Genomic DNA, 72089 nt, shown 5'->3' with positions numbered 1-72089 from the left:
CAAAACTCAATAATTGAATCTAATAATACTTTATTTTCAAATGCATAGTCAAACTTTTCTACTTTTAGGACAGTGCACTTAACCCTCTATTCATTATGGTAAGTCTCTTCTTTCATGTTAACTTCAAATATGAATTTATTTAAAATGACCTTCCATATAATTTCTCTTAGTTTGACATCATCTTGTTCTTCATCCTTACAATAATTTTAATGCCTTTGCTATGACACCCATAATATTTTCTACTACTTTCCCAACAATAGTAACCCCAATGAAAGGTATGTGATCTTGCACTATACATTGAAGCATGTATATGTAATCACATTTAGAAAAACTCTTATCGCATCTTTGACAATACCAATTACCATTTCCATCATTGTTCACCTTCTTTTTGCATTGCCTATCTTTAAATTTTTAGGGGCAAGGTGTATAATAAAAATTATCAAGTTTTATAAAACTTATGGTAGCTTTAACCACACCCCAACAAGATGCATTAGATTTACCAAGTCCCTAATCATCAACTTGTGCCATAGCTTTTAACATTTTATCTTGTCCAAAAGATGAGATTTTCTTTGTGATAGAAGGGGAAACAAGACCTTTCCCTTCTATATCAAACCATGATCTCAATTGATGCGCCTCCGGAAGATTTGGATTTATGAAAAGCTAGGGTTTTGTTAATTGTTCCTACAGATTTTCCTCCAAAATCACTGATGAATCCAGCCGACAATGTAAAGTATGTGACATGCTCCATTTTAATAAATTTTGTTCACTATTAATAGATCGAATAAAAATGTTAATTTAATATATAGTTACTTTGAAACAGCTGTTGAAGATTGATGTCACTAAAGAATGCATGTGGACTCAACTAGCTAGTAGGAGAACTCAAAAGCTAGTCACAAATGATGCCCCATCTTTAATTTGATCATGGCCCACATTGTTTAAACGGGCAAAAGACCTCCACGGCAGTCAGACAGAGGACAAGAATCGCTATGAAGCCTCCAATGACCATCCGCGGTTTTGAACCATACGCTTCCCATAATTCATTCCAGAGGCTCCTAAGAACGATAGAGCGCCGCGTCTTACAACTGCCCAGATTTTCCCTTGTTTCCATTGCATTGTGGCTGCGAAATTGTGAGGTTCGAGACGCTCAACAATTGGGTGACGAGTTTAGTGGGCCAAAGATTACCAATTATGACGCCCTTCTTTCTCATCACATCTACTCCCTCGCAGGAACTGACAGCCCGTAAATATATATAATATACACTTCGGAGCCCACACCCAATTTCAGCAGCACCAGAGTCAGAGTTTTCCCAAATATTTAACGTCGTCCACAATTTCTCCATCTGCCTGGAATCTGATTCCTCCGTTCTTCAATTCAACTGCAGACAGAAAGTCCAGCCACCATTTCTTACGTTGTTTGACATTTTTAGAAGTTTTTCCATCTGCACGTCCAGAACATACGCAGTGGCCACCTTTCGAACCTACAAAACACGACCAATAATATTGAACGTTAATTTTCACTAATTCCTTCTCAGTACTTTCGGTTGGTACGGCCCTAAGGCAGGAGTGGTGATAGATGTCCGTTTCCTCAGTAACTTGTCCAGTTTCTCTTCGGCGCTCTCTTCAAAATTATCGTTCATTTCCATCGCAAGAACGTCTTCAAAGACAAACAGTGGTATTTGATTGTCTAACTTGATCCAGTCCTTCATGATCTCCGCCTTAATCCAAGCATTCTTGGATATGGGGCCGAAGATTGGATGATGCTCTGGCAGAAACAAAAACTCATTTTGGAAGGATTCATCGTCTTCTAATCCGAAGAGGTGAATTCTGAAAAACTCGAGCATGAAACAAGCATCCCGAGCAAACATCAAATGAAGCACCTCACCCTTGAATGATGTTTCCCTGTAGTAGCACCGCTTTATGTCCTCTTCCCTCCTGATTCTCTCAATCACTTGTTCGAAGTCAATGTCAGCTTTCTTACTTCCGTACTGAATTCTAAGAAACTCTCTATGTGCTGCATCACCTTTGAATATAATGTTTCCATTCCCATGATTCAGATACTCCTTGGCATCTCTCATCCATTAATTCTCATCAAACTTCAACATGCTTCACAAGCTCATGCGATTATCTCACTGGAGAAGGAAAATATCATGAGGTCGGAAATATATAATAATTATAGGACTACCTTTAAACTCTTCGATCCATTTTTCCTCGGGAGGGCGTGTTTGAAGAGTCCAACAAAATATAAATTGAATCTGAGGAACATGGTTAATAAGAAAATGCAATGCACTTCAATGAAATGACACTTCAACGCTTTTCCCACATTTAAACTTTTTTGATGTGAAAGGGATATTAGGTATCCATCCATTCTCCCACGACCATTCCTCCTGTCATTTATAAAAGCTATATACGAGGTATAATATAATAAATACAATTAGTAGAAAATTAATAGGAAAGGATTGACTCCGTGAAATTGAATTGCATTTTAAAACAAATATTAGATGGCATTGACATGGTATTCACTTGGACCGATAATATACATATTTTTAAAGGCATACCTTGAAAATTATTTTCAATTGGATATCTAACATCTATTTAAAATTATCTAGTAACAAATAATATTTAAAATATTCATCTGAAAACGAGGGTGGGAGAGAGTCAGATATTTTCAGTGGTACTGAAAATAAACAAATAGATTATGGTGTTGTAAGAGTTATTAGTCAAAGGAGGAAGGATGTCCGATCATCCCATTTATCTCAAGTCCAAGGCATCATTGTGACCAATCTAGAATCATTACCATCATTGGTTTTTACCCATTATGCAAATATTTTATAGTGTCTCTTCATCCTTCAATAATTTTAATGCCTTTGCTGTGACACCCATAATCTCTTCTATTGCTTTCCCAAAAATAGTAACCCAAGTGAAAGTTGTGTGATCTTGCACTATACATTGAAGCATGTATATGTAACCACATTCAAGAAAAGTCTAAGGGTACGTTTGGCTGTAGGAATATAAAAATGGGAATAGGAATACTTATTCTCAAATAGAAAATGGGGTTACATATTCCTATTCTTGTTTGGTTGACCCAGAATTTGATCTAGAATTCACAGATTCAAAAAATTATGTTCTCTAAAATATAAAAAAATTGGAATAGGAATACATATTCCTATTCCATCTATTTAGGTGGAATAGCAAATCCTCATTTTTGGGCCAAAATTGGAATACATATTCCAATTTTATTCCTATTCCAATTCCAATTTGGTGCATCCAAATAGCGAATTCAAAATTTTAAGAATATAAAAATGCCTATTCCACTTGTATTCTCATTGCAAAATGGGCCCTAATCACATTTTTTACAATACCAATTACCATTTCCATCATTGTTCAACTTCTTTTTGCATGGCCTATCTTCAAAGTTTAAGGGGCAACTTGCATAATAAAAATTATCTAGCTTTATAAAATGTAGGGTAGCTTTAACCACACCCCAACAAAATGCATTAGATCTACCAAGTCCCGAATCATCAACTTGTGCCAGAATTTTTAACATTTTAGCTTGTCCAATAGATGAGATTTTCTTTGTAATAGAAGAGCAAACAATACATTTCACTTCTGTATCAAACTAAGATCTCAATTGATGTGTCTCTGGAAGATTTGTATTTATGAAAAGTTGAGTTGCACTAATTATCCCTATAAATTTTCCTCCTAAATCACTGATGTGTCCAGCTAACAATGTAATGTATGTAACATGCTTCATTTTAATTTTTTTCTTTCACTGTTGATAGTTGGAATAAAAACACTACAATCTTATCATGATATTTTTAATGTAATAGGAAGTTTCAATAATTTAATATAGTTACTTTGAAACAACCATCAATTTTGTTCAAAACTAGCGAAAGATTACATCAAAGATTGATGTCACTTTAAACAAGATCTCCATAGTAGCCAAGTTCCTACATAGGCTAGGATGGTATAGTTTTCAACCATAGAGGGAAGGGTTTGAAGATTGGATATAGGTGTGGAGGAAGTAGCAAGTCTAGTTGATTTGAAAAGCAGTATACTTGATCCATTTAAATGTCTTCAAATCAGAACAAATAGAAGCTAGAGAATTAAATTTATTTATTTAATCAAAGAAATGTTGTTCATATGGGTGAGAGAAATGTAAAATATAGTCCCCACGTGACTACAAAAAAATTGACATCATCATTTAATCCAAATATTAGTCTCACATTATCGAGTATTAGTACTCTTGATCCCGATTGTTGATAAAAATAGTTAGTGGACATGCCCCAAACTGGTCATGGAGAGGTAAAATTCAATGGAATGTTATATATCTAGGACAAACCTTCCATTTCCCTTTATATGTATTAAATGAGACCACATAGATATAGTAACAACATCGCTAGGACAAAAGATAGGGAATGCAACTTAAATATCTAAAAAGAAGGGACATTTGCTTCAATTGTCATAGCCCCTTATTGGTATACCTAGCTACTTGGAAAAAAATAGTAATTAGAACAATTATGTAATTTTGTTGGTACCCCTATCATACAATAAAGCTTTTAGCAGTAAACTTATTTACATGTATTTAAGAGAAAAATGTCTGGTGGAAGCCTCAAAAGTGATTTGCCACAGTAATGAATAAGACATCTTAACTAGCATAGACTATTTTAAACAAGAAGCATAGTATTTAATTGGTGGTTGTAGTTTTATAGCCATCAAGTCATTGTGCAACCGACAAGGTCTCAATAAACACCCACCACTATATTGATATGCACTTAGTTTGCTACAAGTGTCAATACAATTAAACCAACTATCAAACCATCATAGTGACAAATATTTTAGAAATAAAATTTCTATTATGTGTGACATAAAAATTATAATCAATATTTCAATAAATTATTTTATCATTTTTTTATAATTTTTTTTTTAGAACTACTGATATTTTTAAAGTTGAACTTCCATGTATGGTTTTTGAAAACCACAATATAAATTGACTTACAAATTAAATATCATGAAAAATGCCAACATAATTTAGACTCAGAAAGCCTTAAACAATAATGCAAACTTAGAAATCCTTAAACAAGATTGCCAGTACTACAAGTATTATAAGCAAATTATTCTCATCAAGGTGTGTCCAATAATTTATTATCAAATAATTTGAAGCTTACACTAGGAACTGTAGAGGGGGTTCAAACAATGAAGCAGAAGCCATCGCCCTTCTATGGGGGTTGAGAATTGTGAGAGTTAGAGGAATTAATAGATTAACAATCGAGGGGGATTTGATGTTGATTATCAGAGCAGTTAAAGCAAAGGGCCAGAGTAGTTGGAAGATCAAAATAATAAAAGAGGAAATTCGCATGTTGATGGAGGTGTGCCAAGAGATCCATGTGGGCCACATTTACCATGAAGGAAATGCAGTGGCAAATGAGTTGGAAAATTTTGGCCATATTGACATGTAATTCATCGAATGGGAACATGTCAGCCAACTTCCATCATCAACACAAGTGATGATGGAATGTGAGCATACTTCGTACAAGGCAATATGAGTCATTTCAAAAGATGGCACACCTTTATGAAGCTATGTGAGTAGGAAGGCTATTGGATTTTTTTTTTTAAAGTCAATTTTGGGCAAGATTGCATGAGGATATGCATTTATGATCCCCTCACCACGAGCTTTAATTATTTCACAAAAAGGATGAGTGGCATTGTTATGTTTAGATGTGGTGAACCACAAAAGCAAGATGACAAGGACACTTTTGTGAAATCCCACTTCAACTATAGCTGGCGAAGATTTAATTTAGAGGGAAAGGAACTGATCACATATGTCATAGAGAGTGGTTTCTCATATTCGAAGAAGCCTTGTGATCTTATGATGGGTTTCTACTGCCTTAACATTTTTAGCTTGAGCATGATTTATTGATTATATTGTGGCTACCATAGTAAGAAGGGGATGTTTGAAAGCTCTAAGAAATTGGCGGTTGAGTGAGGTGAAGAAATGGGTGCTAGTGACTGCATTGAACCAGTGGAGATTGAGGAGTACATTAGGAAGAGTGAGGCTGCTTGGGTTTATCTTATAGAAAGTGGTCTACTTTCGTTTATGGAAGGTATGGAAAAGCATGACAAGCATATCTTGATGCAATTCTTAAATTGTTGGAAGCATAGGAAGGTTAACATTAATGGAATGCCATTTGAAATCATTGAGGTACTAGTTGCTATGGTTGGTAGGTTTCCCATGGAAGGAAAGAAATGGTGTAAGCAGTCCAAGGTGGCAAATGGAACCAATATGAGAAAAAAATTAAGACCTAATGAGGAGCTAGTTCATGCACATGGTATGTTTTCCAGGGAGGATCTTCCACTACCTTGGGATGTGATCTCCTATACCATTATGAGATATACTACCCTTGAAGATCAGTTCCAGCTGCTATACTACTACCATTTCCCCATTCTCAACCATTTTAGCAACCGTGATCTGATTTCTTTTCATTACCTTTTTCTTTATTCCATGGACGACTATTTCTTTAAGGCTAGGAAAAAGAGAGAGGAGGGCAAACCCTTTTATATTATCCACCAGGGTTTCATGCACAAACTTTACAAATGCCACCTTTCCTTAAACCTATCGCTTCTGGTCAACCCATTGATTATTGCTACCCCCCAAATATCCACAAACCCCAACCCTACCTCTAGCCATAGAAAAGTCAAGAAAACCCCTTGTTTGGAGGTTAAAATTACCCTTATTGATTTTGATATTGACATAGGAAAGAGCAGGATAACCGCTCAAAGGGCTCGCAAATGTCTCCAAATGGAGAAATTTAAGTCCTCCCCTAAATAGGACTATAGCTCTAAGTCAACTGAGAGTGAGAAGAAACCAATTAAGAGGAAGAGGCCTCACCAAGACACTGAAAAGAAGGTTGTCTCTAGCCCTCCTAGCCCGTCACATGTCTCAGACACTGGAAGCTATCCCTTCCACAAACAAAAAAGGGGGAGGACATCACCTCCCCCATGAAAGACACTCCCAAAGGTGGGGTAGAAAAAGGTAAACATAGCCATGGTTAGAGCCACAACAAGGCAAGGCTGGAGAATTATATGAAAGAGCTCACGAAGAACCACATGGCATTTGTAAAAAAATTGAAACCTTGGTGGAATTCTCCACGAAGGTCATTCACTCTACTGCCACCACTTTCTATTTCCTACAAATGAACAACAATGAGAAGGATCTAGGAAAGGAGAGTGAAACCCCTCGCTCTATATACGGCTTTCTGGTAGAGGACTGGCTCAAAAATCTCCTTGAGAAACCTATCAAAGAGGAGGGGGTGGACATAAATAGGGAAGACCCTAAGGAGGAGAGTAACAAGGAAGGTGGAAAGAAAGCGGGCAACTAGCCCTAGCTCTATTTTTTGTTGTTGTCTTTATGTTTTTGTTCTCATTGAACTTGTTGCCCTACAGGGTTTTGTTATGTATGTTTTTCGATCAAGTATTGGACTGATAGCAGCAATAAGTCTATTAGCTGTTGGTATGTTTTACTTTTTATATGCTTGTTAAGAATAGGGTGGACGGTAAGAACTGCTCTAGTTTGGAGCTTTTCTCTATTTTTTTTTGAAGTTTAAAACTAGTATCAGTTAGATAGGTGGGTGGTAACCCCTGACTGTTTTTGGTCTACCCTTTTTGTACTCTAGGGTCAACCTCCTTTCTTTTGACTACTATCTAGTACTTCAAAAACATTACCAAGAACCAATAAAAGACAATCTAATTGAAAGTAAAAAAATTTATACTAACACTCTTAGCCCACTTTCATATATTTTTACTTAAAGTGGCATAGCTTAGCATTTATTTTCAGAGCTACATTTGTATAAAACTGATCATTCAGTTGTAATGATGGAACAATGCGCTAAGGATGGCTGTACAGCTTGACTGTGCCATTACGCCTGGCTTTTCTACAACAACCATAAGTGTCGTTCCGCTCACTATTACTCATGCTTAATAATGTCTGAGTTGTGGAGCATATCTAGAGGAAGATCTCAAAGTGCATGATCTGTAGAGGAGAAAGAGGTAATGCCAACACTAGCTTAGTTAGACTCCAAATCTGGGGAAGATTAAATAGACAAAAGTTATTTAAAAAGGGATAAAAAGGAAAAAAAGCTTTAGAAGAGCCCAGTGTTTTATTTAACAAGAGGGCATCAATTCAAGCCAAAAAAAATCAATTGTTGAAGATAAATTACAACTCCAGAAGCAGATTGTGCAGATAGGAAATGATACCACGGAGAACTCAGCAATAATAGTGTAACTATAATGCAGAGTCTCTCAGGGAAACACTAAGCATGAAATACAATTACTGGAAACCAGACATGGCACGGAAGCATGATTTTCTTTTTTCATTTGGCATGATTAACTGAACTGGCACATTTTATGGAGCTATTTCTTTCCTTGATTAAATCCTTGAATAAAATGATCTCAATGTGAAGGTTTAAAATCAGAATGGCCTAAGATCTCATGTTCCTACACTTTATTGCCAACTATACGAGCTTTGCAATATTTTTATCTCCATTCTGCACCAAACCCGCAATCGAGACCTTGTGGAATGGGCCTTCTCTTGCATCGTAATTCTAAAACCCTTTTCTATCATTCTGCCACTGAACACATGGACCAATAAAAGATTGCCAAAAAGTTTGAATTAATATTTATAATTAATAAACATACAACTTTAGTGATATAAAAAGTAAGGAAAAAGTAAGACAAGATAAATGGTTAGAAAGGCTGAATCTCTATTAGCTATAAAAATTCAGTTTAATAACTGTTTAAGCAACTGCCATATGCATGGCCGGAACTAAATAAGCGTCTCCACTTAACTACATGCAACAGCTAGTAGGAAACCAAACAAATTACGGCTTTAAAGCAGAACTCAGAATCTAGTCACAAATGATGCCCCGTCTTTAATTTGACCTTGGCCCACATTGTTTGAACGAGCAAAAGACCTGCACGACAGTCAGAAAGAGGACAAGAATCGCTCCGAAGCCTCCAACTACCATCCACGGTTTTGAACCATACGCTTCCCAGAATTCGTTCCAAAGGCTTCTCAGAACAATAGAGCGCCGCGTCTTATAGCTGCTCAGATTTTCCCTCGTTTCTATGATGGATTTGCACTGTGGCCAGGAAATTGTGATGTTGGAGACGCTCAGCAATTGGGTGACCAGTTTAGTGGGCCAAAGATTACCAATTATGACACCCTCCTTTCTCAACACATCTACTGCCTCGCTTGTTTGGCACAGCTCATGCAGGAACTGACAATAAGCAGTCATTCTTTTCTTCTTGAACCCCGGAGAACGTATCTCCAGGGCAATTAAATTCCTTATATACACCTCCGAGTCCACATCCAATTTCAGCCGCACCGGAGTTAGAGTTTTACCCTCGTATTTAACGTCGTCCACAGTTTTTCCATCGGCCTCGAATCTGATTCCTCCGTTCTTCAATTCAACTGCAGATGGAAAGTTCAACCACCATTTCTTACGTTGTTTGACATTCTCAGAACTTTTCCCGTCTGCTCGTCGAGAACATTCGCAGTGACCACCTTTTGAACCTGCAAAACACGAACAATAATATTGAACGTTAATTTTCACTAATTCCTTTTCAGTACTTTCGGTTGGCAGGGCCCCAAGGCAGGAGTCGTGATAGATGTCCAGAATGTGCTTCCGTTTCTTTGATGCGTCCTCTGCACAGAACTCGAAAGGCCGATAGCAGATTCTCTCGAACATTTTCCTCAGCAATCTGTCAAGTTTCTCTTGGGCGCTCTCTTGGGAATTAGCGTTCATCTCCATAGTACGAACATCTTCCAAGAGAAACAGCGGTATTTGATTGTCCAACTTGATCAAGTCCTTCATGATCTCCGCTTTAATCCAAGCATTCTCGGATACGGGCCCGAAGATTGGATGATGCTCTGGCAGAAACAAAAACTCATCTTGGAAGGATTCATCGTCTTCCAATCCGAAGAGGTGATTTCTGAAAAACTCGAGAATGAAACAAGCATCCTGAGCCAACATCAAATGGAGCACGTCACCCTTGAATGATGTTTCTCTATAGTAGCACCGCTTTATATCCTCTTCCCTCCTCCTGATTCTCTCAATCACTTGTTCGAATTCAACGTCAGATTTCTTGGTTCCATACTGAATTCTAAAAACCTCTCTACGTGCTGCATCGCCTTTGAATGTTTCCATTCCCATGAGCCACTCTTTCCCGAAATGGTTAGGGCCGATAGAAACAATCTGAGGCACATAGGAATGCTCATTTTCTTTCAGCAAGGCCATGGATGTCCTGAATATGCACGGAGGCTTCTCATAGGACTTATTCTTCTGAGCCAGATACTCTTTGGCTTCTCTCATCCATTTATTCTCATCAAACTTCGACATTCTTTACAAGCTCATGAGATTATCTCACCGGAGAAGGAACATATCATGAAGTCAGAAATATATAATAATTACATGACCAGATTAAATTGTCCTTCAACTCTTCTATCCATTTTTCCTAGGGAGGGCATGTTCGAAGAGTCCAACAAAATATAAATTGAATCTATGGAACATGGGTAAATGCATATAACAGGTTAATATGAAAAATGCAATGGACTTCAATGAACTGACATTTCAACGCTTCTCCCGCATTTAGACTTTTGTTATGTGAAAGACGACATTAGGTTTCCATCAATTCTCCCATGACCATTCGTCCTGTCATTTATAAAAAGGAATATACGAGGTACAATTTAATAAATACAATTAGAAGAAAATGAATAGGAGAGGATTGACTCTGTGAAATTGAATTGCACTTTAAAACAAATATTAGCCGTCATTCACATGGTATTCACTTGGACCGATAATATACATATTTTTTAAAGAAAAGTATTTCGGTTGGGTATCTAAGATCTATTTTAAATTATTAGTAAATATTCATATGAAAACGTGGTTGGGAGAAAGTCAAATATATTCAGTACTACTGAAAATAAACAAATAGATTATGGTCTGCTAAGAGTTATAAGTCAAAGGAGGAAGGATGTCCGATCATCCCATTTATGTGAAGTCCAAGGCATCATTGTGACCAATCTAGAATCATTATCATCATTGGTTTTTTTCTCCATTAATCAAATATTTTATAGTGTTATACTAATATTCTTATAATGGATTTCTACTTCATCAAATATAAATAATTTTGTTATTACCATTTATACATATTTTGTACTTTACATATGACTAGCACAATTAAATATTATCATAATCAAATTATTGTGTATATTCTATCTATTGATTTCTAGAATAACAAAAATGAAGATATACAAGATCATTGCTCACAATGAAGATATTATTGTTCATATTAATAAAATTTGGTACTGTTCTTTTGATAATAAAGCTTCGAATAAGTAGTTGAATACTAATTGGAAAAGTCTTGTTGAGCCAAAAATTCAATGTTTTAAATGGCTGATGTTAACTGATAGACTTCAAATTAAAAGAGATGTTCAACATTCTGATTTATGTAATATTTGCAAGTTGCCTAATACGGGTAGACATATTTTGTTTGATTGCCTTTTTGCTAAAGAAATATGGAAACTTTTTGGTATTTATTAACCTATTAATGCGAATATCGTTGAAATTGTTACTGGTCACATTAATGGTCTTAGTAAGGATGCTAATTTTTTCTGGAACATGTTGTCTTCTAACATTCTTTCGCAAATCTGGAAATGTAAGAATGAGGAGAAGTACCAAGGTAAGCCAAGGGTTCTTACTGAATTTTTTCAAAAACTCACATATTTTAAATTCTTCTTGCAGGTTCAAACTACCATGATAATTGAAAAGGATAAATTAAGAAGGTTTCTTAAAGATGGGCAAGCTACTATCTTCTTTTACGAGCTGAAGTATGGCTATCAGTGGCGTAGGACTCTTGATAATTTTTGGGTGTTTGAGCACACATGCTAGAAGCTGAACTAAGTGACTAGGAGGAACCATAATGCCAGAAAGGAGGAGATCTTTATGTTATCCCAGATCCAGGAGCGGAAGAGTATTGTTTGGATGGAAGGCCCACTAAGTTGGACCGGATGGGTGGATGCTTACTGTGATATTCTACACTAGATCTTTGCTGTTCAGTTCTTGTTGTATATGATTCATCCTTGTTGTATCATTGCTACTTTGGACTTGGTTTGAGGCTTTGCCTCTTTTATGATCCTCTGTGATCTATGTATTCCTTTTCTGATCTCTCTATAGCTAATAGAAATAAATAACAAAAATGTAAACACACTTCTAGTCATGGCTATTATATTATCTCTATCTATTTCCATTTCTATATATGTTATATGCTAATTAGTTTGATGATACACCTATTTGAAAAATATTCCTTCCCTTAACTATAACTTACATACGAATCTATTCATGATGTACTAATCTTTGTTAGGTTTTCATATAAAAATTTGTCATCAAAGGCAAATAAGTTTATTTCCAAATAGGTTGGTGGTGTGAACTAGAACCCTAATTTTCAGCATCTTTTAGCAGCTAAAAAAATGAATTTATTAATTAGGAAAATATATCAATTCTTATTCCTAATAATATTTAAAAATTATAATCATAAACTTCATCTATTTCTACACATTTAATTAGCTTACTTGATTTTTAGATTCGAAATAATACTACCATTTTTATGTCATTGAAGGTGAATAATTAGACTTTTGTTAGCCTTGTCCTTTGTAAAAGGGTCACACAGGTTTGTGCTTTTACCCTAAAAATATAATCAATGCAATGATTATAGATTTTAAATATTATCCACACTTGTTGCACGACACTCCAAATGTGTGCAAGATGACTTCCTATTCCTAATGTGTAGGAAGTGATATCAATATTATGTCTAATGCTTGCACATGATTGAAAGATTAAATCTCATCACTTTGGCTTCGAAATCTACAAACTAAAAACATGATGCACTCATATTCTATTGAAAGGGATTACTTAGATTCTTTATATGATTTATTTCTATATTCATATTCATAACAAGTGATGAGATCAAAATACATGTCTGTGCGCTCTATTTTTTATAATCTCCATCATGCTAGAGAAAGTTTAAACTACTTAAAGGTATGATTTCGTACAAAAACTAATAAGGCACGAATCAAGACAATATTTTAGGAGAAATCCATTTAAAGATGAAAGTAGGTCTTCTTGACACAACTAGAAAAACTACTCAAAGGCAATACTTAAGATACTCCTCTTGGTTCAATACTTGTTGACCTTATCAAGTCCTGAGACACTCCTAATTTTCACAATTTATAACTTCATATTTTTTGCAATGCATCACAGTCCATCGATAGAAAATTTCAAATTATATTAAAAAAAAAGTTTGACAATATTTAGCAATCATTGAAAATTATTCTATTTGTCAATTTTTGTCTCAATGCCATATTTTTAATATCTACATGAAATGAATCAAAAATGATCAATGAACATAAGACATAACCTAAATTTCTAACTAATTATAGGAATTATCAGTTAAAATAGTCTTTGACTATACATTTGTCCACTTTTGTCTAATTGAATAATAATGATGAGGTTTGATTTTAGAACATCATCTATTTGGTGGAGTAGTAAAGTTCAATATCAACAAAGTCCTTCAAACTATTTTCTCTTTGAGAAAAGCTTATTTTCTATTTAATTCACGGATATAATTATTTGTGTATTTATAGCACTTAAATTCTCTTGACCATATTTATGGCAATATATTATGGTCAATTTTAGCCTACATAATATGTTTTAAGGATTATATATATATTTTTTTTTAAAATAGTTGAAATGGACATTTCATAAAGCTATGCACTACTCAACTATGCATTTCTCTCATGGATTGGTGGCAGATCTCTATTTATCAATGTGATTTATTTTTAAAAAATTACAATCTATTTTTTTAATTGTTTAGCTGGTGTAAAAGTGTTTCAATACTAGTTCACCCCCCTCTTAGTATTGCCCATTCCTAGAAGTTGAATAATAGAAAATAATAAATATATATAGAGTAAAAGAGATAAGTTTTTCAAAACAACAAATTAATATGCTTCAAAATCAGATAGGTAATTTGACTAGCCAATAGAATAAGAACATGATTTATATAGATAAAGTTTAAAGTCCAAAGAAAATTTTAAAATAAAAAATTGAAAACCCTTCTTTTAAATATATACTATTTCACTATTGTTGTTTCCATTATCATCTATTTGGGCATAATATTAGCTCTTGCAGGCATGTGATACCTAAAATACCTACTTTTGGTCACAAAGAAGCTTTTTTGACCTGGAATAATAATGTGTCAAAAATACTTTGTCCATGGACATGCTTTAGGTTAGTGTAAGTCAAGTCATGGTGTCACTAAACTATGGAAGCCAAAACTTGTGTCTAGCATAGCTTGAAATCATCGTTGTTTCAAATTGCTTCATTCACAAAAAAGATGCAATGTGGTTATTAGATAGTGGTTGCTTGCATCATGCATAATTAGAAAAAAAAATGAAAGTTTCAAGTTTTACAAGATGTTGATGATGGTTTTGTGAGATTAAATAATACTTTACATATTAGATACTATATCATGATATATTATATATTATATAATATATTTAATAGATATTATAATGTATAAATAATATATACATTATTTAGTAGAACAAAATATGTATAATATGATATCACAGATATTGTTAAATATATTATATTTTATATATTCTATTTCATAATCTAATAGAGGATATATATTAACAAATATTATTTATTTTAATATATTTATATGTTAATTTGACACTGGCGGAATTATCCACAAAATTTATGCATTCCACTACCACTATCCTTTATTTTCTGCAAGTGAATAAGGATGAGAAAGACTTGGGCAAGGAAAGAAAGACTACCTGCTCCATCTATGAATTTCTAGTGGAGGACTAGCTGAAGACACTTCTGGAAAAACCTATCAAAGAGGAGGGGGTGAATGTGAATAGGGATGAGCCTGAGGAAAAGAAGTATGAGGAACTTGAAAAGAATGAGGGCAACTAGCTTTGGCTTTTTTTTCTTTCTTTTTTTTTTCACTATTATGTTGTTAATCACTCTGAACTTGATGCTCGAGTTTTACTTTTTATGTATATGTCTAAGTGTTGGAATGATAGCAGTAATAATTTTCTTTGCTATTGAAATGTTTTCCCATTTTATTTACTGGTTAGTAACATGACTGGTGGTATTGATAGTTCTATTTTGGAACTTCTTCTTCTTTTTTTATGTATAACATTGGTATGAGTTAGATGATTATGAGGTAACCTCCAGCTGATCTTTGAACCTTTTTGTACTCCAAGGTCATCCCTTCATCCTTTTGGCTACTAGCTAATACTTTAAAAACATATATTATTTATTTATTATACTATTTACATAAATTTGTTAAATGAATATTTTTATTATTAACTATAAAATACAAAATATAATCATAAATAAAATATAATTAAATCAAAAAATATTTGTGAACAATTCTAATTCAAAAAATATAAAAAATATTAATCAACATATCAAAAATTCAACTTAAAAAAATGTCATTTTTGAAATTAAATTGTAACAAAAAATGGGGGTTGGCACAATAAAAAAAATGATATAGAATATCTTTCCTCTCCTCTAGTTTCTTGAAACTCCCCCTCTTAATAGCCACAAAATCCTCACCATGTTTCTAGTTAGCATCTCTAGGGGTCCCCTGAGGCTCCTTGTCCTGGATCTATTTTCCTTTTCCATGCTGATGACGAGGAGAGGTGAGAAATTCTTTTAAAAAATTGTTGACAAACATCCATATATTTTATACTCTCCAAATCTAGTATCTTATAATTATTAGATACCCACTTTTTTTCGTATACTCGATTTAGTTTGAATACCTCACAAGGATAAGAATTTTCTTTGGGTTTTGGCTTTGGGAGACAACAGGCACACGATTAACCCCAAATTGTTTTTTTTCCTTATTTTTTATTTTCCAAATTTTGGCTAAGTAGCTAATGACCTTTTTAACCTGGTAATGAAACAAAAAAGGGTTCCTTATGGAGATAATCAACTTTCCATTGATATAATTTTTGTCAAATTCAAGTTCAAGAAGTAATTATTACTTATTTTCTAATTGAGTTACCTTTGAAGTCATGATTGATAAATTGATCAAAAAATAGTAGTAACTTTCAAATGATATAACCTTTTTGCTATACAAAATATGTGTTACATTCTATGTTTCACATACTATAAGAAAATAAAAATTCAATTTTATAAAGTTCATGAAAAGTTAAGGTGGCCAGACACAAGATTTATTTTTATCATGAAATTTTTTTATTAAATTTGTTTTAAAAATTACTTGGGAAAAACTAAAAAAAAAAAACGTGTCATATCTAGGCAAGGATCTACTATGTATATCTAAATATTGTTAAAAGTATCATGATTTGATTATGATTAATATGGCTAGACATACACATTTTTTTAATCCCTTTCTTAAAAATTTTGTATTGCTACATTCAAATACATTTTTCACTACTTAGATTAATTTATTTTTTTAGAAAAAAGGCTAGTTATTTAGAAACTACATTCATCTTCTTACATATTCTATTCTTTAAATATTTTTCCGTAAGGTTGATAATGTGTTCAAATTTTTATTTCAAGTTGACTAACATCAATTTTCTTTTTTTCATTGCCACTTATGACCACAGGTTGGTATCATGATCCTTCACATACCCAAAAAACAATTGAAAAAAAACTATATATTCCAACAAAAAACATTGCTCTAACTTAGAAAGTTAGCTAACAGAAATATTTGCAACAAACAATTTTGAAAATCATTCTACACATAATAATGGTGTGATAATTCTATACTTTTAAATAAGTATTTAATTCTATCTTTAAAAATTATTATACATGACATCATAAATGATAATTGTGAAACGTGTTGATTGTCATATACAGTTACATATATGGAATTTATAGTAAATATTCTCCCAAATTGATAGTTTAGTTCATCTTCCAATTATTTATGCGTAGATGTTCTAATTGTTTTTAAGTGAAGAGCTAGCATAAAATGGTGATTTTAGTGATTTTACTCAAGGTTATTTGATAACTAATATTTAATATTTTGACAAATTAATAATATTTAAAAGATTTTGATTGGGCAATTGTACCGTCCTAATACTATTTCTTTTATAAGAGAATTAGTTGTATATTGTAATAATTCAATCTTATCAATTGAAGCATTTATTCAATCATTTTGACCACATTTTTATAGAAGGTCCTAGTAGCCCATTCTTGATTTATTTATTTCTTTAATTAGAACAACATCACTTGTTGTAGGTTCATCATATTAACTTACAAGATTCTTTTTGGTTTAAAATGTACAAACTTATATTCTTTGTTCTAACTGATTTTTAATTAAAACTTCCCTATTGTGATTGGTTAGATTTAAAGAAAGAATCTACAACACAGTAGTAAATTGTGAACCTCTTATACAGTAAGTCTTGAATTTGGACAATTTGAATTAGAAGAACAGAACCAAAAGAGGAAAAAAATAAAAAAATAAAATCATAAATCAGTCAGCTGAATCAAGTTCACTGCTCCATTTGAATTAGCAATTTACTCTCAAAGCAGATTTTTCTTTATAGAAAGGCAACCAGAATTACATACTGCAATGTTTTCAATTGTGACAAAAGCAAATACTTGCGTTGAAACATGTTTAACACTTTATTGGGAAGTTCCCCTTAGCGGTGCACACAAGCACCCACACACACGCAAGAACAGTGAAAGCCACGTATAACCCGGTGAGCAGTGCTGCAGGAGACACTTTGTTTTCCTGGAAAAGATACATCATAGTAAATCTCTTATCATGCAACAGAAACAATGAACATGGTTGACATATAAGAAAAGTATAAATTGAGGAACATTGAGGCAAGATTGAATTACTCATAAAATCAAAGAGCTTTCTTCCCCATAGAGAAAGATGTAATTGACAAGAAAGAAGTTTGTTTGCTTGAAATGCTAGGGGATGAAAATATGGGCTGTATATATAGACTATCAGAGAGTTAATACGTATTTGTAGGGCATGGAAATTACTAGTCAACCGTCCAAAAAAAAATGAAACAATAGTGAATTTTATATTGGACTTGTACGTTAACTTAAAAAATATAATAACATTAAAGAATTATTAAGTAGTAGGTGGAAAAAAACTCTATAAAAATGGTTTAATAGTTTAGTTAAAGAGAAACTCTCACAGCCACCAACTCACCATCATGTTGAATAGGCTGACCACCATTTATTGATGCATGTGTAGCTATACTACTCTAGCTGAGCTAATGAGAAAACATTAAACTAGATTGGATTTTGTATTCAAACAATAAGTTTATAATAAAATAAAATTAAGGTTAAATAATTATTAAGTAGTTGAAATTTTTTAAATATAATTTCATTTTATTTTCATAATGGTTGATCTAGTGAGAAAATAATAAAATATTGTGAATTTGCTATTTATATGAAAGACTATCAAAATATTTTAGTTATAGGGAATCTTGAAAATTCAAAAATTCAACTTTCATATTGCATGTTCTCACCAACATAAATCTATAGCTACAAACTTAAACAATTGTATGTTAAAGTTTAAATCTAGAACCAACTTTACTCTTTCACAACTAGTTGAAATTTGCTAATCTAGATGTAAAATGTATTATGTAATGGAATGTTATATAATACTACAAAACCTAATCTCAATTTAATCCTAATATCTATTAAAGAAGTGACACTCATGGCATGTAGTTACATAATATTTTGGTAGATTAATGTTTAACATGAAGTATTTAAAAGTAGAATACCATAGAAACTTAATGAGAAAAAAGTTGACCCTTCATCAAAATACAAAATTTTCACTTATTTCCTAGAAAACAAAAGAAGTAATGAGCACGTTTATCAAGTTCGTTGGAGTAAAATAAAAAGGAAAGGACCAAAAATAAATAAGGGAAAAATGATAATGAAAGGAGAAGGGGATTAACAATTAATGAATGAGAAATAAGAATATCATGTACCACATTTGATGTACTTAATTACTAGAGATATATATACTTGACATAACTAAAATGTTCATGCCAGACTTTACACTAAGAATCTACTGGGTAGTGTAATAAACTCTCGAATGAATCAAATTAGTGACACAAATCATCTAAACTCATGGTTAATTATAAAAAAATGAGATAACTATCTTTACAATATGAAGATCATCAACACACATGATATGGTGAAAAATAATCTCTACAAACAAATAACCTAGTATATATGTACATTTTTTAAAGATATAGTGGTCACAAAGAGAATTCCTAGAGATACATATATGCACACACACATGCACGAACGTGCGCACGCACGCGCCCACACACACACACACACACACACACACAATCTAGCCTCAAAATTAAAACTGGTGAAGAGTTATTGACTACAAATTGATAATTACTATTATAGAAAAGAGACTCAAGTGGATAAGACAAAACATCTTGGAATCATAGGCTCTATAGTTTATAATTCCTATTTGTATTCAAGGTAATGCTATTCTTGAGATGAATTATGCTAGCTCTACAATGACAATTTCCACATAACCTAGAGGAGAAATATATGCAAAAACTCATTCAAATTTCATCTGTAAAAGAACAAAAAATGTAACACAAAAAATAACACAAGATATACACTAGAAAAACCCCCAAGATGGAGAAACATAATGTCCAAAAACATCCATCACTTGTTCATTATTCAACACATGAATTCTTTACAACATATTCATAGTCCTATATGATTATTTATGAAACACTTGACATATCTACAATAACTTTATATGAGCATGCTACCTTACATACCATTCAATAATGGAAAATATAACAAATCAAAGATATTATATTTTCACAACTATAGGAATGCAGTACAAGTCTCTAATCTAGGAGCATCCACTACAACCTCACAAATGCTAAGCAAGAGATGGTCATGAACCATTAGTTAGAATGACTAGTTAGTATAACATAAGAAGCTACACTTGAGTTTTCTTTTATAGATACAACCTCATACAAAGAAAATGTGTTGTATTCGTAAAGGGTGTAACTAAACTCTAGAATTATAAAATTATTAAAAAATCATCTAATATTGGTTACATAGTGTAACATATTAAATTGGAATAACTTCAATTTAATGATGTTTTAACCCCTATTTAGTGTGATTTAATGCTAGGTTTTAATTTAATTTTTACTTCCCTCTTTCTTCTCATCTTACTTTATTTATTTTAGAAAAAATTGGGGTAGAACCTAATAGATCCTTCGTTGTGCTCCTCTTTTATGGTATAATGATCAAGGTAGAACCTATCCACTTGGGTTCATCCTTCCCTTTATTCAAACAATGAGAATATCTTTCCTGAATCAAAATGTGGATTTTGTCTCTGATTTTCCAAAGTCATTACCTATTTTGGGACTCCAAGGGAATCATAGAGATTTTGGGACATAGTAAATAGTGATACAGTGTGTCTCTGCTAGGGATCCATTTTTGTATCCCCTCCTTGAGTCTTGTGTTTGAAATGAAAAATTATATACTATAGAAAATTGTAAAATTGAGAAAACTCACATGAAATAATATTTACATGGAAAAACCTACAAAAATTATACACTAGTAAATGACTGCAAGCCAATCTATAAACTCTTATTACTCAAGAATTTTAGAATTGAAAAACTATTCAAATGTATGAACAATAATGACTTTGTGTTGTAGATAAGAATGAAGTTCCAAAGTTTGAAATATATGCCACGTACTAAATTTAGTAAGTATGATTCATAGAAGTACATGTTAGACACTTGTTTAAATTACTCCTTTAGGCAAGATACCTAAACAACTTACTATTTATAGTAAGTCAACTCATACAAAGTTACTACATGAGAATTAGTGATAACCCAAGACATTTTGATGAATCAACCACAACTAGATGAGAAAATGATGACTTTAGATTCCAACATTCTCCCACTTGAATTGAATTATAAAAAAAAAAGAAAATTACTTTGTTAAGAGTGTTGGATACAATTGGCTAATTGTGTGTTGTCTTTGCTGTTACATGAATGTCATATCAATTGGCCAACAGTGTTTACCGAGCTCACTTGGTTAGTGTTAGCTAAGGTTTTGGAACCCTAAATATTTCCCCTTTTAGCTCAACAACATGAGAAATTAGAAACCTTTAAAATTTACAAATTATTTTGAATTTATATTATTTAATTCTTTAATGATTTAAATATATTCAACTTAAATGCAAAGTCATTAATTATTAAACCATTACTCTAATTTCTCATATGATTAATTCTATAACGAATTAATTATAATATGAGGGTGAAAGTAGAGGAATTATATTTGGAAAAGAATGATTTAAAATAATTAATTCTTTTTAAAAAGGAATTAATTATTATTATTGTAATTAGTATTGGTAGGGTAAATTGGAAAGAGATTTTAAAAATGATTAATTCTTTAAAGAATTAATTATTATTGTAATAGGGCAGTTCCTTATGAAAAGTTGTACGGGATTGAAAATAGATTTTAAAGAAAAGAAGTTAGGGTAGTTGAGAAATGACTTGGGGTAGGATTTCTTTAAAAATAGGAAATTCTATTGTAAATGGGTTCCTCCCATTTTGAAGGAGTCTGCACTTCTGAAGGTAAGGGAAGACAATTTAGTTTTTTTCAATCTTGCATCAAAAAGGTTCATCTATCCATAGAATATTAAGTCAGAACTATTTTTTCCTAAGTATTCTATGCTTTAAAACTTTGAATATATTTTTTGAAGTTGTGGCAAAGTATATAAAATTCTACAGTATTATATGTTATGTTAAACTTTTTGTAGTAGATACTATTGTTTACTCTACTGTGATTCATGTTCTTGTGGATATTAATTACATGTGAAAGTTTACCTTTCCTTTGTTGCATATTGGAAATGTATTTTGGAGTTTAAAGGTTCTGAGGGAGGAAGTTAAAATTGTCCATCTATTGCTTATTTTAATGTTCAGTCATGTTGATGAATGGATGTTAGAATTCCTTCATTGCCTTCTAGGTTAAAGGCATAACCAGAAAATCATTTATTGTAAATCAAAAGGAGGGAGTTGTACCTTCATTTCAAAATTCAGAGAGCACTTGACAAGATAATTGCAAGTGACTCTATTGTTAGTTTCAGAGTTTGTCTTTCTTTTGGGTATTCAAGAGTCAATTGTAAAGGTGTTTTTGGAGAGGACAAATCTGTTTACTAATAGTTAGCAAGACAATTTTCCTTTTCTACTAAGCATTCCTAGAGATTACTTTGTGAAGATAGTGTCCACCAAGGTCACTCGGGCATTGAAGGAAATTATGATAGAAAGTAGTGTTAACCAAGCTCTCATGGTTAATGAAAGAAAAATTGGTCAGAGTTAATGTTCACCAAGTTCACTCGGTTGCCAAAGGATTTTCCAAGTTTGTAATGTTAACCAAGCATCTGTTGGTTAACATCGAAAATCATTTTAGGATCAGTGTTTACCAAGCAGAGTCGGCCAATGATGGATTTTGCTAATTTGAGAAACGAAGTTTAACTATTTCAAGTATTGATTCTAGCCAATTGTGGTAATGATTATTGGTGATTGTAAGTTGTAAATGAGCCAACTTGATTATTTGAATGGTATAAATATAAAGTCAAGTTGAGATTCTAATGTATGAGTGAGTACACAAGTGTATTGATTAAAGAGGAAAGCGTGAAAAAATTTGAAAGATGGTTAGATATCCTTGAGGAGTAGCAAAGTTATATTCAATTAGGAAGGATCTAGTGTGAAGCAAAATATAGATCTGTAATCAGCAATTCAGTTGCATCTCATTCAGGTCATTTCATTGTTACCTTCTCACCATTGTAGTAGTGATTCCAAAATCTCTTAGCAGAGCTGGTTTAACAACTAGTTTTAAATCCTTTAACAAGGTGACATTTCCTTTGAATTGTTCTAAAGACCTCTTGCAAGGCCACTCTTAATAGGGTGATTAAATCCTCTAATAAGGTCACACCTAATAGTGTGTTTTGTAACCTTTAACTAGGTTGGCTCCTAATAGGGCTCACTTCATAAGAGTGAAAATCAGTAGCTAGTTACATGGTGGTTTTTTCCATATTCGGTTTCCACATTAAATCTAGTGTCTCATCTGTTCATCTTATTTCTTTTACACTTGCATGTTTATTACTGACTTAACACTTAGTCAGTTCATTTCAGTTGCTACCAAGCTAGTCAGACAAATTACAATTTAGGACGAGCTTCATAGTATCTACCAAGAAATTGAGACAGTTTATAGTATTGCCCAAACGTAGCAGAATCTATTGAGCTCTCTAGTATAAGTAATGAAGATCTTAGTGTTAACCAAGTATATCAGTGTCTATTGAGCTTGAAGTATTTTAACAAAGTGAATTTATTGTTGACAAAGCCATGTAGTGTGAACTGAGTGACTGGGTATCTACAAAGTTTTGTAGTGTTCACCAAGTCATACAACATTGACTAAGTTCCTAATACTTAAAGTGATCAGTATCGATAGAGCTTCAATGTCAACCGAGTGCCTGAGTATGTCAAGTGTTCATAGTATTTTCTGAGTGTTAGAACATCATTGAGTTGTCTTTAGAACCTGAGTTATAGTAGTGAGCTGACTTTCTAAGTTATGATGAAATGGGTGTTGTAGCCAACTCCAAAAGGTAATTAAGTAGATTGATATATATGTAAAACATTATATCATATCCAAATGTAGAATGTATGTGAACAAGTAAGAAGTAGATGACTATGGATTAAAGAAGGCTATAAGTAGTATAAGGAAAAGAAGATACTTATCTATCATAGTCAGGTGATCGTTATAATTCAAGGAATCTCATTCAACAAATAAAATTTATAGATCAGAGATCAATCACTAGTTCATCTTAACAGATGCATCAGTCATATCATTTCACAAGATGGACTTAACAGTCTCATTCCAAATCTCCTAACAGAGTTCCCAACATTCTAGCTCCATTTATCGAGCCACTTAGATATTTTTTTGAGGATATATTAAAGGACATTTATCTCCTCTCAAATGAAAGATTCAACACACCTATTATCCCACCTCAATTGGAGACTCGATTTCAAGCTTCTCATGCTTTCTCCTTTGAGCATCCACTAAGACTTTTCACCTTACCTTACATTGAGGGGTTTGATCCTCCTTTTCCATTACCTATGTTTCTCCCAAATTGAAGCTATTTGGTATGATCATTGACACATGTGAGTTATACCATTATGTAGGGGCTATGATGTCTCAAGCCTCTATCATGGGGGGTTTTCAATGTACTTATGGTTTTGAGAGAGTCTCTTGAGAGATATTATTTTTACTTCCTTTCTATCTCTTTTTAGAGTAGGGTTTTTCCCATTGGGTTTTCTCTATTTCTCTATTTGATAGAGATTTGGTTGTGATTGGGTACCTCAACAGGGCTTGTTGCTGAGACTGAAGTTTTCTTTCAGCAAATTTTACACACACACACACACACACACACACACACATATATATATATATATTTGCATTATTTATATAGTACAAAAGTATTTTAATTTCCTATAGGATAATTGGTAATAACCAATTCACCCCCCTCTTAGTTATCTAACATGGGGATGTTGGAACTATGGACAAACAATGCATGATAAGAATTTTAGCCACAATTTTCAGACTTAAAGACTTCAAAACATTCCCAAACCTTATTCTAACTCTCACAAATCATGATACAATCACTAAGGTAATAGATTCAAAATAATTTTACAAACACTTGTAGAAATTGAAAAAAAATCATGCTTGTTGGTCCTGCAAAATAGTCACAAAAATTCATTAATAAACTTTACCACAATTCACATAAAGCCAATCCATCAAGCATGAATTTAGACAACCTAATGGGGGAAAATCATAGTCAATTTTCATGAAAATCCAATAGTTAAATTTAGAGTTATGACCATTATACCAAAATTGGGAATGGCTATGGACTCTAACTAGGACAACATGCTATCTTTTTGTTTGCACAAGGTGCAAAAAACAATAGTATGATTTCTATTTTCACTTATTTGGGATCCCAACACCATGAAAGCATTTCCACAATTACATGCATGAAATGAATAATGAAAATAGTTGAATTTTAGAAGAGTTTTATCCTCACTTCACTTGTTACCACAGTCACAAGATTAATGATAGTTACCATCAATGGAAAAAATGACTACATTTTGAGACTTAGCCACATGAAACATTGATGATTTAGGGTTCCTTGACCTTGTCTAAATATGATTCAACACTTACTTGTCCAAGCAACCCACCATACATACATACACATAAAAAAAATTCTTCTCATGATTGATACATAGATATATCAATCACTTAAATAATTAAAATCCATATGACTCCACCTCCATTTCTCTTGCACTTGTGAGAAAAAAAATTATACATGAAAATTTATTGTATCCAAAAATTAACTCAATATACCACATAACAAATAGTACTATATTTTTTCAATCTTAGGTTATCCTACGTAGATATTTTTTTAATATTTATTCACAAAAATATGACATTCTCATCAACAAGTTGGATACAAAATCAATCTCCCAAATACTACACCTTATTTTGTTACAACATATAAAATCTCCTTCATCTCTTTTTTCTTTAGTTCAAAAGCCTTTATCCATATCTAGTTCACAAATCTTCTTAAATCCCTTGGATTCTAACCCTTCTATTTTGGATTTCGAACAAAATAAAAATATTATCATAACTACAAATAAAATTGAGATGAGAGAGAGCTTTTTAGAAGCCACAAAAAAATCAAGATTAATTTTGTTTAAAGATTATTTTTCCCATTACCATTTTTAGTGTGCACTAATAAGAATATAAATAAATAACATTTATCAAATTTTAGTAAACTTTAAGTCTTAAAAAAATGTAAAATATGATTGATACAGGTCAAATGAATTTTTAATTTTTTCATGTAATCGATGCACTAATTACATGCCATGAGCAGATCCATAAACAAGGGAATAGAGATAATGGCTGAGAAACATTTTGGTAAATAATAATAGCATAGGCCACACAAAATTTCATGTTAGCATAGTAATAAATCTCAATTTGGGACATTACCATTTGATAGCCTTCACTATACTACAACTTATTGTGGACTAGCATACGTAAAATCTTTATTTATTTATTTTTGTAAGTTAAGGTGAGAGATATTTAATTTCAAGATATATACAACTCAAAAATATAAATAAATCTTCAAATTATGTATTAAAAACGTATGAAGGTTGTAAATAAACAAAAAATACAATTACTTAAATTTTTTATTCACAAATTTATATCTACCATATACATCAAATGCATAAGCTCCAACATTTTTGTATGATATGAAGGCTCCATTACTCAAAGTTTGGATGTGCTAACTTGCACATATCCAAGTATTTTATTTGAAATATTTGAAACTATTTCAGTTGGAAGAAAATGCATAGAGGAAAATAAATAGAGTAGAACCCAAAACTCAATAATTGAATCTAATAATACTTTATTTTCAAATGCATAGTCAAACTTTTCTACTTTTAGGACAGTGCACTTAACCCTCTATTCATTATGGTAAGTCTCTTCTTTCATGTTAACTTCAAATATGAATTTATTTAAAATGACCTTCCATATAATTTCTCTTAGTTTGACATCATCTTGTTCTTCATCCTTACAATAATTTTAATGCCTTTGCTATGACACCCATAATATTTTCTACTACTTTCCCAACAATAGTAACCCCAATGAAAGGTATGTGATCTTGCACTATACATTGAAGCATGTATATGTAATCACATTTAGAAAAACTCTTATCGCATCTTTGACAATACCAATTACCATTTCCATCATTGTTCACCTTCTTTTTGCATTGCCTATCTTTAAATTTTTAGGGGCAAGGTGTATAATAAAAATTATCAAGTTTTATAAAACTTATGGTAGCTTTAACCACACCCCAACAAGATGCATTAGATTTACCAAGTCCCTAATCATCAACTTGTGCCATAGCTTTTAACATTTTATCTTGTCCAAAAGATGAGATTTTCTTTGTGATAGAAGGGGAAACAAGACCTTTCCCTTCTATATCAAACCATGATCTCAATTGATGCGCCTCCGGAAGATTTGGATTTATGAAAAGCTAGGGTTTTGTTAATTGTTCCTACAGATTTTCCTCCAAAATCACTGATGAATCCAGCCGACAATGTAAAGTATGTGACATGCTCCATTTTAATAAATTTTGTTCACTATTAATAGATCGAATAAAAATGTTAATTTAATATATAGTTACTTTGAAACAGCTGTTGAAGATTGATGTCACTAAAGAATGCATGTGGACTCAACTAGCTAGTAGGAGAACTCAAAAGCTAGTCACAAATGATGCCCCATCTTTAATTTGATCATGGCCCACATTGTTTAAACGGGCAAAAGACCTCCACGGCAGTCAGACAGAGGACAAGAATCGCTATGAAGCCTCCAATGACCATCCGCGGTTTTGAACCATACGCTTCCCATAATTCATTCCAGAGGCTCCTAAGAACGATAGAGCGCCGCGTCTTACAACTGCCCAGATTTTCCCTTGTTTCCATTGCATTGTGGCTGCGAAATTGTGAGGTTCGAGACGCTCAACAATTGGGTGACGAGTTTAGTGGGCCAAAGATTACCAATTATGACGCCCTTCTTTCTCATCACATCTACTCCCTCGCAGGAACTGACAGCCCGTAAATATATATAATATACACTTCGGAGCCCACACCCAATTTCAGCAGCACCAGAGTCAGAGTTTTCCCAAATATTTAACGTCGTCCACAATTTCTCCATCTGCCTGGAATCTGATTCCTCCGTTCTTCAATTCAACTGCAGACAGAAAGTCCAGCCACCATTTCTTACGTTGTTTGACATTTTTAGAAGTTTTTCCATCTGCACGTCCAGAACATACGCAGTGGCCACCTTTCGAACCTACAAAACACGACCAATAATATTGAACGTTAATTTTCACTAATTCCTTCTCAGTACTTTCGGTTGGTACGGCCCTAAGGCAGGAGTGGTGATAGATGTCCGTTTCCTCAGTAACTTGTCCAGTTTCTCTTCGGCGCTCTCTTCAAAATTATCGTTCATTTCCATCGCAAGAACGTCTTCAAAGACAAACAGTGGTATTTGATTGTCTAACTTGATCCAGTCCTTCATGATCTCCGCCTTAATCCAAGCATTCTTGGATATGGGGCCGAAGATTGGATGATGCTCTGGCAGAAACAAAAACTCATTTTGGAAGGATTCATCGTCTTCTAATCCGAAGAGGTGAATTCTGAAAAACTCGAGCATGAAACAAGCATCCCGAGCAAACATCAAATGAAGCACCTCACCCTTGAATGATGTTTCCCTGTAGTAGCACCGCTTTATGTCCTCTTCCCTCCTGATTCTCTCAATCACTTGTTCGAAGTCAATGTCAGCTTTCTTACTTCCGTACTGAATTCTAAGAAACTCTCTATGTGCTGCATCACCTTTGAATATAATGTTTCCATTCCCATGATTCAGATACTCCTTGGCATCTCTCATCCATTAATTCTCATCAAACTTCAACATGCTTCACAAGCTCATGCGATTATCTCACTGGAGAAGGAAAATATCATGAGGTCGGAAATATATAATAATTATAGGACTACCTTTAAACTCTTCGATCCATTTTTCCTCGGGAGGGCGTGTTTGAAGAGTCCAACAAAATATAAATTGAATCTGAGGAACATGGTTAATAAGAAAATGCAATGCACTTCAATGAAATGACACTTCAACGCTTTTCCCACATTTAAACTTTTTTGATGTGAAAGGGATATTAGGTATCCATCCATTCTCCCACGACCATTCCTCCTGTCATTTATAAAAGCTATATACGAGGTATAATATAATAAATACAATTAGTAGAAAATTAATAGGAAAGGATTGACTCCGTGAAATTGAATTGCATTTTAAAACAAATATTAGATGGCATTGACATGGTATTCACTTGGACCGATAATATACATATTTTTAAAGGCATACCTTGAAAATTATTTTCAATTGGATATCTAACATCTATTTAAAATTATCTAGTAACAAATAATATTTAAAATATTCATCTGAAAACGAGGGTGGGAGAGAGTCAGATATTTTCAGTGGTACTGAAAATAAACAAATAGATTATGGTGTTGTAAGAGTTATTAGTCAAAGGAGGAAGGATGTCCGATCATCCCATTTATCTCAAGTCCAAGGCATCATTGTGACCAATCTAGAATCATTACCATCATTGGTTTTTACCCATTATGCAAATATTTTATAGTGTCTCTTCATCCTTCAATAATTTTAATGCCTTTGCTGTGACACCCATAATCTCTTCTATTGCTTTCCCAAAAATAGTAACCCAAGTGAAAGTTGTGTGATCTTGCACTATACATTGAAGCATGTATATGTAACCACATTCAAGAAAAGTCTAAGGGTACGTTTGGCTGTAGGAATATAAAAATGGGAATAGGAATACTTATTCTCAAATAGAAAATGGGGTTACATATTCCTATTCTTGTTTGGTTGACCCAGAATTTGATCTAGAATTCACAGATTCAAAAAATTATGTTCTCTAAAATATAAAAAAATTGGAATAGGAATACATATTCCTATTCCATCTATTTAGGTGGAATAGCAAATCCTCATTTTTGGGCCAAAATTGGAATACATATTCCAATTTTATTCCTATTCCAATTCCAATTTGGTGCATCCAAATAGCGAATTCAAAATTTTAAGAATATAAAAATGCCTATTCCACTTGTATTCTCATTGCAAAATGGGCCCTAATCACATTTTTTACAATACCAATTACCATTTCCATCATTGTTCAACTTCTTTTTGCATGGCCTATCTTCAAAGTTTAAGGGGCAACTTGCATAATAAAAATTATCTAGCTTTATAAAATGTAGGGTAGCTTTAACCACACCCCAACAAAATGCATTAGATCTACCAAGTCCCGAATCATCAACTTGTGCCAGAATTTTTAACATTTTAGCTTGTCCAATAGATGAGATTTTCTTTGTAATAGAAGAGCAAACAATACATTTCACTTCTGTATCAAACTAAGATCTCAATTGATGTGTCTCTGGAAGATTTGTATTTATGAAAAGTTGAGTTGCACTAATTATCCCTATAAATTTTCCTCCTAAATCACTGATGTGTCCAGCTAACAATGTAATGTATGTAACATGCTTCATTTTAATTTTTTTCTTTCACTGTTGATAGTTGGAATAAAAACACTACAATCTTATCATGATATTTTTAATGTAATAGGAAGTTTCAATAATTTAATATAGTTACTTTGAAACAACCATCAATTTTGTTCAAAACTAGCGAAAGATTACATCAAAGATTGATGTCACTTTAAACAAGATCTCCATAGTAGCCAAGTTCCTACATAGGCTAGGATGGTATAGTTTTCAACCATAGAGGGAAGGGTTTGAAGATTGGATATAGGTGTGGAGGAAGTAGCAAGTCTAGTTGATTTGAAAAGCAGTATACTTGATCCATTTAAATGTCTTCAAATCAGAACAAATAGAAGCTAGAGAATTAAATTTATTTATTTAATCAAAGAAATGTTGTTCATATGGGTGAGAGAAATGTAAAATATAGTCCCCACGTGACTACAAAAAAATTGACATCATCATTTAATCCAAATATTAGTCTCACATTATCGAGTATTAGTACTCTTGATCCCGATTGTTGATAAAAATAGTTAGTGGACATGCCCCAAACTGGTCATGGAGAGGTAAAATTCAATGGAATGTTATATATCTAGGACAAACCTTCCATTTCCCTTTATATGTATTAAATGAGACCACATAGATATAGTAACAACATCGCTAGGACAAAAGATAGGGAATGCAACTTAAATATCTAAAAAGAAGGGACATTTGCTTCAATTGTCATAGCCCCTTATTGGTATACCTAGCTACTTGGAAAAAAATAGTAATTAGAACAATTATGTAATTTTGTTGGTACCCCTATCATACAATAAAGCTTTTAGCAGTAAACTTATTTACATGTATTTAAGAGAAAAATGTCTGGTGGAAGCCTCAAAAGTGATTTGCCACAGTAATGAATAAGACATCTTAACTAGCATAGACTATTTTAAACAAGAAGCATAGTATTTAATTGGTGGTTGTAGTTTTATAGCCATCAAGTCATTGTGCAACCGACAAGGTCTCAATAAACACCCACCACTATATTGATATGCACTTAGTTTGCTACAAGTGTCAATACAATTAAACCAACTATCAAACCATCATAGTGACAAATATTTTAGAAATAAAATTTCTATTATGTGTGACATAAAAATTATAATCAATATTTCAATAAATTATTTTATCATTTTTTTATAATTTTTTTTTTAGAACTACTGATATTTTTAAAGTTGAACTTCCATGTATGGTTTTTGAAAACCACAATATAAATTGACTTACAAATTAAATATCATGAAAAATGCCAACATAATTTAGACTCAGAAAGCCTTAAACAATAATGCAAACTTAGAAATCCTTAAACAAGATTGCCAGTACTACAAGTATTATAAGCAAATTATTCTCATCAAGGTGTGTCCAATAATTTATTATCAAATAATTTGAAGCTTACACTAGGAACTGTAGAGGGGGTTCAAACAATGAAGCAGAAGCCATCGCCCTTCTATGGGGGTTGAGAATTGTGAGAGTTAGAGGAATTAATAGATTAACAATCGAGGGGGATTTGATGTTGATTATCAGAGCAGTTAAAGCAAAGGGCCAGAGTAGTTGGAAGATCAAAATAATAAAAGAGGAAATTCGCATGTTGATGGAGGTGTGCCAAGAGATCCATGTGGGCCACATTTACCATGAAGGAAATGCAGTGGCAAATGAGTTGGAAAATTTTGGCCATATTGACATGTAATTCATCGAATGGGAACATGTCAGCCAACTTCCATCATCAACACAAGTGATGATGGAATGTGAGCATACTTCGTACAAGGCAATATGAGTCATTTCAAAAGATGGCACACCTTTATGAAGCTATGTGAGTAGGAAGGCTATTGGATTTTTTTTTTTAAAGTCAATTTTGGGCAAGATTGCATGAGGATATGCATTTATGATCCCCTCACCACGAGCTTTAATTATTTCACAAAAAGGATGAGTGGCATTGTTATGTTTAGATGTGGTGAACCACAAAAGCAAGATGACAAGGACACTTTTGTGAAATCCCACTTCAACTATAGCTGGCGAAGATTTAATTTAGAGGGAAAGGAACTGATCACATATGTCATAGAGAGTGGTTTCTCATATTCGAAGAAGCCTTGTGATCTTATGATGGGTTTCTACTGCCTTAACATTTTTAGCTTGAGCATGATTTATTGATTATATTGTGGCTACCATAGTAAGAAGGGGATGTTTGAAAGCTCTAAGAAATTGGCGGTTGAGTGAGGTGAAGAAATGGGTGCTAGTGACTGCATTGAACCAGTGGAGATTGAGGAGTACATTAGGAAGAGTGAGGCTGCTTGGGTTTATCTTATAGAAAGTGGTCTACTTTCGTTTATGGAAGGTATGGAAAAGCATGACAAGCATATCTTGATGCAATTCTTAAATTGTTGGAAGCATAGGAAGGTTAACATTAATGGAATGCCATTTGAAATCATTGAGGTACTAGTTGCTATGGTTGGTAGGTTTCCCATGGAAGGAAAGAAATGGTGTAAGCAGTCCAAGGTGGCAAATGGAACCAATATGAGAAAAAAATTAAGACCTAATGAGGAGCTAGTTCATGCACATGGTATGTTTTCCAGGGAGGATCTTCCACTACCTTGGGATGTGATCTCCTATACCATTATGAGATATACTACCCTTGAAGATCAGTTCCAGCTGCTATACTACTACCATTTCCCCATTCTCAACCATTTTAGCAACCGTGATCTGATTTCTTTTCATTACCTTTTTCTTTATTCCATGGACGACTATTTCTTTAAGGCTAGGAAAAAGAGAGAGGAGGGCAAACCCTTTTATATTATCCACCAGGGTTTCATGCACAAACTTTACAAATGCCACCTTTCCTTAAACCTATCGCTTCTGGTCAACCCATTGATTATTGCTACCCCCCAAATATCCACAAACCCCAACCCTACCTCTAGCCATAGAAAAGTCAAGAAAACCCCTTGTTTGGAGGTTAAAATTACCCTTATTGATTTTGATATTGACATAGGAAAGAGCAGGATAACCGCTCAAAGGGCTCGCAAATGTCTCCAAATGGAGAAATTTAAGTCCTCCCCTAAATAGGACTATAGCTCTAAGTCAACTGAGAGTGAGAAGAAACCAATTAAGAGGAAGAGGCCTCACCAAGACACTGAAAAGAAGGTTGTCTCTAGCCCTCCTAGCCCGTCACATGTCTCAGACACTGGAAGCTATCCCTTCCACAAACAAAAAAGGGGGAGGACATCACCTCCCCCATGAAAGACACTCCCAAAGGTGGGGTAGAAAAAGGTAAACATAGCCATGGTTAGAGCCACAACAAGGCAAGGCTGGAGAATTATATGAAAGAGCTCACGAAGAACCACATGGCATTTGTAAAAAAATTGAAACCTTGGTGGAATTCTCCACGAAGGTCATTCACTCTACTGCCACCACTTTCTATTTCCTACAAATGAACAACAATGAGAAGGATCTAGGAAAGGAGAGTGAAACCCCTCGCTCTATATACGGCTTTCTGGTAGAGGACTGGCTCAAAAATCTCCTTGAGAAACCTATCAAAGAGGAGGGGGTGGACATAAATAGGGAAGACCCTAAGGAGGAGAGTAACAAGGAAGGTGGAAAGAAAGCGGGCAACTAGCCCTAGCTCTATTTTTTGTTGTTGTCTTTATGTTTTTGTTCTCATTGAACTTGTTGCCCTACAGGGTTTTGTTATGTATGTTTTTCGATCAAGTATTGGACTGATAGCAGCAATAAGTCTATTAGCTGTTGGTATGTTTTACTTTTTATATGCTTGTTAAGAATAGGGTGGACGGTAAGAACTGCTCTAGTTTGGAGCTTTTCTCTATTTTTTTTTGAAGTTTAAAACTAGTATCAGTTAGATAGGTGGGTGGTAACCCCTGACTGTTTTTGGTCTACCCTTTTTGTACTCTAGGGTCAACCTCCTTTCTTTTGACTACTATCTAGTACTTCAAAAACATTACCAAGAACCAATAAAAGACAATCTAATTGAAAGTAAAAAAATTTATACTAACACTCTTAGCCCACTTTCATATATTTTTACTTAAAGTGGCATAGCTTAGCATTTATTTTCAGAGCTACATTTGTATAAAACTGATCATTCAGTTGTAATGATGGAACAATGCGCTAAGGATGGCTGTACAGCTTGACTGTGCCATTACGCCTGGCTTTTCTACAACAACCATAAGTGTCGTTCCGCTCACTATTACTCATGCTTAATAATGTCTGAGTTGTGGAGCATATCTAGAGGAAGATCTCAAAGTGCATGATCTGTAGAGGAGAAAGAGGTAATGCCAACACTAGCTTAGTTAGACTCCAAATCTGGGGAAGATTAAATAGACAAAAGTTATTTAAAAAGGGATAAAAAGGAAAAAAAGCTTTAGAAGAGCCCAGTGTTTTATTTAACAAGAGGGCATCAATTCAAGCCAAAAAAAATCAATTGTTGAAGATAAATTACAACTCCAGAAGCAGATTGTGCAGATAGGAAATGATACCACGGAGAACTCAGCAATAATAGTGTAACTATAATGCAGAGTCTCTCAGGGAAACACTAAGCATGAAATACAATTACTGGAAACCAGACATGGCACGGAAGCATGATTTTCTTTTTTCATTTGGCATGATTAACTGAACTGGCACATTTTATGGAGCTATTTCTTTCCTTGATTAAATCCTTGAATAAAATGATCTCAATGTGAAGGTTTAAAATCAGAATGGCCTAAGATCTCATGTTCCTACACTTTATTGCCAACTATACGAGCTTTGCAATATTTTTATCTCCATTCTGCACCAAACCCGCAATCGAGACCTTGTGGAATGGGCCTTCTCTTGCATCGTAATTCTAAAACCCTTTTCTATCATTCTGCCACTGAACACATGGACCAATAAAAGATTGCCAAAAAGTTTGAATTAATATTTATAATTAATAAACATACAACTTTAGTGATATAAAAAGTAAGGAAAAAGTAAGACAAGATAAATGGTTAGAAAGGCTGAATCTCTATTAGCTATAAAAATTCAGTTTAATAACTGTTTAAGCAACTGCCATATGCATGGCCGGAACTAAATAAGCGTCTCCACTTAACTACATGCAACAGCTAGTAGGAAACCAAACAAATTACGGCTTTAAAGCAGAACTCAGAATCTAGTCACAAATGATGCCCCGTCTTTAATTTGACCTTGGCCCACATTGTTTGAACGAGCAAAAGACCTGCACGACAGTCAGAAAGAGGACAAGAATCGCTCCGAAGCCTCCAACTACCATCCACGGTTTTGAACCATACGCTTCCCAGAATTCGTTCCAAAGGCTTCTCAGAACAATAGAGCGCCGCGTCTTATAGCTGCTCAGATTTTCCCTCGTTTCTATGATGGATTTGCACTGTGGCCAGGAAATTGTGATGTTGGAGACGCTCAGCAATTGGGTGACCAGTTTAGTGGGCCAAAGATTACCAATTATGACACCCTCCTTTCTCAACACATCTACTGCCTCGCTTGTTTGGCACAGCTCATGCAGGAACTGACAATAAGCAGTCATTCTTTTCTTCTTGAACCCCGGAGAACGTATCTCCAGGGCAATTAAATTCCTTATATACACCTCCGAGTCCACATCCAATTTCAGCCGCACCGGAGTTAGAGTTTTACCCTCGTATTTAACGTCGTCCACAGTTTTTCCATCGGCCTCGAATCTGATTCCTCCGTTCTTCAATTCAACTGCAGATGGAAAGTTCAACCACCATTTCTTACGTTGTTTGACATTCTCAGAACTTTTCCCGTCTGCTCGTCGAGAACATTCGCAGTGACCACCTTTTGAACCTGCAAAACACGAACAATAATATTGAACGTTAATTTTCACTAATTCCTTTTCAGTACTTTCGGTTGGCAGGGCCCCAAGGCAGGAGTCGTGATAGATGTCCAGAATGTGCTTCCGTTTCTTTGATGCGTCCTCTGCACAGAACTCGAAAGGCCGATAGCAGATTCTCTCGAACATTTTCCTCAGCAATCTGTCAAGTTTCTCTTGGGCGCTCTCTTGGGAATTAGCGTTCATCTCCATAGTACGAACATCTTCCAAGAGAAACAGCGGTATTTGATTGTCCAACTTGATCAAGTCCTTCATGATCTCCGCTTTAATCCAAGCATTCTCGGATACGGGCCCGAAGATTGGATGATGCTCTGGCAGAAACAAAAACTCATCTTGGAAGGATTCATCGTCTTCCAATCCGAAGAGGTGATTTCTGAAAAACTCGAGAATGAAACAAGCATCCTGAGCCAACATCAAATGGAGCACGTCACCCTTGAATGATGTTTCTCTATAGTAGCACCGCTTTATATCCTCTTCCCTCCTCCTGATTCTCTCAATCACTTGTTCGAATTCAACGTCAGATTTCTTGGTTCCATACTGAATTCTAAAAACCTCTCTACGTGCTGCATCGCCTTTGAATGTTTCCATTCCCATGAGCCACTCTTTCCCGAAATGGTTAGGGCCGATAGAAACAATCTGAGGCACATAGGAATGCTCATTTTCTTTCAGCAAGGCCATGGATGTCCTGAATATGCACGGAGGCTTCTCATAGGACTTATTCTTCTGAGCCAGATACTCTTTGGCTTCTCTCATCCATTTATTCTCATCAAACTTCGACATTCTTTACAAGCTCATGAGATTATCTCACCGGAGAAGGAACATATCATGAAGTCAGAAATATATAATAATTACATGACCAGATTAAATTGTCCTTCAACTCTTCTATCCATTTTTCCTAGGGAGGGCATGTTCGAAGAGTCCAACAAAATATAAATTGAATCTATGGAACATGGGTAAATGCATATAACAGGTTAATATGAAAAATGCAATGGACTTCAATGAACTGACATTTCAACGCTTCTCCCGCATTTAGACTTTTGTTATGTGAAAGACGACATTAGGTTTCCATCAATTCTCCCATGACCATTCGTCCTGTCATTTATAAAAAGGAATATACGAGGTACAATTTAATAAATACAATTAGAAGAAAATGAATAGGAGAGGATTGACTCTGTGAAATTGAATTGCACTTTAAAACAAATATTAGCCGTCATTCACATGGTATTCACTTGGACCGATAATATACATATTTTTTAAAGAAAAGTATTTCGGTTGGGTATCTAAGATCTATTTTAAATTATTAGTAAATATTCATATGAAAACGTGGTTGGGAGAAAGTCAAATATATTCAGTACTACTGAAAATAAACAAATAGATTATGGTCTGCTAAGAGTTATTAGTCAAAGGAGGAAGGATGTCCGATCATCCCATTTATGTGAAGTCCAAGGCATCATTGTGACCAATCTAGAATCATTATCATCATTGGTTTTTTTCTCCATTAATCAAATATTTTATAGTGTTATACTAATATTCTTATAATGGATTTCTACTTCATCAAATATAAATAATTTTGTTATTACTATTTATACATATTTTGTACTCTACATATGACTAGCACAATTAAATATTATCATAATCAAATTATTGTGTATATTCTATCTATTGATTTCTAGAATAACAAAAATGAAGATATACAAGATCATTGCTCACAATGAAGATATTATTGTTCTATTAATAAAATTTGGTACTGTTCTTTTGACAATAAAGCTTGGAATAAGTAGTTGAATACTAATTGGAAAAGTCTTGTTGAGCCAAAAATTCAATGTTTTAAATGGTTGATGTTAACTGATAGACTTCAAATTAAAAGAGATGTTCAACATTCTGATTTATGTAATATTTGCAAGTTGCCTGATACGGGTAGACATATTTTGTTTGATTGCCTTTTTGCTAAAGAAATATGGAAACTTTTTGGTATTTATTAACCTATTAATGCGAATATCGTTGAAATTGTTACTGGTCACATTAATGGTCTTAGTAAGGATGCTAATTTTTTCTGGAACATGTTGTCTTCTAACATTCTTTCGCAAATCTGGAAATGTAAGAATGAGGAGAAGTACCAAGCTAAGTCAAGGGTTCTTACTGAATTTTTTCAAAAACTCACATATTTTAAATTCTTCTTGTAGGTTCAAACTACCATGATAATTGAAAAGGATAAATTAAGAAGGTTTCTTAAAGATGGGTAAGCTACTATCTTCTTTTACAAGCTGAAGTATGGCTATCAGTGGCGTAGGACTCTTGATAATTTGTGGGTGTTTGAGCACACATGCTAGAAGCTGAACTAAGTGACTAGGAGGAACCATAAGGCCAGAAAGGAGGAGATCTTTATGTTATCCCAGATCCAGGAGCGGAAGAGTATTGTTTGGATGGAAGGCCCACTCAGTTGGACCGCATGGGTGGATGCTTACTGTGATATTCTACACTAGATCTTTGCTGTTCGGTTCTTGTTGTATATGATTCATCCTAGTTGTATCATTGCTACTTTGGACTTGGTTTGAGGCTTTGCCTCTTTTGTGATCCTCTGTCATCTATGTATTCCTTTTTTGATCTCTCTATAGCTGATAGAAATAAATAACAAAAATGTAAACACACTTCTAGTCATGGCTATTATATTATCTCTATCTATTTCCATTTCTATATATGTTATATGCTAATTAGTTTGATGATACACCTATTTGAAAAATATTCCTTCCCTTAACTATAACTTACATACGAATCTATTCATGATGTACTAACCTTTGTTAGGTTTTCATATAAAAATTTTCCATCAAAGGAAAATAAGTTTATTTCCAAATAGATTGGTGGTGTGAACTAGAACCCTAATTTTCAGCATCTTTTAGCAGCTAAAAAAATGAATTTATTAATTAGGAAAATATATCAATTCTTATTCCTAATAATATTTAAAAATTATAATCATAAACTTCATCTATTTCTACACATTTAATTAGCTTACTTGATTTTTAGATTCGAAATAATACTACCATTTTTATGTCATTGAAGGTGAATAATTAGACTTTTCTTAGCCTTGTCCTTTGTAAAAGGGTCACACAGGTTTATGCTTTTACCCTAAAAATATAATCAATGCAATGATTATAAATTTTAAATATTATCCACACTTGTTGCACGACACTCCAAATGTGTGCAAGATGACTTCCTATTCCTAATGTGTAGTAAGTGATATCAATATTATGTCTAATGCTTGCACATGATTGAAAGATTAAATCTCATCACTTTGGCTTCGAAATCTACAAACTAAAAAAATGATGCACTCATATTCTATTGAAAGGGATTACCTAGATTCTTTATATGATTTATTTCTATATTCATATTCATAACAAGTGATGAGATCAAAATACATGTCTGTGCGCTCTATTTTTTATAATCTCCATCATGCTAGAGAAAGTTTAAACTACTTAAAGGTACGATTTCGTACAAAAACTAATAAGGCACGAATCAAGACAATATTTTAGGAGAAATCCATTTAAAGATGAAAGTAGGTCTTCTTGACACAACTAGAAAAACTACTCAAAGGCAACACTTAAGATACTCCTCTTGGTTCAATACTTGTTGACCTTATCAGGTCCTGAGACACTCCTAATTTTCACAATTTATAACTTCATATTTTTTGCAATGCATCACAGTACATCGATAGAAAATTTCAAATTATATTAAAAAAAAAGTTTGACAATATTTAGCAATCATTGAAAATTATTCTATTTGTCAATTTTTGTCTCAATGCCATATTTTTAATATCTACATGAAATGAATCAAAAATGATCAATGAACATAAGACATAACCTAAATTTCTAACTAATTATAGGAATTATCAGTTAAAATAGTCTTTGACTATACATTTGTCCACTTTTGTCTAATTGAATAATAATGATGAGGTTTGATTTTAGAACATCATCTATTTGGTGGAGTAGTAAAGTTCAATATCAACAAAGTCCTTCAAACTATTTTCTCTTTGAGAAAAGCTTATTTTCTATTTAATTCACGGATATAATTATTTGTGTATTTATAGCACTTAAATTCTCTTGACCATATTTATGGCAATATATTATGGTCAATTTTAGCCTACATAATATGTTTTAAGGATTATATATATATATTTTTAAAATAGTTGAAATGGAAATTTTATAAAGCTATGCACTACTCAACTAGGCATTTCTCTCATGGATTGGTGGCAGATCTCTATTTATCAATGTGATTTATTTTTAAAAAATTACAATCTATTTTTTTAATTGTTTAGCTGGTGTAAAATTGTTTCAATACTAGCCAATAGAATAAGAACATGATTTATATAGATAAAGTTTAAAGTCCAAAGAAAATTTTAAAATAAAAAATTGAAACCCCTTCCTTTAAATATATACTATTTCACTATTATTGTTTCTATTATCATCTATTTGGGCATAATATTAGCTCTTGCAGGCATGTGATACCTAAAATACCTACTTTTGGTCACAAAGAAGCTTTTTTGACCTGGAATAATAATGTGTCAAAAATACTTTGTCCATGGACATGCTTTAGGTTAGTGTAAGTCAAGTCATGGTGTCACTAAACTATGAAGCCAAAATTTGTGTCTAGCATAGCTCAAAATCATCGTTGTTTCAAATTGCTTCATTCACAAAAAAGATGCAATGTGGTTATTAGATAGTGTTTGCTTGCATCATGCATAATTAGAAAAAAAATAAAAGTTTCAAGTTTTACAAGATGTTGATGATGGTTTTGTGAGATTCAATAATACTTTACATATTAGATACTATATCATGATATATTATATAGTATATAATATATTTAATAGATATTATAATGTATAAATAATATATACATTATTTAGTAGAACAAAATATGTATAATATGATATCACAGATATTGTTAAATATATTATATTTTATATATTCTATTTCATAATCTAATAGAGGATATATATTAACAAATATTATTTATTTTAATATATTTATATGTTAATTTGACACTGGCGGAATTATCCACAAAATTTATGCATTCCACTACCACTATCCTTTATTTTCTGCAAGTGAATAAGGATGAGAAAGACTTGGGCAAGGAAAGAAAGACTACCTGCTCCATCTATGAATTTCTGGTGGAGGACTGGCTGAAGACACTTCTGGAAAAACCTATCAAAGAGGAGGGGGTGAATGTGAATAGGGATGAGCTTGAGGAAAAGAAGTATGAGGAACCTGAAATGAATGAGGGCAACTAGCTTTGGCTTTTTTTTCTTTTTTTTTTCGCTATTATGTTGTTAATCACTCTGAACTTGATGCTCGAGTTTTACTTTTTATGTATATGTCTAAGTGTTGGAATGATAGCAGTAATAATTTTCTTTGCTATTGAAATGTTTTCCCATTTTATTTACTGGTTAGTAACATGACTGGTGGTATTGATAGTTCTATTTTGGAACTTCTTCTTCTTTTTTTATGTGTAACATTGGTATGAGTTAGATGATTATGAGGTAACCTCCAGCTGATCTTTGAACCTTTTTGTACTCCAGGGTCATCCCTTCATCCTTTTGGCTAGTAGCTAATACTTTAAAAACATATATTATTTATTTATTATACTATTTACATAAATTTGTTAAATGAATATTTTTATTATTAACTATAAAATAAAAAATATAATCATAAACAAAATATAATTAAATCAAAAAATATTCGTGAACAATTCTAATTCAAAAAATATAAAAAATATTAATCAACATATCAAAAATTCAACTTTAAAAAATGTCATTTTTGAAATTAAATTGTAACAAAAAATGGGGGTTGGCACATAAAACAAAATGATATAGAATAGATACATGTTAGATAAAGACATATTAACCCACCACCCTTCTTAATTTCAAAAATCCTGACATCAAAGTGTCCCAAAATCTAACCATCACTAAGAAACTACGAGTAGTCATAAAAATAATATATACACAACCGATATTAGTAGTATGTCCATTAAAGCACCGTGAACAAAAACCACATGGGTTGAGTGCCAAATTAAGAAACATAACAAAAAACTAAAGCAAGAAGGAGACCTATGTCTCCTTATTCTTCTCAATTCCCTCTGGTTTGTCTAACAATAGTTGCAACCAATCATCCACTAGGAAACTCTAAAGAGAACTTATGGTTTTCACCCCTATTGGAACAATAAGGTCTTCTTTCTCAACATGTTGAAGGTGAAGACTTGAAACCGTGAAGTGCATAACCCTGATTGGTAACTTGGCCACATTACCTAATCTTCGTTCACTAATATCTTTCCTATCCTCTAGTTTCTTGAAACTCCTCCTCTTAATAGCCACAAAATCCTCACCATGTTTCTAGTTAGCGTCTTTAGGGGTCCCCTGAGGTTCCTTATCCTGGATCTATTTTCCTTTTCAATGCTGATGACGAGGAGAGGTGAGAAATTCTTTTAAAAAATTGTTGACAAACATCCATATATTTTATACTCTCCAAATCTAGTATCTTATAATTATTAGATACCCACTTTTTTTCGTATACGCGATTTAGTTTGAATACCACACAAGGATAAGAATTTTCTTTGGGTTTTGGCTTTGGGAGACAACAGGCACATGATTAACCCCAAATTGTTTTTTTTCCTTATTTTTTATTTTCCAAACTTTGGCTAAGTAGCTAATGACCTTTTTAACCTGGTAATGAAACAAAAAAGGGTTCCTTATGGAGAAGATCAACTTTCCATTGATATAATTTTTGTCAAATTCAAGTTCAAGAAGTAATTATTACTTATTTTCTAATTGAGTTACCTTTGAAGTCATGATTGATAAATTGATCAAAAAATAGTAGTAACTTTCAAATGATATAACCTTTTTGCAATACAAAATATGTCTTGCATTCTATGTTTCACATACTATAAGAAAATAAAAATTCAATTTTATAAAGTTCATGAAAAGTTAAGGTGGCCAGACACAAGATTTATTTTTATTATGAAAATTTTTTATTAAATTTGTTTTAAAAATTACTTGGTAAAAACTACAAAAAAAAAACGTGTCATATCTAGGCAAGGATCTACTATGTATATCTAAATATTGTTGAAAAAATCATGATTTGATTATGATTAATATGGCTAGACATACACATTTTTTTAATCCCTTTCTTAAAATTTTTGTATTGCTACATTCAAATACATTTTTCACTACTTAGATTAATTTAATTTTTTAGAAAAAAGGCTAGTTATTTAGAAACTACATTCATTTTCTTACATATTCTATTCTTTAAACATTTTTCCGTAAGGTTGATAATGTGTTCAAATTTTTATTTCAAGTTGACTAAAATCAATTTTCTTTTTTTCATTGCCACTTATGACCACAGCTTAGTATCATGATCCTTCACATACACAAAAAACAATTGAAAAAAAACTATATATTCCAACAAAAAACATTGCTCTAACTTAGAAGGTTAGCTAACAGAAATATTTGCAACAAACAATTTTGAAAATCATTCTACACATAATAATGGTGTGATAATTCTATACTTTTAAATAAGTATTTAATTCTATCTTTAAAAATTATTATACATGACATCATAAATGATAATTGTGAAACGTGTTGATTGTCATATACATTTACATATATGGAATTTATAGTAAATATTCTCCCAAATTGATAGCTTAGTTCATCTTCCAATTATTTATGCGTAGATGTTATAATTGTTTTTAAGTGAAGAGCTAGCATAAAATGGTGATTTTAGTGATTTTACTCAAGGTTATCTGATAACTAATATTTAATATTTTGACAAATTAATAATATTTAAAATATTTTGATTGGGCAATTGTACCATCCTAATACTATTTCTTTTATAAGAGAATTAGTTGTACATTGTAATAATTCAATCTTATCAATTGAAGCATTTATTCAATCATTTTGACCGCATTTTTATAGAAGGTCTTAGTAGCCCATTCTTGATTTATTTATTTCTTTAATTAGAACAACATCACTTGTTGTAGGTTCATCATGTTAATTTGCAAGATTCTTTTTGGTTTAAAATATACAAACTTATATTCTTTGTTCTAACTGATTTTTAATTAAAACTTCCCTATTGTGATTGGTTAGATTTAAAGAAAGAATCTACAACACAGTAGTAAATTGTGAACCTCTTATACAGTAAGTCTTGAATTTGGACAATTTGAATTAGAAGAACAGAACCAAAAGAGGAAAAAAATAAAAAAATAAAATCATAAATTAATCAGCTGAATCAAGTTCACTGCTCCATTTGAATTAGCGATTTACTCTCAAAGCAGATTTTTCTTTATAGAAAGGCAACCAGAATTACATACTGCAATGTTTTCAATTGCGACAAAAGAAAATACTTGCGTTGAAACATGTTTAACACTTTATTGGGAAGTTCCCCTTAGCGGTGCACACAAGCACCCACACACACGCAAGAACAGTGAAAGCCACGTATAACCCAGTGAGCAGTGCTGTAGGAGACACTTTGTTTTCCTGGAAAAGATACATCATAGTAAATCTCTTATCATGCAACAGAAACAATGAACACGGTTGACATATAAGAAAAGTATAAATTGAGGAAAATTGAGGCAAGATTGAATTACTCATAAAATCAAAGAGCTTTCTTCGCCATAGAGAAAGATGTAATTGACAAGAAAGAAGCTTGTTTGCTTGAAATGCTAGGGGATGAAAATATGGGCTGTATATATAGACTATCAGAGAGTTAATACGTATTTGTAGGGCATGGAAATTACTAGTCAACCGTCCAAAAAAAAATGAAACAATAGTGAATTTTATATTGGACTTGTACGTTAACTTAAAAAATATAATAACATTAAAGAATTATTAAGTAGTAGGTGGAAAAAAACTCTATAAAAATGGTTTAATAGTTTAGTTAAAGAGAAACTCTCACAGCCACCAACTCACCATCATGTTGAATAGGCTGACCACCATTTATTGATGCATGTGTAGCTATACTACTCTAGCTGAGCTAATGAGAAAACATTAAACTAGATTGGATTTTGTATTCAAACAATAAGTTTATAATAAAATAAAATTAAGGTTAAATAATTATTAAGTAGTTGAAATTTTTTAAATATAATTTCATTTTATTTTCATAATGGTTGATCTAGTGAGAAAATAATAAAATATTGTGAATTTGGTATTTATATGAAAGACTATCAAAATATTTTAGTTATAGGGAATCTTGAAAAGTCAAAAATTCAACTTTCATATTGTATGTTCTCACCAACATAAATCTATAGCTACAAACTTAAACAATTGTATGTTAAAGTTTAAATCTAGAACCAACTTTACTCTTTCACAACTAGTTGAAATTTGCTAATCTAGATGTAAAATGTATTATGTAATGGAATGTTATATAATACTACAAAACCTAATCTCAATTTAATCCTAATATCTATTAAAGAAGTGACACTCATGGCATGTAGTTACATAATATTTTGGTAGATTAATGTTTAACATGAAGTATTTAAAAGTAGAATACCATAGAAACTTAATGAGAAAAAAGTTGACCGTTCATCAAAATACAAAATTTTCACTTATTTCCTAGAAAACAAAAGAAGTAATGAGCACGTTTCTCAAGTTCGTTGGAGTAAAATAAAAAGGAAAGGACCAAAAATAAATAAGGGAAAAATGATAATGAAAGGAGAAGGGGATTAACAATTAATGAATGAGAAATAAGAATATCATGTACCACATTTGATGTACTTAATTACTAGAGATATATATACTTGACATAACTAAAATGTTCCTGCCAGACTTTACACTAAGAATCTACTGGGTAGTATAATAAACTCTCGAATGAATCAAATTAGTGATACATATATGCACACACACATGCACGAACGTGCGCACGCACGCGCCCACACACACACACACACACACACACACAATCTAGCCTCAAAATTAAAACTGGTGAAGAGTTATTGACTACAAATTGATAATTACTATTATAGAAAAGAGACTCAAGTGGATAAGACAAAACATCTTGGAATCATAGGCTCTATAGTTTATAATTCCTATTTGTATTCAAGGTAATGCTATTCTTGAGATGAATTATGCTAGCTCTACAATGACAATTTCCACATAACCTAGAGGAGAAATATATGCAAAAACTCATTCAAATTTCATCTGTAAAAGAACAAAAAATGTAACACAAAAAATAACACAAGATATACACTAGAAAAACCCCCAAGATGGAGAAACATAATGTCCAAAAACATCCATCACTTGTTCATTATTCAACACATGAATTCTTTACAACATATTCATAGTCCTATATGATTATTTATGAAACACTTGACATATCTACAATAACTTCATATGAGCATGCTACCACACATACCATTCAATAATGGAAAATATTACAAATCAAAGATATTATATTTTCACAACTATAGGAATGCAGTACAAGTCTCTAATCTAGGAGCATCCACTACAACCTCACAAATGCTAAGCAAGAGATGGTCATGAACCATTAGTTAGAATGACTAGTTAGTAAAACATAAGAAGCTACACTTGAGTTTTCTTTTATAGATACAACCTCATACAAAGAAAATGTTTTGTATTCGTAAAGGGTGTAACTAAACTCTGGAATTATAAAATTATTAAAAAATCATCTAATATTGGTTACATAGTGTAACATATTAAATTGGAATAACTTCAATTTAATGATGTTTTAACCCCTATTTAGTGTGATTTAATGCTAGGTTTTAATTTAATTTGTACTTCCCTCTTTCTTCTCATCTTACTTTATTTATTTTAGAAAAACTTGGGGTAGAACCTCATAGATCCTTCATTGTGCTCCTCTTTTATGGTATAATGATCAAGGTAGAACCTATCCACTTGGGTTCATCCTTCCCTTTATTCAAACAATGAGAATATCTTTCTTGAATCAAAATGTGGATTTTGTCTCTGATTTTCCAAAGTCATTACCTATTTTGGGACTCCAAGGGAATCCTAGAGATTTTGGGACATAGTAAATAGTGATACAGTGTGTCTCTGCTAGGGATCCATTTTTGTATCCCCTCCTTGGGTCTTGTGTTTGAAATGAAAAATTATATACTATAGAAAATTGTAAAATTGAGAAAACTCACATGAAATAATATTTACATGGAAAAACCTACAAAAATTATACACTAGTAAATGACTGCAAGCCAATCTATAAACTCTTATTACTCAAGAATTTTACAATTGAAAAACTATTCAAATGTATGAACAATAATGACTTTGTGTTGTAGATAAGAATGAAGTTCCAAAGTTTGAAATATATGCCACTTACTAAATTTAGTAAGTATGATTCATAGAAGTACATGTTAGACACTTGTTTAAATTACTCCTTTAGGCAAGATACCTAAACAACTTACTATTTATAGTAAGTCAACTCATACAAAGTTACTACATGAGAATTAGTGATAACCCAAGACATTTTGATGAATCAACCACAACTAGATGAGAAAATGATGACTTTAGATTCCAACATTCTCCCACTTGAATTGAATTATTAAAAAAATGAAATTACTTTGTTAAGAGTGTTGGATACAATTGGCTAATTGTGTGTTGTCTTTGCTGTTACATGAATGTCATATCAATTGGCCAACAGTGTTTACCGAGCTCACTTGGTTAGTGTTAGCTAAGGTTTTGGAACCCTAACTATTTCCCCTCTTAGCTCAACAACATGAGAAATTAGAAACCTTTAAAATTTACAAATTATTTTGAATTTATATTATTTAATTCTTTAATGATTTAAATATATTCAAGTTAAATGCAAAGTCATTAATTATTAAACCATTACTCTAATTTCTCATATGATTAATTCTATAACAAATTAATTATAATATGAGGGCGAAAGTAGAGGAATTATATTTGGAAAAGAATGATTTAAAATAATTAATTCTTTTTTAAAAGGAATTAATTATTATTACTGTAATTAGTATTGGTAGGGTAAATTGGAAAGAGATTTTAAAAATGATTAATTCTTTAAAGAATTAATTATTATTGTAATAGGGCGGTTTCATATGAAAAGTTGTATGGGATTGAAAATAGATTTTAAAGAAAAGAAGTTAGGGTAGTTGAGAAATGACTTGGGGTAGGATTTCTTTAAAAATAGGAAATTCTATTGTAAATGGGTTCCTCCCATTTTGAAGGAGTCTGCACTTCTGAAGGTAAGGGAAGACAATTTAGTTTTTTTCAATCTTGCATCAAAAAGGTTCATCCCTCCATAGAATATTAAGTCAAAACTATTTCTTCCTAAGTATTCTATGCTTTAAAACTTTGAATATATTTTCTAAAATTGTGGCAAAGTATATAAAATTCTACAGTTTTATATGTTATGTTAAACTTTTTGTAGTAGATTCTATTGTTTACTCTACTGTGATTCATGTTCTTGTGGATATTAATTACATGTGAAAGTTTTCCTTTCCTTTGTTGCATATTGGAAATGTATTTTGGAGTTTAAAGGTTCTGAGGGAGGAGGTTAAAATTGTCCATCTATTGCTTATTTTAATATTCAGTCATGTTGATGAATGGATGTTAGCATTCCTTCATTGCCTTCTAGGTTAAAGGCATAACCAGAAAATCATTTATTGTAAATCAAAAGGAGGGAGTTGTACCTTCATTTCAAAATTCAGAGAGCACTTGACAAGATAATTGCAAGTGACTCTATTGTTATTTTCAGAGTTTCTCTTTCTTTTGGGTATTCAAGAGTCAATTGTAAAGGTTTTTTTGGAGAGGACAAATCTATTTACTAATAGTTAGCAAGACAATTTTCCTTGTCTACTAAGCATTCCTGGAGATTACTTTGCGAAGATAGTGTCCACCAAGGTCACTCAGGCATTGAAGGAAATTATGATAGAAAGTAGTGTTAACCAAGCTCTCATGGTTAATGAAAGAAAAATTGGTCAGAGTTAATGTTCACCAAGTTCACTCGGTTGCCAAAGGATTTTGCAAGTTTGTAATGTTAACCAAGCATCTGTTGGTTAACATCGGAAATCATTTTAGGATCAGTGTTTACCAAGCAAGGTCGGCCAATGAAGGATTTTGTTAATTTGAGAAATGAAGTTTAATTATTTCAAGTATTGATTCTAGCCAATTGTGGTAATGATTATTGGTGATTGTAAGTTTTAAATGAGCCAACTTGATTATTTGAATGGTATAAATATAAAGTCAAGTTGAGATTCTAATGTATGAGTGAGTACACAAGTGTATTGATTAAAGAGGAAAGCGTGATCAAATTTGAAAGATGGTCAGATATCCTTGAGGAGTAGCAAAGTTATATTCAATTAGGAAGGATCTAGTGTGAAGCAAAATATAGATCTGTAATCAGCAACTCAGTTGCATCTCATTCAGGTCATTTCATTGTTACCTTCTCACTATTGTAGTAGTGATTCCAAAATCTCTTAGCAGAATTGGTTTAACAACTAGTTTTAAATTGTTTAACAAGGTGACATTTCCTTTGAAGTGTTCTAAACACCTCTTGCAAGGCCACTCTTAATAGGGTGATTAAATCCTCTGATAAGGTCACACCTAATAGTGTGTTTTGTAACCTTTAACTAGGTTGGCTCCTAATAGGGCTCACTTCAGAAGAGTGAAAATCAGTAGCTAGTTACTTGGTGGTTTTTTCCATATTGGGTTTCCACATTAAATCTGGTGTCTCATGTGTTCATGTTATTTCTTTTACACTTGCATGTTTATTAGTGACTTAACACTTAGTCAGTTCATTTCAGTTGCTACCAAGCTAGTCAGACAAATTACAATTTAGGAGGAGCTTCATAGCATCTACCAATCAATTGAGACAGTTTATAGTATTGCCCAAACATAGCAGAATCTATTGAGCTCTCTAGTATAAGTAATGAAGATCTTAGTGTTAACCGAGCTTTATAGTGTTAACCAAGTATATCAGTGTCTATTGAGCTTGAAGTATTTTAACAAAGTGAATTTATTGTTGACAAAGCCATGTAGTGTGAACCGAGTGACTCAGTATCTACTAAGTTTCGTAGTGTTCACCAAGTCATACAACGTTGACTAAGTTCCTACTACTCAAAGTGATCAGTATCAATAGAGCTTCAATGTCAACGGAGTGCCTGAGTATGTCAAGTGTTCATAGTATTTTCTGAGTGTTAGAACATCATTGATTTGTCTTTAGAACCTGAGTTATAGTAGTGAGCTGACTTTCTGAGTTATGATGAAATGGGTGTTGTAGCCAACTCCAAAAGGTAATTAAGTAGATTGATATATATGTAGAACATTATATCATATCCAAATGTAGAATGTATGTGAACAAGTAAGAAGTAGATGACTATGGATTAAAGAAGGCTACAAGTAGTATAAGGAAAAGAAGATACTTATCTATCATAGTCAGGTGATCATTATAATTCGAGGAATCTCATTCAACAAATCAAAGTTATAGATCAGAGATCAATCACTAGTTCATCTTAACAGATGCATCAGTCATATCATTTCACAAGATGGACTTAATAGTCTCATTCCAAATCTCCTAACAGAGTTCCCAACATTCTAGCTCCATTTATCGAGCCACTTAGATATTTTTTTGAGGATATATTAAAGGACATTTATCTCCTCTCAAATGAAAGATTCAACACACCTATTATCCCACCTCCATTGGAGACTCGATTTCAAGCTTCTCATGCTTTCTCCTTTGAGCATCAACTAAGACTTTTCACTTTACCTTACATTGAGGGGTTTGATCCTCCTTGTCCATACATTGAGGGGTTTGATCCTCCTTGTCCATTGCCTATGTTTCTCCCAGATTGAAGCTATTTGGTATGATCATTTACACATGTGAGTTATACCATTATGTGGGGGCTATGGTGTCTCAAGCCTCTATCATTGGGGGTTTTCAATGTACTTATGGTTTTGAGAGAGTCTCTTGAGACATATTATTTTTACTTCCTTTCTATCTCTTTTTAGAGTAGGGTTTTTCCCATTGGGTTTTTGTTAGAATCTGAAAAGATTAATAACCTAGAAAACTAGTGCAAAGAGTAAATATCTAAACTATGAATGCAAATGATACAAAATCAAAATAGCATCATAGAGTTAGTCTCCAAGAGAGTAATGCAAATGCTGGAAGCAAAATAGCATTAAGAGGATGCAAAAATAAGAGATACAAATACAAGCCAGGTAGCATGCTTATATAGGCAAGGAAGAGAGAGGAGGTGACAACACCAACCAATGAGGAGCAACCATCTATCGGACTAAAGATAGCAAAGTATCTTCCCAAGATAGCTAATGGATGCTCACATGTAGGAAGGTGACACCTCACAACCATTCACCTAATAGGACATGCTTTATTAACCTAAGCGAGATTATTAAAAGTGTAGGAAAAACCTAGCAAAATAGGAAAAAATAAAAAACTACACTAACACCCCCCCATAAGCAAAGCTTAGGTGGATGTAGAAATGGGTCCCGACAACGAGGCCATGTTAGGTACCCAAGTACAATGCAAGAAGATGCAACCTCTGAAAGCGAGGAAAGAGAGAAAACCACAAGGGAAAAACCCTCCCCCGAAAAGAGGTAAGAACCCAGTGAAGAACTGAAGAAGTCTCCCGCTAGGGAAATTATCCCCTAAAATAGGAACAAGGAGTGATCATGAAGAAGCAGCATCACTGAAGCATGAAGAACCGCAAAACTCTGTCAAAATGCTGATCTGTAGAACCCCCATGGAAATAGAAGGCACGAACCATCAGCCAAAGGAACCTCCATGGAAATAGAAGGCACGAACCATCAACCAAAGGAACCTCCATGGAAATAGAAGGCACGAACCATCAACCAAAGTAACCTCCATGGAAATAGAAGGCACGAACCATCAACCAAAGAAGCATAGAACAACAATATAACCTCCCCTTAAGGTAGGTGAGGTGACAGGCAGCTGAAAAGATGGGCCAAAAATCTCCTATAACACAGGAGCCAAACTCATCGAGAGTGAGGTACAAACACAAATAAAGGCATGTGTCGTCGACACTGCATGAGGAATTAGAGAAAGAGAGCCTATAAGTAGCAAACAACTATCCCCCCCATGGCACTTTATATAATAGTGCGAGTACAACGAATCACAATGATGAAAAGGATCCCAAAACGCAAGAGTGGCACTTTATTTTAGTGCGTTGCATAAAGATGCTTACAGTGAATATCAACAATGATCAGAAAAAACATAAGGCTGAAAAAATAGAAATTAAAGCCCAAAACGAAGAAACTGAAGCAACAAAATTGATCTCCGGAGCTGAAACAAACAGAATATCCACCAGAATGCTAAAATGCAAAAGACTGAATAGGATGTGTCTGGAACAGAATCTGGAACAACAACTAGCATCACTAGAAAGAGCACAAAAAAAGATTTCCAGCGATATAAAGAAGTCCAAAATCGGAGATCGGAAGCTCAAGATACGCCTCCCGGAGTGGAAAATAGAACATTTGGCTTTGACTACCAAAATAGGCAACCAAACTGCATTAAAACCCAAAAAAACCTATACCAGCATCTCTGTCTTGGAACCAGATTTCTGGCACATTTTTCGGATTGAAAAAATACGTCCGTATGCAAAAGTTATGGCCAAAAAACCACAAGTAGGTCTTGATTTCAATGCATTACAAACCCTCATGAAGAGCATATGTTAAAAGTGAAACTTGGGCACAATAATCAAGGAAACTAATAGCACCACTGCAATCTACTCGAAAAATCATGCACTTTCAAAAAAAGAATCGCCTCGATATGAGGTCGTATGAGAAAGTTATGATCCTCCGAAGTTTCCAAAACAAGAACTGTGCACAGTCATAGCTGAGAATCTGCAATTTCTGAAGAATTCATGCATGAAAATCAAAAAATAACTCCAATAGTGGATAGAGCACAAAAAAATAGCCAAGTTCATAATAAGAATCATCAAAATCAGAGTTCGTATGAGCAAGAACGAGACATTTGAAAACTGCATTCAAATCTGCGGCTGCCAACGGAGAGGGGTATGGCTGTAGCTTTGCATGCTCGATTCTGAAAAATATACAGCTTGCATGCAAAATCTAAAAGATACCCAGATGGTTTTTCGGGGCTGCGAACAAAACCCAGAAAGCGTTTTTCTTCTTGATGAACAAAAGATGTTGCTGTAGTGTAAATCAGATGCCTTTAACAGAAAAAAACGGCTCCAAAAATCAGAAAACGACCCCAGCAACCAAAATTTGACATGCAAATGATGGATCAGCTTCTCAAGTCCATCAATGGCATGCTGGAACTTGCAAAACTGATTGAAAACTCCAAATATGCAAGTTGGTTGTCAGATTTGAGATTGAAACCCCAGAGAAAAACTGTTTTTGTCAAAACTTTTCTGATTCTCAAGGTCATCCAAAGATGCAAGAGAAGAGCATACTTCGTTTTTCAAAAAACTAAAATAAAGTTTATTTGCCCCCCCCGAATCTCTCAAATAAGGAAACTAAAATCTACTCTTGCACATAGAAAAGCTCTGATACCATGTTAGAATCTGAAAAGATTAATAACCTAGAAAACTAGTGCAAAGAGTAAATATCTAAACTATGAATGCAAATGATACAAAATCAAAATAGCATCATAGAGTTAGTCTCCAAGAGAGTAATGCAAATGCTGGAAGCAAAATAGCATTAAGAGGATGCAAAAATAAGAGATACAAATACAAGCCAGGTAGCATGCTTATATAGGCAAGGAAGAGAGAGGAGGTGGCAACACCAACCAATGAGGAGCAACCATCTATCGGACTAAAGATAGCAAAGTATCTTCCCAAGATAGATAATGGATGCTCACATGTAGGAAGGTGACACCTCACAACCATTCACCTAATAAGACATGCTTTATTAACCTAAGCGAGATTATTAAAAGTGTAGGAAAAACCTAGCAAAATAGGAAAAAATAAAAAACTACACTAACAGTTTTCTCTATTTCTCTAATTGATAGAGATTTGGTTGTGATTGGGTACCTCAACAGGGCTTGTTGCTGAGACTGAAGTTTTCTTTCAGCAAATTTTACATATATATATATATATATATATATATATTTGCATTATTTCTATAGTACAAAAGTATTTTAATTTCCTATAGGATAATTGGTAATAACCAATTCACCCCCCTCTTAGTTATCTAACATGGGGATGTTGGAACTATGGACACACAATGCATGATAAGAATTTTAGCCACAATTTTCAGACTTAAAGACTTCAAAACATTCCCAAACCTTATTCTAACTATCACAAATCATGATATAATCACTAAGGTCATAGATTCAAAACAATTTTACAAACACTTATAGAAATTGAAAAAAATTCATGCTTGTTGGTCCTGCAAAATAGTCACAAAAATTCATTAATAAACTTTACCACAATTCACATAAAGCCAATCCATCAAGCATGAATTTAGACAACCTAATGGGGGAAAATCATAGTCAATTTTCATGAAGATCCAATAGTTAAATTTAGAGTTATGACCATTATACCAAAATTGGGAATGGCTATGGACTCTAACTAGGACAACATGCTATCTTTTTGTTTGCACAAGGTGCAAAAAACAATAGTATGATTTCTATTTTCACTTATTTGGTATCCCAACACCATGAAAGCATTTCCACAATTAAATGCATGAAATGAATAATGAAAATAGTTGAATTTTAGAAGAGTTTTATCCTCACTTCACTTGTTAGCACAGTCACAAGATTAATGATAGTTACCATCAATGGAAAAAATGACTACATTTTGAGACTTAGCCAAATGAAACATTGATGATTTAGGGTTCCTTGACCTTGTCTAAATATGATTCAACACTTACTTGTCCAAGCAACCCACCATACATACATACACATAAAAAAAATTCTTCTCATGATTGATACATAGATATATCAATCACTTAAATCAATCTCCCAAACACTACACCTTATTTTGTTACAACATATAAAATCTCCTTCATCTCTTTTTTCTTCAGTTCAAAAGCCTTTATCCATCTCTAGTTCACAAATCTTCTTAAATCCCTTGGATTCTAACCCTTCTATTTTGGATTTCCAACAAAATAAAAATATTATCATAACTACAAATAAAATTGAGATGAGAGAGAGCTTTTTAGAAGCCACAAAAAAATCAGGACTAATTTTGTTTAAAGATTATTTTTCCCATTACCATTTTTAGTGTGCACTAATAAGAATATAAATAAATAACATTTATCAAATTTTAGTAAACTTTAAGTCTTAAAAAAATGTAAAATATGATTGATACAGGTCAAATGAATTTTTAATTTTTTCATGTAATCGATGCAATAATTACATGCCATGAGTAGATCCATAAACAAGGGAATAGAGATAATGGTTGAGAAACATTTTGGTAAATAATAATGGCATAGGCCACACAAAATTTCATGTTAGCATAGTAATAAATCTCAATTTGGGACATTACCATTTGATAGCCTTCACTATACTACAACTTATTGTGGACTAGCATACGTAAAATCTTTATTTATTTATTTTTGTAAATTAAGGTGAGAGATATTTAATTTCAAGATATATACAGCTCACAAATATAAATAAATCTTCAAATTATGTATTAAAAAAGTATGAAGGTTGTAAATAAACCAAAAATACGATTACTAAAATTTTTTATTCACAAATTTAGATCTACCATATACATCAAATGCATAAGCTCCAACATTTTTGTATGATATGAAGGCTCCATTACTCAAAGTTTGGATGTGCTAACTTGCACATATCCAAGTATTTTATTTGAAATATTTGAAACTATTTCAGTTGGAAGAAAATGCATAGAGGAAAATAAATAGAGTAGAACCCAAAACTCAATAATTGAATCTAATAATACTTTATTTTCAAATGCATAGTCAAACTTTTCTACTTTTAGGTCAGTGCACTTAACCCTCTATTCATTATGGTAAGTCTCTTCTTTCATGTTAACTTCAAATATGAATTTATTTAAAATGACCTTCCATATAATTTCTCTTAGTTTGACATCATCTTGTTCTTCATCCTTACAATAATTTTAATGCCTTTGCTATGACACCCATAATATTTTCTACTACTTTCCCAACAATAGTAACCCAAATGAAAGGTATGTGATCTTGCACTATACATTGAAGCATGTATATGTAATCACATTTATAAAAACTCTTATCACATCTTTGACAATACCAATTACCATTTCCATCATTGTTCACCTTCTTTTTGCATTGCCTATCTTTAAATTTTTAGGGGCAAGGTGTATAATAAAAATTATCAAGTTTTATAAAACTTATGGTATCTTTAACCACACCCCAACAAGATGCATTAGATCTACCAAGTCCCTAATCATCAACTTGTGCCATAGCTTTTAACATTTTATCTTGTCCAAAAGATGAGATTGTCTTTGTGATAGAAGGGGAAACAAGACCTTTCCCTTCCGTATCAAGCCATGATCTCAATTGATGCGCCTCCGGAAGATTTGGATTTATGAAAAGCTAGGTTGTGTTAATTGTTCATATAGATTTTCCTCCAAAATCACTCATGAATCCAGCCGACAATTTAAAGTATGTGACATGCTCCATTTTAATAAATTTTGTTCACTATTAATAGATCGAATAAAAATGTTAATTTAATATATAGTTACTTTGAAACAGCTGTTGAAGATTGATGTCACTAAAGAAACCATGTGGACTTAACTAGCTAGTAGGAGAACTCAAAAGCTAGTCACAAATGATGCCCTGTCTTTAATTTGATCGTGGCCCACATTGTTTAAACGGGCAATAGACCTACACGGCAGTTAGACAGAGGACAAGAATTGCTACGAAGCCTCCAATGACCACCCGCGGTTTTGAACCATACGCTTCCCATAATTCATTCCAGAGGCTCCTAAGAATGATAGAGCGCCGCGTCTTACAGCTGCCCAGATTTTCCCTCGTTTCCATTGCATTGTGGCTGCAAAATTGTGAGGTTGGAGACGCTCAGCAATTGGGTGACGAGTTTAGTGGGCCAAAGATTACCAATTATGACGCCCTTCTTTCTCATCACATCTACTCCCTCGCAGGAACTGACAGCCCGTAAATATATATAATATACACTTCGGAGCCCACACCCAATTTCAGCAGCACCAGAGTCAGAGTTTTCCCAAATATTTAACGTCGTCCACAGTTTCTCCATCTGCCTGGATTCCTCTGTTCTTCAATTCAACTGCAGATGGAAAGTCCAGCCACCATTTCTTACGTTGTTTGACATTTCCAGAAGTTTTCCCATCTGCGCGTCCAGAACATACGCAGTGGCCACCTTTCGAACCTACAAAACACGACCAATAATATTGAACGTTAATTTTCACAAATTCCTTCTCAGTACTTTCGGTTGGCAGGGCCCCAAGGCAGGAGTGGTGATAGATGTTCGTTTCCTCAGTAACTTGTCCAGTTTCTCTTCGGCGCTATCTTTGGAACTATCGTTCATTTCCATAGCAAGAACGTCTTCAAAGACAAACAGTGGTATTTGATTGTCTAACTTGATCGAGTCCTTCATGATCTTCGCCTTAATCCAAGCATTCTCGGATATGGGGCCGAAGATTGGATGATGCTCTGGCAGAAACAAAAACTCATTTTGGAAGGATTCATCGTCTTCTAATCCGAAGAGGTGAATTCTGAAAAACTCGAGCATGAAACAAGCATCCCAAGCCAACATCAAATGAAGCACCTCACCCTTGAATGATGTTTCCCTGTAGTAGCACCGCTTTATGTCCTCTTCCCTCCTGATTCTCGCAATCACTTGTTCGAACTCAATGTCGGCTTTCTTACTTCCGTACTGAATTCTAAGAAACTCTCTACGTGATGCATCGCCTTTGAATATAATGTTTCCATTCCCATGATTCAGATACTCTTTGGCATCTCTCATCCATTGATTCTCATCAAACTTCGACATGCTTCACAAGCTCATGCGATTATCTCACTGGAGAAGGAACATATCTTGATGTCGGAAATATATAATAATTACATGACTACCTTTAAACTCTTCGATCCATTTTTCCTCGGGAGGGCGTGTTTGAAGAGTCCAACAAAATATAAATTGAATCTGAGGAACAGGGTTAATAAGAAAATGCAATGCACTTCAATGAAATGACACTTCAACGCTTTTCCCACATTTAAACTTTTGTGATGTAAAAGGGATATTAGGTATCCATCCATTCTCCCACGACCATTCCTCCTATCATTTATAAAAGCTATATACGAGGTATAATATAATAAATACAATTAGTAGAAAATGAATAGGAAAGGATTGACTTCGTGAAATTGAATTGCATTTTAAAACAAATATTAGACGGCATTGACATGGTATTCACTTGGACCGATAATATACATATTTTTAAAGGCGTATCTTGAAAATTATTTTCAGTTGGATATTTAACATCTATTTAAAATTATCTAGTAAAAAATAATATTTAAAATATTCATATGAAAACGAGGGTGGGAGAGAGTCAGATATTTTCAGTGGTACTGAAAATAAACAAATATATTATGGTGTTGTAAGAGCTACTAGTCAAAGGAGGAAGGATGTCCGATCATCCCATTTATCTCAAGTCCAAGGCATCATTGTGACCAATCTAGAATCATTACCATCATTGGTTTTTATCCATTATGCAAATATTTTATAGTGTCTCTTCATCCTTCAATAATTTTAATGCCTTTGCTGTGACACCCATAATCTCTTCTATTGCTTTCCCAAAAATAGTAACACAAGTGAAAGTTGTGTGATCTTGCACTATACATTGAAGCATGTATATGTAATCACATTCAAGAAAAGTCTAAGGGTCCGTTTGGCTGTAGGAATATAAAAATGGGAATAGGAATACTTATTCTCAAATAAAAAATGGGGTTACATATTCCTATTCTTGTTTGGTTCACCCAAAATTTGATCTAGAATTCACAGATTCAAAAAATTATGTTCTCTAAAATATAAAAAAATTGGAATAGGAATACATATTCCTATTCCATCTATTTAGGTGGAATAGAAAATCCTCATTTTTGGGCCAAAATTGGAATACATATTCCAATTTTATTCCTATTCCAATTCCAATTTGGTGCATCCAAATAGCGAATTCAAAATTTTAAGAACATAAAAATGCCTATTCCACTTGTATTCTCATTGCAAAATGGGCCCTAATCACATTTTTTACAATACCAATTACCATTTCCATCATTGTTCAACTTCTTTTTGCATGGCCTATCTTCAAAGTTTAAGGGGCAACTTGAATAATAAAAATTATCTAGCTTTATAAAATGTAGGGTAGCTTTAACCACACCCCAATGAAATGCATTAGATCTACCAAGTCTCGAATCATCAACTTGTGCCACAATTTTTAACATTTTAGCTTGTCCAATAGATGAGATTTTCTTTGTAATAGAAGAGCAAACAATACCTTTCTCTTCTGTATCAAACTAATATCTCAATTGATGTGTCTCTGGAAGATTTGGATTTATTTAAAGTTGAGTTGCACTAATTATCCCTATAAATTTTCCTCCTAAATCACTGATGTGTCCAGCTAACAATGTAATGTATGTAACATGCTCCATTTTAATATTTTTCTTTCACTGTTGATAGTTGGAATAAAAACGCTACAATCTTATCATGATATTTTTAATGTAATAGGAAGTTCCAATAATTTAATATAGTTACTTTGAAACAACCATCAATTTTGTTCAAAACTAGCAAAAGATTACATCAAAGATTGATGTCACATTAAACAAGATGTCCATAGTAGCCAAGTTCCTACATAGGCTAGGATGGTACAGTTTTGAACCACAGAGGGAAGGGTTTGAAGATTAGATATAGAAGACTATTTTAAACAAGAAGCATAGTATTTAATTGGTGGTTGTAGTTTTATAGCCATCAAGTCATTGTGCAACCGACAAGGTCTCAATAAACACCCACCACTATATTGATATGCACTTAGTTTGCTACAGGTGTCAATACAATTAAACCAACTATCAAACCATCATAGTGACAAATATTTTAGAAATAAAATTTCTATTATGTGTGACATAAAAATTATAATCAATATTTCAATAAATTATTTTATCATTTTTTTATAATTTTTTTTTTAGAACTACTGATATTTTTAAAGTTGAACTTCCATGTATGGTTTTTGAAAACCACAATATAAATTGACTTACAAATTAAATATCATGAAAAATGCCAACATAATTTAGACTCAGAAAGCCTTAAACAATAATGCAGACTTAGAAATCCTTAAACAAGATTGCCAGTACTACAAGTATTATAAGAAAAATATTCTCATCAAGGTGTTCCCAATAATTTATTATCAAATAATTTGAAGCTTACACTAGGAACTGTAGAGGGGGTTCAAACAATGAAGCAGAAGCCATCGCCCTTCTATGGGGGTTGAGAATTGTGAGAGTTAGAGGAATTAATAGATTAACAATCAAGGGGGATTTGATGTTGATTATCAGAGCAGTTAAAGCAAAGGGCCAGAGTAGTTGGAAGATCAAAATAATAAAAGAGGAAATTCGCATGTTGATGGAGGTGTGCCAAGAGATCCATGTGGGCCACATTTACCATGAAGGAAATGCAGTGGCAAATGAGTTGGAAAATTTTGGCCATAATGACATGTAATTCATCAAATGGGAACATGTCAGCCAACTTCCATCATCAACACAAGTGATGATGGAATGTGAGCATACTTCGTACAAGGCAATATGAGTCATTTCAAAAGATGGCACACCTTTATGAAGCTATGTGAGTAGGAAGGCTATTGGATTTATTTTTATAAAGACAATTTTGGGCAAGATTGCATGAGGATATGCTTTTATGATCCCCTCACCAGGAGCTTTAATTATTTCACAAAAAGGACGAGTGGCATTGTTATGTTTAGATGTGGTGAACCACAAAAGCAAGATGTCAAGGACACTTTTGCGAAATCCCACTTCAACTATAGCTGGCGATGGTTTAATTTAGAGGGAAAGGAACTAATCACATATGTCATAGAGAGTGGTTTCTCATATACGGAGAAGCCTTGTGATCTTATGATGGATTTCTACTGCCTAAACATTTTTAGCTTGAGCATGATTTATTGATTATATTGTGGCTACCATTGTAAGAAGGGGATGTTTGAAAGCTCTAAGAAATTGGCGGTTGAGTGAGGTGAAGAAATGGGTGCTAGCGACTGCATTGAACCAGTGGAGATTGAGGAGTACATTAGGAAGAGTGAGGCCGCTTGGGTTTATCTTATAGAAAGTGGTCTACTTTCGTTTATGGAAGGTATGGAAAAGCATGACAAGCATATCTTGATGCAATTCTTAAATTGTTGGAAGCATAGGAAGGTTAACATTAATGGAATGCCATTTGAAACCATGGAGGTACTAGTTGCTATGGTTGGTAGGTTTCCCATGGAAGGAAAGAAATGGTGTAAGCAGTCCAAGGTGGTAGATGGAACCAATATGAGAAAAAAATTAAGACCTAATGAGGAGCTAGTTCATGCACATGGTATGTTTTCTAGGGAGGATCTTCCACTACCTTGGGATGTGATCTCCTATGCCATTATGAGATATATTACCCTTGAAGATCAGTTCCAGCTGCTATACTACTACCATTTCCCCATTCTCAACCATTTTGGGAACCGTGATCTGATTTCTTTTCATTACCTTTTTCTTTATTCCATGGAGGACTATTTCTTTAAGGCTAGGAAAAAGAGAGAGGAGGGAAAACCCTTTTATATTATCCACCAGGGTTTCATGCACAAACTTTACAAATGCCACCTTTCCTTAAACCTATCGCTTCTGGTCAACCCATTGATTATTGCTACCCCCCAAATATCAAGAAACCCCAACCCTACCTCTAGCCATAGAAAAGTCAAGAAAACCCCTTTTTTGGAGGTTAAAATTACCCTTATTGATTTTGATATTGACATAAGAAAGAGCAAGATAACCGCTCAGAGGGCTCGCAAATGTCTCCAAATGGAGAAATTTAAGTCCTCCCCTAAATAGGACTATAGCTCTAAGTCAATTGAGAGTGAGAAGAAACCAATTAAGAGGAAGAGGCCTCACCAAGACACTGAAAAGAAGGTTGTCTCTAGCCCTCCTAGCCCGTCACATGTCTCAGACACTAGAAGCTATCCCTTCCACAAACAAAAGTGGGGGAGGACATCACCTCCCCCATGAAAGACACTCCCAAAGGTGGGGTAGAAAAAGGGAAACATAGCCATGGTTAGAGCCACAACAAGGCAAGGCTGGAGAATTCTATGAAAGAGCTCACGAAGAACCACATGGCATTTGTAAAAAAATTGAAACCTTGGTGGAATTCTCCACGAAGGTCATTCACTCTACTGCCACCACTTTCTATTTCCTACAGATGAACAACAATGAGAAGGATCTAGGAAAGGAGAGTGAAACCCCTCGCTCTATATACGGCTTTCTGGTAGAGGACTGGCTCAAAACTCTCCTTGAGAAACCTATCAAAGAGGAGGGGGTGGACATAAATAGGGAAGACCCTAAGGAGGAGAGTAACAAGGAAGGTGGAAAGAAAGCGGGCAACTAGCCCTAGCTCTATTTTTTGTTGTTGTCTTTATGTTTTTTTTCTCGTTGAACTTGGTGCCCTACGGGGTTTTGTTATGTATGTTTTTGGATCAAGTATTGGACTGATAGCAGCAATAAGTCTATTAGCTGTTGGTATGTTTTACTTTTTATATGCTTGTTAAGAATAGGGTGGACAGTAAGAACTGCTCTAGTTTGGAGCTTTTCTCTATTTTTTTGTGAAGTTTAAAACTAGTATCAGTTAGATAGGTGGGTGGTAACCCCTGACTGTTTTTGGTCTACCCTTTTTGTACTCTAGGGTCAACCTCCTTTCTTTTGACTACTATCTAGTACTTCAAAAACATTACCAAGAACCAATAAAAGACAGTCTAATTGAAAGTAAAAAATTTTATACTAACACTCTTAGCCCACTTTCATATATTTTTACTTAAAGTGGCATAGCTTAGCATTTATTTTCAGAGCTACATTTGTATAAAACTGATCATTCAGTTGTAATGATGGAACAATGCGCTAAGGATGGTTGTACAGCTTGACTGTGCCATTACGCCTGGCTTTTCTACAACAACCATAAGTGCCGTTACGCTCACTATTACTCATGCTTAATAATGTCTGAGTTGTGGAGCATATCTAGAGGAAGATCTCAAAGTGCATGATCTGTAGAGGAGAAAGAGGTAATGCCAACACTAGCTTAGTTAGACTCCAAATTTAGGGAAGATTAAATAGACAAAAGTTATTTAAAAAGGGATAAAAAGGAAAAAAAGCTTTAGAAGAGCCCAGTGTTTTATTTAACAAGAGGGCATCAATTCAAGCCAAAAATAATCAATTGCTGAAGATAAATTACAACTCCAAAAGCAGATTGTGCAGATAGGAAATGATACCACGGAGAACTCAACAATAATAGTGTAACTATAATGCAGAGTCTCTCAGGGAAACACTAAGCATGAAATACAATTACTGGAAACCAGACATGGCACGGAAGCATGATTTTCTTTTTTCATTTGGCATGATTAACTCAACTGGCACATTTTATGGAGCTATTTCTTTCCTTGATTAAATCCTTGAATAAAATGATCTCAATGTGAAGGTTTAAAATCAGAATGGCCTAAGATCTCGTGTTCCTACACTTTATTGCCAACTATACGAGCTTTGCAATATTTTTATCTCCATTCTGCACCAAACCCGCAATCGAGACCTTGTGGAATGGGCCTTCTCTTGCATCGTAATTCTAAAACCCTTTTCTATCATTCTGCCACTGAACACATGGACCAATAAAAGATTGCCAAAAAGTTTGAATTAATATTTATAATTAATAAACATGCAACTTTAGTGATATAAAAAGTAAGGAAAAAGTAAGACAAGATAAATGGTTAGAAAGGCTGAATCTCTATTAGCTATAAAAATTCAGTTTAATAACTGTTTAGGCAACTGCCATATGCATGGCCGGAACTAAATAAGCCTCTCCACTTAACTACATGCAACGGCTAGTAGGAAACCAAACAAATTACGGCTTTAAAGCAGAACTCAGAATCTAGTCACAAAGGATGCCCCCTCTTTAATTTGACCTTGGCCCACATTGTTTAAACGAGCAAAAGAGCTGCACGACAGTCAGAAAGAGGACAAGAATCGCTCCGAAGCCTCCAACTACCATCCACGGTTTTGAACCATACGCTTCCCAGAATTCGTTCCAAAGGCTTCTCAGAACAATAGAGCGCCGCGTCTTATAGCTGCTCAGATTTTCCCTCGTTTCTATGATGGATTTGCACTGTGGCCAGGAAATTGTGATGTTGGAGACGCTCAGCAATTGGGTGACCAGTTTAGTGGGCCAAAGATTACCAATTATGACACCCTCCTTTCTCAACACATCTACTCCCTCGCTTGTTTGGCACAGCTCATGCAGGAACTGACAATAAGCAGTCATTCTTTTCTTCTTGAACCCCGGAGAACATATCTCCAGGGCAATTAAATTCCTTGTATACACCTCCGAGTCCACATCCAATTTCAGCCGCACCAGAGTCAGAGTTTTACCCTCGTATTTAACGTCGTCCACAGTTTTTCCATCGGCCTCGAATCTGATTCCTCCGTTCTTCAATTCAACTGCAGATGGAAAGTTCAGCCACCATTTCTTACGTTGTTTGACATTCTCAGAACTTTTCCCGTCTGCTCGTCCAGAACATACGCAGTGACCACCTTTTGAACCTGCAAAACATGAACAATAATATTGAACGTTAATTTTCACTAATTCCTTTTCAGTACTTTCGGTTGGCAGGGCCCCAAGGCAGGAGTCGTGATAGATGTCCAGAATGTGCTTCCGTTTCTTTGATGCGTCCTCTGCACAGAACTCGAAAGGCCGATAGCAGATTCTCTCGAACATTTTCCTCAGCAATCTGTCAAGTTTCTCTTGGGCGCTCTCTTGGGAATTAGCGTTCATCTCCATAGTAAGAACATCTTCCAAGAGAAACAGCGGTATTTGATTGTCCAACTTGATCAAGTCCTTCATGATCTCCGCTTTAATCCAAGCATTCTCGGATACGGGCCCGAGGATTGGATGATGCTCTGGCAGAAACAAAAACTCATCTTGGAAGGATTCATCGTCTTCCAATCCGAAGAGGTGATTTCTGAAAAGCTCGAGAATGAAACAAGCATCCTGAGCCAACATCAAATGGAGCACGTCACCCTTGAATGATGTTTCTCTATAGTAGCACCGCTTTATATCCTCTTCCCTCCTCCTGATTCTCTCAATCACTTGTTCGAATTCAACGTCAGATTTCTTGGTTCCATACTGAATTCTAAAAACCTCTCTACGTGCTGCATCGCCTTTGAATGTTTCCATTCCCATGAGCCACTCTTTCCCGAAATGGTTAGGGCCGATAGAAACAATCTGAGGCACATAGGAATGCTCATTTTCTTTCAGCAAGGCCATGGATGTCCTGAATATGCACGGAGGCTTCTCATAAGACTTATTCTTCTGAGCCAGATACTCTTTGGCTTCTCTCATCCATTTATTCTCATCAAACTTCGACATTCTTTACAAGCTCATGAGATTATCTCACCGGAGAAGGAACATATCATGAAGTCAGAAATATATAATAATTACATGCACAGATTAAATTGTCCTTCAACTCTTCTATCCATTTTTCCTAGGGAGGGCATGTTCGAAGAGTCCAACAAAATATAAATTGAATCTATGGAACATGGGTAAATGCATATAACAGGTTAATATGAAAAATGCAATGGACTTCAATGAACTGACATTTCAACGCTTCTCCCGCATTTAGACTTTTGTTATGTGAAAGAGGACATTAAGTATCCATCAATTCTCCCATGACCATTCGTCCTGTCATTTATAAAAAGAAATATACGAGGTACAATTTAATAAATACAATTAGAAGAAAATGAATAGGAGAGGATTGACTCTGTGAAATTGAATTGCACTTTAAAACAAATATTAGCCGTCATTCACATGGTATTCACTTGGACCGATAATATACATATTTTTTAAAGAAAAGTATTTCGATTGGGTATCTAAGATCTATTTTAAATTATTAGTAAATATTCATATGAAAACGTGGTTGGGAGAAAGTCAAATAGATTCAGTACTACTGAAAATAAACAAATAGATTATGGTCTGCTAAGAGTTATTAGTCAAAGGAGGAAGGATGTCCGATCATCCGATCTATGTGAAGTCCAAGGCATCATTGTGACCAATCTAGAATCATTATCATCATTGGTTTTTTTCTCCATTGATCAAATATTTTATAGTGTTATACTAATGTTCTTATAATGGATTTCTACTTCATCAAATATAAATAATTTTGTTATTAGTATTTATACATATTTTGTACTTTACATATGACTAGCACAATTAAATATTATCATAATCAAATTATAGTGTATATTCTATCTATTGATTTCTAGAATAACAAAAATGAAGATATACAAGATCATTGCTCACAATGAAGATATTATTGTTCATATTAATAAAATTTGGTACTGTTCTTTTGATAATAAAGCTTGGAATAAGTAGTTGAATACTAATTGGAAAAGTCTTGTTGAGCCAAAAATTCAATGTTTTAAATGGCTGATGTTAACTGATAGACTTCAAATTAAAAGAGATGTTCAACATTCTGATTTATGTAATATTTGCAAGTTGCCTGATACGGGTAGACATATTTTGTTTGATTTCCTTTTTGCTAAAGAAATATGGAAACTTTTTGGTATTTATTAACATATTAATGTGAATATCGTTGAAATTGTTACTGGTCACATTAATGTTCTTAGTAAGGATGCTAATTTTTTCTGGAACATGTTGTCTTCTAACATTCTTTCGCAAATCTGGAAATGTAAGAATGAGGAGAACTACCAAGGTAAGCCAAGGGTTCTTATTGAATTTTTTCAAAAACTCACATATTTTAAATTCTTCTTGCAGGTTCAAACTACCATGATAATTGAAAAGGATAAATTAAGAAGGTTTCTTAAAGATGGGCAAGCTACTATCTTCTTTTACGAGCTGAAGTATGGCTATCAGTGGCATAGGACTCTTGATAATTTTTGGGTGTTTGAGCACACATGCTAGAAGCTGAACTAAGTGACTAGGAGGAACCATAATGCTAGAAAGGAGGAGATCTTTATGTTATCCCAGATCCAGGAGCGGAAGAGTATTGTTTGGATGGAAGGCCCACTCAGTTGGACCGCATGGGTGGATGCTTACTGTCATATTCTACACTAGATCTTTGCTGTTCGGTTCTTGTTGTATATGATTCATCCTAGTTGTATCATTGCTACTTTGGACTTGGTTTGAGGCTTTGCCTCTTTTATGATCCTCTGTGATCTATGTATTCCTTTTCTGATCTCTCTATAGCTAATAGAAATAAATAACAAAAATGTAAACACACTTCTAGTCATGGCTATTATATTATCTCTATCTATTTCCATTTCTATATATGTTATATGCTAATTAGTTTGATGATACACCTATTTGAAAAATATTCCTTCCCTTAACTATAACTTACATACGAATCTATTCATGATGTACTAACCTTTGTTAGGTTTTCATATAAATATTTGTCATCAAAGGCAAATAAGTTTATTTCCAAATAGGTTGGTGGTGTGAACTAGAACCCTAATTTTCAGCATCTTTTAGCAGCTAAAAAAATGAATTTATTAATTAGGAAAATATATCAATTCTTATTCCTAATAATATTTAAAAATTATAATCATAAACTTCATCTATTTCTACACATTTAATTAGCTTACTTGATTTTTAGATTCGAAATAATACTACCATTTTTATGTCATTGAAGGTGAATAATTAGACTTTTGTTAGCCTTGTCCTTTGTAAAAGGGTCACACAGGTTTGTGCTTTTACCCTAAAAATATAATCAATGCAATGATTATAGATTTTAAATATTATCCACACTTGTTGCATGACACTCCAAATGTGTGCAAGATGACTTCCTATTCCTAATGTGTAGGAAGTGATATCAATATTATGTCTAATGCTTGCACATGATTGAAAGATTAAATCTCATCACTTTGGCTTCGAAATCTACAAACTAAAAAAATGATGCACTCATATTCTATTGAAAGGGATTACTTAGATTCTTTATATGATTTATTTCTATATTCATATTCATAACAAGTGATGAGATCAAAATACATGTCTGTGCGCTCTATTTTTTATAATCTCCATCATGCTAGAGAAAGTTTAAACTACTTAAAGGTACGATTTTGTACAAAAACTAATAAGGCACGAATCAAGACAATATTTTAGGAGAAATCCATTTAAAGATGAAAGTAGGTCTTCTTGACACAACTAGAAAAACTACTCAAAGGCAACACTTAAGATACTCCTCTTGGTTCAATACTTGTTGACCTTATCAGGTCCTGAGACACTCCTAATTTTCACAATTTATAACTTCATATTTTTTGCAATGCATCACAGTCCATCAATAGAAAATTTCAAACTATATTAAAAAAAAAGTTTGGCAATATTTAGCAATCATTGAAAATTATTCTATTTGTCAATTTTTTTCTCAATGCCATATTTTTAATATCTACATGAAATGAATAAAAAATGATCAATGAACATAAGACATAACCTAAATTTCTAACTAATTATAGGAATTATCAATTAAAATAGTCTTTGACTATACATTTGTCCACTTTTGTCTAATTGAATAATAATGATGAGGTTTGATTTTAGAACATCGTCTATTTGGTGGGGTAGTAAAGTTCAATATCAACAAAGTCCTTCAAACTATTTTCTCTTTGAGAAAAGCTTATTTTCTATTTAATTCACGGATATAATTATTTGTGTATTTATAGCACTTAAATTCTCTTGACCATATTTATGGCAATATATTATGGTCAATTTTAGCCTACATAATATGTTTTAAGGAATATATATATATATATATATATATATATATATATATATATATATATATATATATATATATTTTAAAAATAGTTGAAATGGACATTTTATAAAGCTATGCACTACTCAACTAGGCATTTCTCTCATGGATTGGTGGCAGATCTCTATTTATCAATGTGATTTATTTTTAAAACATTACAATCTATTTTTTTAATTGTTTAGCTGGTGTAAAAGTGTTTCAATACTAGTCCACCCCCTCTTAGTATTGCCCATTCCTAGAAGTTGAATAATAGAAAATAATAAATATATATAGAGTAAAAGAGATAAGTTTTTCAAAACAACAAATTAATATGCTTCAAAATCATATAGGTAATTTGACTAGCCAATAGAATAAGAACATGATTTATATAGATAAAGTTTAAAGTCCAAAGAAAATTTTAAAATAAAAAATTGAAAACCCTTCTTTTAAATATATACTATTTCACTATTGTTGTTTCCATTATCATCTATTTGGGCATAATATTAGCTCTTGCAGGCATGTGATACCTAAAATACCTACTTTTGGTCACAAAGAAGCTTTTTTGACCTGGAATAATAATGTGTCAAAAATACTTTGTCAATGGACATGCTTTAGGTTAGTGTAAGTAAAGTCATGGTGTCACTAAACTATGCAAGCCAAACCTTGTGTCTAGCATAGCTCGAAATCATCGTTGTTTCAAATTGCTTAATTCACAAAAAAGATGCAACGTGGTTATTAGATAGTGGTTGCTTGCATCATGCATAATTAGAAAAAAAAATGAAAGTTTCAGGTTTTACAAGATGTTGATGATGGTTTTGTGAGATTCAATAATACTTTACATATTAGATACTATATCATGATATATTATATAGTATATAATATATTTAATAGATATTATAATGTATAAATAATATATACATTATTTAGTAGAACAAAATATGTATAATATGATATCACAGATATTGTTAAATATATTATATTTTATATATTTTATTTCATAATCTAATAGAGGATATATATTAACAAATATTATTTATTTTAATATATTTATATGTTAATTTGACACTGGCAGAATTATCCACAAAATTTATGCATTCCACTACCACTATCCTTTATTTTCTGCAAGTGAATAAGGATGAGAAAGACTTGGGCAAGGAAAGAAAGACTACCTGCTCCATCTATGAATTTATGGTGGAGGACTGGCTGAAGACACTTCTAGAAAAACCTATCAAAGAGGAGGGGGTGAATGTGAATAGGGATGAGGCTGAGGAAAAGGAGTATGTGGAACCTGAAAAGAATGAGGGAAAATAGCTTTGGCTTTTTTTTTTTGCTATTATGTTGTTAATCACTCTGAACTTGATGCTCGAGTTTTACTTTTTATATGTCTAAGTGTTGGAATGATAGCAGTAATAATTTTCTTTTCTATTGAAATGTTTTCCCATTTTATTTACTGGTTAGTAACATGACTGGTGGTATTGATACTTCTCTTTTGGAACTTCTTCTTCTTTTTTTTATGTATAACACTGGTATGAGTTAGATGATTATGAGGTAACCTCCAGCTGATCTTTGAACCTTTTTGTACTCCAGGGTCATCCCTTCATCCTTTTGGCTACTAGCTAATACTTTAAAAACATATATTATTTATTTATTATACTATTTACATAAATTTTTTAAATGAATATTTTTATTATTAACTATAAAATACAAAAAAGATGCAATGTGGTTATTAGATAGTGGTTGCTTGCATCATGCATAATTAGAAAAAAAATGAAAGTTTCAGGTTTTACAAGATGTTGATGATGGTTTTGTGAGATTCAATAATACTTTACATATTAGATACTATATCATGATATATTATATAGTATATAATATATTTAATAGATATTATAATGTATAAATAATGTATACATTATTTAGTAGAACAAAATATGTATAATATGATATCACAGATATTGTTAAATATATTATATTTTATATATTCTATTTCATAATCTAATAGAGGATATATATTAACAAATATTATTTATTTTAATATATTTATATGTTAATTTGACACTAGCGGAATTATCCACAAAATTTATGCATTCCACTACCACTATCCTTTATTTTCTGCAAGTGAATAAGGATGAGAAAGACTTGGGCAAGGAAAGAAAGACTACCTGCTCCATCTATGAATTTATGGTGGAGGACTGGTTGAAGACACTTCTAGAAAAACCTATCAAAGAGGAGGGGGTGAATGTGAATAGGGATGAGCCTGAGGAAAAGAAGTATGTGGAACCTGAAAAGAATGAGGGCAAATAGCTTTCGCTTTTTTTTTTTTTTGCTATTATGTTGTTAATCACTCTGAACTTGATGCTCGAGTTTTACTTTTTATGTATATGTCTAAGTGTTGGAATGATAGCAGTAATAATTTTCTTTTCTATTGAAATGTTTTCCCATTTTATTTGCTGGTTAGTAACATGACTGGTGGTATTGATAGTTCTCTTTTGGAACTTCTTCTTTTTTTTTTTTTTTATGTATAACATTGGTATGAGTTAGATGATTATGAGGTAACCTCCAGCTGATCTTTGAACCTTTTTGTACTCCAGGGTCATCCCTTCATCCTTTTGGCTACTAGCTAATACTTTAAAAACATATATTATTTATTTATTATACTATTTACATAAATTTGTTAAATGAATATTTTTATTATTAACTATAAAATACAAAAACGATGCAATGTGGTTATTAGATAGTGGTTGCTTGCATCATTCATAATTAGAAAAAAAATGAAAGTTTCAGGTTTTACAAGATGTTGATGATGGTTTTGTGAGATTCAATAATACTTTACATATTAGATACTATATCGTGATATATTATATAGTATATAATATATTTAATAGATATTATAATGTATAAACAATGTATAAATTATTTAGTAGAACAAAATATGTATAATATGATATCACAGATATTGTTAAATATATTATA

General features: G+C 33.1%; 3 protein-coding genes across 3 annotated transcripts; all 3 read right to left on the bottom strand.

Annotated features, from left to right (window-relative positions):
• Window positions 1-8778: 8778 nt before the first annotated feature.
• LOC149559391 (putative UPF0481 protein At3g02645) lies at window positions 8779-10394 on the bottom strand. Its single transcript, XM_089831418.1, has 3 exons — window positions 9626-10394; window positions 8967-9568; window positions 8779-8853 (listed from the first exon to the last, which is right to left on the bottom strand). Exons 1-3 carry the CDS (start codon window positions 10392-10394, stop codon window positions 8779-8781), a joined length of 1446 nt encoding a protein of 481 aa, XP_089687544.1.
• Window positions 10395-35328: 24934 nt separating this feature from the next.
• Window positions 35329-36944, bottom strand: LOC149559390 (putative UPF0481 protein At3g02645). The gene is made up of 3 exons (XM_089831417.1): window positions 36176-36944; window positions 35517-36118; window positions 35329-35403 (listed from the first exon to the last, which is right to left on the bottom strand). Exons 1-3 carry the CDS (start codon window positions 36942-36944, stop codon window positions 35329-35331), a joined length of 1446 nt encoding a protein of 481 aa, XP_089687543.1.
• A 27332-nt stretch (window positions 36945-64276) lies between these two features.
• On the bottom strand, window positions 64277-65746 carry LOC149559389 (putative UPF0481 protein At3g02645). Its single transcript, XM_089831412.1, has one exon. The coding sequence runs from the start codon at window positions 65744-65746 to the stop codon at window positions 64277-64279; it is 1470 nt and encodes a 489-aa protein (XP_089687538.1).
• Window positions 65747-72089: the final 6343 nt, after the last annotated feature.

This window comes from Cupressus sempervirens, chromosome 5, assembly GCF_028749045.1.
Source record: "Cupressus sempervirens isolate cs-2001-9-10 chromosome 5, ASM2874904v1, whole genome shotgun sequence".
Lineage (NCBI taxonomy): Eukaryota > Viridiplantae > Streptophyta > Pinopsida > Cupressales > Cupressaceae > Cupressus > Cupressus sempervirens.
The sequence above is the reverse complement of the archived record's forward strand: the minus strand, read 5'-3'. Positions and strand labels throughout refer to the sequence as shown.

Excerpts from the sequence above, each read along its gene's own strand:
- LOC149559389 (XM_089831412.1), bottom strand. The coding sequence starts at position 65,746 with ATGTCGAAGTTTGATGAGAATAAATGGATGAGAGAAGCCAAAGAGTAT.
- LOC149559391 (XM_089831418.1), bottom strand. The coding sequence starts at position 10,394 with ATGTCGAAGTTTGATGAGAATAAATGGATGAGAGAAGCCAAAGAGTAT. Across the intron at positions 9,569-9,625 it reads TGGGGCCCTGCCAACCGAAA|GTTCAAAAGGTGGTCACTGC; the intron begins GTACTGAAAAGG and ends CGTGTTTTGCAG. Across the intron at positions 8,854-8,966 it reads TCTTTCTGACTGTCGTGCAG|CTGTTGCATGTAGTTAAGTG; the intron begins GTCTTTTGCTCG and ends GTTTCCTACTAG.
- LOC149559390 (XM_089831417.1), bottom strand. The coding sequence starts at position 36,944 with ATGTCGAAGTTTGATGAGAATAAATGGATGAGAGAAGCCAAAGAGTAT. Across the intron at positions 36,119-36,175 it reads TGGGGCCCTGCCAACCGAAA|GTTCAAAAGGTGGTCACTGC; the intron begins GTACTGAAAAGG and ends CGTGTTTTGCAG. Across the intron at positions 35,404-35,516 it reads TCTTTCTGACTGTCGTGCAG|CTGTTGCATGTAGTTAAGTG; the intron begins GTCTTTTGCTCG and ends GTTTCCTACTAG.